This window comes from Brachyhypopomus gauderio, chromosome 4 (genome assembly GCF_052324685.1).
Source record: "Brachyhypopomus gauderio isolate BG-103 chromosome 4, BGAUD_0.2, whole genome shotgun sequence".
Taxonomy (NCBI): Eukaryota; Metazoa; Chordata; class Actinopteri; order Gymnotiformes; family Hypopomidae; genus Brachyhypopomus; species Brachyhypopomus gauderio.
The window spans coordinates 7,062,678-7,134,766 of record NC_135214.1 but is presented as its reverse complement, the minus strand read 5'-3'; the positions used below and the strand labels follow the sequence as shown (position 1 = coordinate 7,134,766).

At 44.1% G+C, this 72,089-nt stretch overlaps 2 protein-coding genes across 5 annotated transcripts; one reads left to right on the top strand and one right to left on the bottom strand.

The window, feature by feature from the left end:
• Window positions 1-12,949: 12,949 nt before the first annotated feature.
• Window positions 12,950-52,608, top strand: st6gal2a (ST6 beta-galactosamide alpha-2,6-sialyltranferase 2a). Of its 2 annotated transcripts, none has more exons than XM_077001895.1 (7): window positions 12,950-13,120; window positions 34,971-35,023; window positions 37,247-38,174; window positions 41,060-41,157; window positions 41,289-41,390; window positions 45,760-45,934; window positions 49,503-52,608. In XM_077001895.1, the coding sequence occupies exons 3-7, from the start codon at window positions 37,313-37,315 to the stop codon at window positions 49,748-49,750; spliced, it is 1,485 nt and encodes a 494-aa protein (XP_076858010.1). In that variant the 5' UTR covers window positions 12,950-13,120; window positions 34,971-35,023; window positions 37,247-37,312; the 3' UTR covers window positions 49,751-52,608. The 2 variants fall into 2 exon arrangements, with proteins under 2 accessions (XP_076858010.1, XP_076858011.1); XM_077001896.1 differs by lacking the exon at window positions 12,950-13,120 and adding an exon at window positions 13,224-13,649.
• On the bottom strand, window positions 42,944-70,457 carry tmtops2b (teleost multiple tissue opsin 2b). Of its 3 annotated transcripts, none has more exons than XR_013130341.1 (5): window positions 69,779-70,457; window positions 67,498-67,823; window positions 66,463-66,696; window positions 45,457-48,678; window positions 42,944-44,330 (listed from the first exon to the last, which is right to left on the bottom strand). XR_013130341.1 is itself a non-coding variant. In XM_077001897.1 (4 exons), exons 1-4 carry the CDS (start codon window positions 70,146-70,148, stop codon window positions 48,427-48,429), a joined length of 1,182 nt encoding a protein of 393 aa, XP_076858012.1. In that variant the 5' UTR covers window positions 70,149-70,457; the 3' UTR covers window positions 42,944-48,426. The 3 variants fall into 3 exon arrangements, 1 of the variants encoding a protein (XP_076858012.1); XR_013130342.1 differs by having other exon boundaries at window positions 42,944-45,559; window positions 46,384-48,678; XM_077001897.1 differs by having other exon boundaries at window positions 42,944-48,678.
• Between the last annotated feature and the right edge of the window lie 1,632 nt (window positions 70,458-72,089).

Below are 72,089 nucleotides of genomic sequence, written 5' to 3'. Positions count from 1 at the left end.
AACTGATGTGTCCCGACTCTGATGCCTTTGCTATTGGCAAGAAAATAACACAGGTTAGTATTTTACAGTGAACCTTTTTTTTTAAGTGAATTCTAAAAATCAACATTTTGAAGTGAATTATTATTAAAGTGAACATTTTTTATTGAATTCTTTTAAAGTGAACATTTTAAAGTGAATCCTTCTTAAAGCAAACATTTTAAAGGGATTTTTTTTGCAGTCTCAGATCAAGCTCGTTTTTCCCTTTCATAAGTGACCTCATTTAAAGACCACCTATTGAAAATGATAAATGATGTTTTATACACATCTAACCTGACTTGTTGAAATATGTGATAATCGACAGGAATTCTGTCCATTTATTCCACCTGGATTGACTGAAACCCACATCAATGAGGAAAATGCATCATTATATATATATATATATATATATATATATATATATATATATATATATATATATATATATATATATATATATATATATTCTTTATAATTTGTTGATTGAAATACACAAGGCATTTTAATTTCTTCATTCTTCATGAGCAGTGCTGTTAAGTCATGGGTATTATAAAGCCTAATGTTTACGTTTTTGTGCTTTAGTTATATTTCATTGCAAAACTGCTTTTCCTCCACTACATGTACTGCTCATAGAATTTCCTCTTTACTTTGCTAGGATTTCCAATAAGCTCTGTGTATGGTCACTTAATTTGTAAATGAATGAAAAAGGCCTTTCGATATTGTTACAGTTTACAGGGTTCTGCAAATCACCCCTTCATCCTGGTTTTGTTTTCCTAATCCATTGAAAGATTTTTTGTTAATGAAAATTTGTATGGCGTATTTCAGTTTTCACCATTGAAAAATTTCTGCATTCTCTATTTACTGATATATACTATACTAGTTTAGTGATGTGTATACCAGATGCGTTTACTGATTAAGCTAATTCCTGTAAAAATGTACTCAGATGATGCTATTTAAAGTGACGGAAAGTGTTCATTTCAGTCTGGAGTGAAGAGAACTGATAGTGCATATTCATCACCATTTCTGGTTGCATGATAGACAAACAGCATCGACTGACAGGCTGTACCCTGAAATTTGAGATGCACAGAGTCTGTACTTACTCAGTATGGGTTTTGATTTGTGCGTGTGTGTGGTTTCAGTGACATCCTTCCTGTTTGCATGCAATGTAGACCGAGGTAATTAAAACCGTTGCAAATGCATTGCCTTTATTGGTACTTTTCTCTCGTAACTCATGAAAAGGTGTAACTGTTGCCATGTGAAAATGAATCAACTGATTGGTTTTGGGGGTTTTTTGTGTGAGTTCCACACCTTTCCCATCCTTGACGTCTCCTCCCCGCTCCATCTTCTCACTGGACCCAGGGCACCAGTCCTGGGAAGTCTATCTGCTGTATGCTGCACAGTAAAGCCCTTAGACTTGGTTAAGTGTTGTGTCAAGGACCAGCGGTCCATTAGGACTCTGCAGCAGATGAGCACCTGGAAACAGTGACGGTGCAGGGCCTAAGCACTGCTCTCCTGACCAGCACATGTGGATGAGCAGCAAACCCCCTTCTGCAGTGATGTCCACAGGGAGATCAGTGGAGTCAGTGGAGTAGATGAAGGATGAGAATGAGTCAGTGTGCTGAGATCCGCCATGTTCATGCTCCCTAGATTATGACCATGTTCGCACTCCCAAGATTATTATGACCATGTTCACACTCCCTAGATTACAACCATGTTCACACTCCCTAGATTATGACCAATGTAGGTAGTGTGGATGAGTTGGAGCATCTCATTCCCTTGATTCTTACTGTCTGCTTAAACTGATTAATTTCCTTACAATACCCAATAGTATCCATATACATTTAGTACAACATTAGAATGGCGACATGTAGAGATGAAACATAAAACAGATTAACAAGAAAGAGTTATTGGCAGGCAAGCGCTACAATGAGATTAGCAGTATGTCATTAGGGCTGAGAACAGTTTGCACACTAATGAGACAGAGAGCACACAAGAGGTTTCTGTGTTTTCTTTATATAAGGTCTAATCTGATGCTAGTATTTAATTAAACCACAAATTAATAATTTTAGCAGTTAAAACTACCACCCATGGTACTTCATATCTTTTAAATAGTGAAAAAAATGGCTGACAGATATTTGCATTAAGTTGTAGTAGTAATAGTAGCAGTAGTAGTAATAGTAGCAGAAGGGGTAGTAATAATAATAGTAGTAGTAGTAATAGTAATAGTAGTAACTGTAGTAGTAGTAATAATAATATTAATAATAATAGTAATAATAATAATAATAATAATAATAATAATAATAATAATAATAATAATAATAATAATAGTGGTAGTAGTAGTAATAAAAAGTAATAAAAGTAGTAGTAGTAGTAGTAGTAATAATAATAATAATAATAATAATAATAATAATAATAATAGTAACTTTTACAGTAAGTCTTCATCACACAACAGTTTTTGTTCCCAAATTTATACTTGTGGGTGTCATGAGGGGCAAAAGTCCATGTTTGTTATATGAGATAATATGGCAAATAAAAATATGGTAAATATAAACTTTTAACCTTCAAATGATAATATTTTAAGATTAGACACACACTTGTGTGTGTGTGTGTGTGTGTGTGTGTGTGTGTGTGTGTGTGTGTGTGTGTGTGTGTGTGTGTTAAACACTGTCAGACAGACCATGATAGTATATCAGTCATGGGGCAGTCATGGTCCTGTGATAGGGAACTGGTCTTGTGACCAGAGGGTCGTGGGTTCGAGTCCCAGGCCTAAGGCCATGACTGAGGTGCCCTAACCCCAACTGCTCCCCAGGCGCCGGTCTGCCCACCACTCTGGGCACGCGTGATCCACAGCCCCCTAGTAATCACTAGACCAGAGGCAGCTGATTGGCTAGCTAAAACGAGGAGAACACAGCTAAAGGAGATAGGACTCGTGTATCAGGTCAGACTAACCTCTGATATGTCTCCATCTTCCTCTCTCATCAATACTAACAGATATGCACTGTGAGTGCAGCATGGCGCGATACTGTCTGTTTCTATTACTCAGCTGTGCTGGCCACTTCCTGTAATGTCTCTTCCAGCGACGGGTACAGTTTGGCGCACAGGTGGTGCCTAAGGCCACTTGCACTGAAACACAGCATAGCCCAATGCAACCTTCCCTCCCGAGTCACATCTTAACACATAGGAAAGATTTCATACAAGTATAGAATATAAAAGTAATATTACATATATACTTAATCGTTTATCTAAATATCTAAATTGTTTAAAGCAAATAGCAGAAATATTCACCCAAAAAGATCACAATGACACTTTTACATCAAAAGCATTAATATCAAAATGGTTAAGGTTAAGGTTATGGTTGGGGTTAGGGTTAGGGTTAGGTATCAAATCACACTTTTTTGCATTGGTTAAGCTTTTCTTCATGTAGTATTTGATTGGTTCCCAGGTTATGGTGATGTGTGTATTCGAACTGCTTCTAACAATTCTTCTTTCCTGCCACTTTTCAAAGACCTAATATCCTCACAGACTATGACCCTAGCTGTTTGGTGTCAAGTCTATTCATGAGTCTGTGTGTCTTTTAGTCTCTGTGTGAGATTTCGCACCATGTAGAGGGACTCATTAGTGGTCGGTGGAGGACATTCGACTGCTTCATGTCCCGCCCTGTCTCTCAGCTGCAACAACAGCTCAGTCAGCGAGGTCATTCGGCTGCTGTCCACTCCGAGGACAGTCCTCTAACCAATGTAGCTGTTGCTAGGATAGCTTGGTCCCTGGACCATGGTTTCAGTCCACATCCTTTTATGATCCGGTTGTCTGGTTTTGGCGAGGTGCCAGGCATCTCTTGTTCTTTGTCAGGTTAGCTGAATTCCTTCATTCAACCATATAAAGAATGATGTATTTGACTACTCAGTTTCAGCTGTGTGTTTCAACTCGTGTTTGTTCCATCTCCAGAGTTACATGCGCTGGTCATGTGATCTGGTCATGTGATTTGGTCATGTGCGCTGGGCATGTGATCTGGTTATGTGCTCTGGTCATGTGTTGCCAAGGAGGGTTCCATCAGGCTTCCAATGTGTGCTATGATTTCCTATGATTTTTCCAACTCATGCTCATTAGGAGAAGTGGTAATGTGATTATCCAATTCAGTCTACTGGGCACATTCTTTTGCCTGTGTGGATTTCGTTTCCTGACTTTCTATACCAGTTCCACAGTTCCATCGATTGTGAGTTGTATTAGCAGGAGAATGTGTGGTTGATGCGCTGGTATTTCATTAGACGGCTAATCATGCTGTTTAGAAAATGGCTCAATAACGCTGTCAAAATAGCTCATACTTGGTTAGCTAGCCCTGTTTACCTGGTTCCTGTTTCTCTAGGTTGTTGGGCATTCCTTTAATATCAGCAAAGGTCCATGGTACACATACAGTGCTTATCTTTGCATTCAATAGGTACAGCATATCAATATCACATCAGTATAGCCCTGAGGTGGGCATTCCAGGTTCAGAAAGTAAAAGTCCTTCATTTTATTCAAGCTTGCTGGATTTTCTAATTAGTGGCAGGTAGAATTAGTGGAATCAACACAATACAGGAAGCCTGAGCAAAATCCTGGTGAGGACTTTTACTTTCTGAACATGGAATGCCCACCTGTATATCAATAACTTATCAGTACATCAAGTCCATTACCCATCAGTGCTATTTCACATTCTTCACTATCAGTGTCTCCTGCCACTTTACTCTTTCGGACCACTGAATGTGTTCTGTTTGTCCTACACCGAATCTTCGGTATTTTGCAATAGCACACAACTTGTGTTCAACAGCAGTATAAGTGTTCTCCAGTATGTATTTTGTTAAGTCTGTGTCTGGGTTTCTCTGCCAGGACTTTGGCACTTTAAATCTTTCCTCTGGAATAAAATCTATAATGTTAATACAGATCCTCTCTCACCACAGAAACCCATGCATGCACAGAATATTTCCTCTTTTACATAGTATGGTAATTTTCCACTGCTGAGGTAACTATATTTATTGTAATTATGGTCTACTAACACCATCCAGGTTCTATGTTATTTTTGTTCTTGTTTAGCTGATAGGTAAACATTGTTTGGCTTATGTGGTTGCTAGAAAGAAGAAAACCGATATTGTCTAGATTCTGAGAATATGCAAATTGAGGAATTCACCGCTTTCATTTTCACTGTCTGCTCCTGAAACCTCCGTATTTTCCCTTTTTGTCACACACACACTACTAATGTCACTCCATACTAAACCGCCACCTCCCTTCTGTCCTCTATAGTTTTATTAGTTGTGTTGTCTGTTTCTCTCATCTTGAAACTTGTTATCAGCTGTTTTCTCTTCTACCACTGTGTCTCTTGTTCTATGGCAGAGTGCCTTCTTTCTCATAGACTTTCTATGACACAAGGATTTCCTGTTGGTTTTCTTGGCACCATAAAATAATGTAAAATAAAGGAACCCAAATATAAAACCTTTAGTGGAACAGAATCTATTGAACTGCTCACAGGTTCTATAACATTAGGGATTTTAACCACCTGTACCTTTTTAAGCAATTGGTCACTCCATTTCACGGTAGTAGTATCAACCACATTCTCAGGCAATGGAACTATTTGTCACACTGCTTTTCACCTCTGCCTACAGAGCCTACTGTACAATTCCAACTGCCCACGTTTGTCTCATAACAACATCAACTCCTCACGCTGGGGTTGTCTACACCGCCCCACTCCTCTGTATGTCACCCTGGCTGGCTCACCAAATCTTTTTTGTCTTTTCATGTAGATGGCCAGGTGGCCAGATAGTTAATGTGAACATATAGCTGTGACGCTGGGGTGCGGGATAAGGACGAGGCACGGAGTCCTATCTTTGTCACAAATGCCACTTTTAATTATACACAAATGAGCGCAGACAGCGCACACATAACACTTACACATTTAGTGTTTAACAGACTCAAACAAAGACGAGCACGGGACACTGCGCGAGCGCACATTAAATAGACAGACCACATAAACCCCGAGTGATGACGAGACGAGCCACAGGTGAGATTGACGAACACGCTCGGACACAACCACACCCACGAAGATACACAGACGCAGATGTCTATGTAGATGACATAAACACACGCCCAAAGGGGAGGAGTCTGGGGCTGTACCGTGACAATAGCAGATAACACTCACATATTGGGGCAGACTAACCTCAGACAGGTCTTCCCTTATCAGCATTAACATATAGAGATATATACTGTGAGTTCAGTACAACTTGAAATGGACTAAATCTATTACACACACACACACACACACACACACAGTATAAATATATATAATATAAAATTAAAAAATGTATCCTTATTATTATTCCTCAGTATACAGATTTGATATGACTAGTTGTCTGTGTGCTTATGCTGAGTTTATATTCAAGGTGTGAAGAGCCTTTAGTGCTTTGAGGTGAGCTGGATTACCCATCCTAGCTTTAGTTAGATGAGTGGCCTGGTTAACATGTGATCTGCCTAGTTCCACTGACCAATGGAGAGAGCACAGACATAGGAATCCTGGCCTAACTGTGGAAATCATTCAGGATGATGGATGATGAAGCAGCTTTTCATATCCATAGCCATAAGGTGACAGGTTCAGAACCTCAAAGAAATGTATTTAAACCTGCTGGTGATAATGCACAAGAGTTCATCTCAAAGTGAAACAACCTCAGGCTCTGCCTATTACAGACCCGCCAACTCTCTCTGCCTCTCTCTCTCTCTATCTATCTATCTCTATCTCTCTCTATATGTCTCTCTCTCACTCTCTCTCTCCTTTTCTCTATCCCTCTCAGCCTCCCCCCTTCCCCCATGTGTAGTATACAGTAATATTACTTTGTTGTTGTGGAGAAATTTATTGTGATTTATGGTTACATTAAATTGCAAATGATCTTTGTTTGTTACTGACTTCCAGTTGAGCTGTCTGAACAGTTGAGCTGTCTGAAAGGTTTAGCAGTGCAGAATGTGAATAACACAATTTCAAGCACACCTTTATAGTGCTTGTATTATATAAGCCATGCTTACCTGCTTCTTAAAAATCATATTTCAGAATTCAAAATCGACTACCTTGTTTGTTCTAAAAGGTACAGATTTTACCCTTTACTTCCTTTTTGCTTAATTATTCCTTTAATGGTTGAAATTTGAGACTAAGACCTTTCTCACTCCATTAGAAAGCCATATTATTTAGTATTATGACTCTATTAGAAAGTCATATTATTAATTTGTGTGCCTCTGCCACTGAACATGTAACAGACGCAATGCAATCTCCATCACAATGTCTGTGATTAGTGAACACAAACCTTCTCACCAGAGAATGGTGGATTTAATGGCTGCAGTATGTATGTCTCGTGCCCATAGAACCATCCCCACTATCTGTGTAATTACACTCCTGAGTGCTGCAGGAGAATGCTGGATACTTACAGAGATCTTTGGAATTGCTGTCCTACTTTGATTACTGTAAAACCCACTCCCCAGTCTCTTTAATCAAAGCCTTTCTTGGCAAGGAGAGTAGCGTCACATTATTTCCTTTAATGATGTTATCAGTCTGGTGAAGGAGCAAATAGTGGTTACAGAAAGATACAAAATAAGATCACAGGTTTTCAAGCAGCCTGGTAGATTGCTGTCTGAGACCCAGAAATCGCTACCAACTGCTCTTATAAAAATAAAAATGTATATTCAGCAATAATGTGCCAAAAGCCGAAGACCCAGAGGGTGTGTGGGTCAGGGCAGAGACACACACACCGTGTGTAGAAAGAAAGAAGGTGTGTAGACATATACCTGTAAGGACAACTCTAGTGCTGTTCACTGTACAGGCTCCTGTTCGTAGCTCGGTATCAAAAGATATACCCATAGCTTGGTGAGACACCATGATTTTTTTCCGAACAGGATAACATTTTTGAAACCTAGAAATATGTGCTGAAGATATTTTTCTATTCATACCAATTCATTTCACCGCAATTGTCACTGTGACGTATCAAACTCAACGTCCTGATGCACGGATCCAAAACAACAAGACCTTTTATGTCACGTCTTTGCGCCGTGGTCCTGTAACGCAAACAGGCGTACAGGGAGGAGCACAGGGGACCTGAGTGTTGCCGTACCACTCCAGCCACAACAAGTCCAACTCGGGAAGCTCTCTGCTCCTGTTCCGCACCACTGCTTGTGTCTCCACTGGGACTGCTCACTGGGAACGCTCACTGGGAACGCTCACCGAGTTTCCAGTCTGAGCATCTCTTATGTTGGACCAACACATTCACACACGCGCATACACACACACACACGTACACACACACAAACACACGAACACTGGTGTCCGTCACAGCCTCTGTCGCCATGGAAACAACCTAGTTCCTGCCGGTTAAGGGCTGCCTCTTCTATCAGCGGAGGACTGAACCAAGTCAATGCGCTCCGGAAAAGGAGGGGGGTGTATTTAAATGGTTCTCACCAGCTCCCCTGCTTAATTGTGTACAGTGAAGGCGTGGGCGCTGTGTAGCGCACAGGCCACAGCGCATGAATTAGTGATTTACTCCGATTAGATATTCCCATCTGCAACTGCTGCCATGCCTGGTGTAGACGTGCTGCTGGCCATCACCATCAGAGCTCACACACACAGCCTGGAGGACAGAAACCTAACGTATCTCACTGCCTTTCAGAGCTCAGAAGAAGCCTTGTTTTTGAACTGATGTTTAACATAAGAGTACCACACTTGTCGAATGATGCTGACAAATCCGTCCTCTCAAGGACGTTAACAGAGAATACTTGATTTGGCGGGGCTGATTTGGTAATGAACGCATTAACCTGAACTGTGCTGATAAGTAAATGAGGCAGGTCTGACCCACTGGGCATTAGAGAGTATTGTGCCATCATGGATTCGTTGTGTGTCACCGTGATTATGCTAATCTAATACGATGAGACATTTTGCCTCACACATTCAGATCTGAGCTGCACCATGCTGTATCTCTAATAACAATCCAAATTGTCTAGATGGCTTCAATTTCCTGCCATTTGTATGTGTGCATGTACAGTACGCTGGATTATGTGATCATTACAAATACCCTTAGGAATATTGCTTAATTTGAAATGTATCTGATCTTGCTGACTCTCTGCTTCTGCTTATGGCAGACTGTTATTGATATAATAGTAATTATTCATCCATGTCTTTTATTTGACTCTAGCTATTTCTTTAATATTTTTACTAGTAATGAACCTCACAAGCAAGTTCTCTATGGCATGGAGCTGGCTGTAAACAACTCCTAATAATAGAGACTGAAGCACCATACCATCTGATACTACTGGTACCAGTGGTCTCCAGTTTACCACTGGTGCAACCCAGCGATCATGCATGATTGTAAGCTTAAATTCCGAATCTTGCCATTGGTACAGTGTAATTACACAGCAAATATACATGCAAAGTCATGAAGCAACACCCGTGTTTATCCTATACAGTGCAGAGCAGTGTGTCTTTAGAGAGTGTTTTAAGAGTGAAATTTGAAACAAAGACATGGGGTGACTTCTAAAGCAGGCCATGTTGATGTGGAAACAGAAGAACACTGTTTGGGCCTGAATACACTAAACCAGTGGTTCTGGGATGCAACAGTTTGTCAATGGTCTTGAAAGAAGCAACTTAGCTATTACAAATGTTTGTCCTCTAACCCATTTAGTTTAGAAGCACACAATTCCTTCACACATAGGATAATGTGAGTTGTTTATTCAACACAACCCAATTAAAATTTCTGTGAAACTCTGCATTGTAAATCAAATAATTAATAAAACCATGACATTCATTGTGTATACAGAAGCAACAACAACGTATTTAAATGTCACAGATATAAAAATCATAATCTCCAAAAACAATAAATGATTATAAATGTGTTTTTTTTAATAAACTGAAATAGCCAGAGCAACCCTTTCTCCATGTTTTCCTGAGGATTATGTGAGCTCAGAACCTTTCCCTAAGCCTTTTGTGGTGTATGACAGCAGTCATATATTGCAGTCAAAGGTAAACACACATTTACAGGGAAGCTGAAGCTCGTCATATGTGCCATTTGTCCTCTAAAAGCCCCCGTGGCTGTCCGTGGGAGTGCGTCAGGGAGGGGCGGACACGTCTCCGGCTCAAACTGGCTCGCATCTCATCGCTCCTCCCCAGGTGCCAGGAGGAGACTGTCAGCAGCCCAGCAGGGGCCTGGGGATCCTGGGTAAGTCCAACTGGATCTCCCAGCACACACCAGAGTACTGGGGCGAGGCGGTACACACCACCCCCGACCAGATTTGGTTAATTTGCATGAGCTTCAGAGGCCGTAGTGTTGAGCACAGAGATATGTGAGGTGTCAAGTCCGACACCAAGTCACCATTATCACTTCCCGTAGCTGAAAATAAATAAATAACCCACATGTCCTTCCTGATGCAATTAAGCATGAGTGTGTGCTGATGACCATGCCTGGGGGGGTTAATAGGATGGCGGCTGGACATATGTGTTTGGGGTGAAAACACATTGGGGGTCATGGTGCTTCACATGGTAACAGAAACACATGGAGAATGTTTTGGGACTAACAAATCTAGATGATGGCGCTGGAAGTGGAATGATCTCTCTTCAGTGTGACTGTGAATGCCAGGCAAAATGCAACTAAAGGCTTAAAACAAGGTCGCAGTTTGGATGAAATGTGCTTTGAAACAGGCTGATGCATATAAGATTTAATCAGAGCACTCTAATCAGACAAACAGGTGGGTCCAAAAGACTGAGGCGTCTCTGGGTGGCAAGAGAGTCACGGAATCGCTCTGTCCCTATGGTTACTGTCACACTGACTTGGTTCTTTAAGTGTCCTAATTATCATACTTGAGCGATAACAAACACGGATAAATCAGAGCACTGGCCACATGTTGGAGGAATGTTTTGACTGAATTTCTCATTTGCCTTCTTTCTCTGTGCAAGACACATTGAAATAGCAGTGGAGGGCACCGGAGACTACACATCCATCCGAGAATGATGACAAGGACGGTGATGAGGGTAGTGGGGGGGGGGGGGGGGGGGTTTCTTCTTATTACGATCCGTTATATGTTCACTGAGGTTTGGTCTTCGTGGAGTGATGCACAGACAGGCGTGTGAAATGAAGCTTGGTTTGAAATGAGGTGATGAGGTCCTGTAATTTATCTTTCACTGACTCCTCACGTGGCAGGGGAGCACGATGACAGAGAGAGACAGAAGATGTAAGACAGAGAGGAAGAGGAAGAGGGGGTGTGGTTGCAGGCGGACAGGGGGCTCAGAGGAAGGAGATAATGAAAATATAATGATTTGGAACCAAGAGACTTCTGGAGAGGATGAGAGAGAGGGAGTAAGAGAGAGAGAGAAAGAAAGTGAGAGATAGAGAGAGAGAGAGAGCAAGAGAAAACACAGTCACTGTAACAAAACCCTGACAGTAAGTCAGACTGGGCAAATGACAGGCAAAATCGACAGGCCTCATAATTGGCGGTGTGCCTGCAGCAGTGAGTAACATAAGACATGGGAGCCTGATGTCTACTCTTTACGTACAGCTCCTCACACCACAGCAATACTGATGAGGACCAGGAGAGACTGTCAGCCCTGGGAATTAGAGTCCTGAGATACAGACAATCCGTAACTTCGCCTAAGAAAAGGAGGGCTGACAGAATGAAAACGAAAAAGACTAAAAAAGACACAGACTGGAAACTAAACAGGTTAATTAATAGTAGCAGTCTGGTCTGAAAGTGCCCACAGCTTTGATGTGAACAAGTTGGGGCAGTATAGCACCTCCAGGATATCAGCTGCAGCATATGCAGCAGGTTATGGGGAGGAACCCACTGGAGGATCTGCACTAACTTTGTTCTGCTGCTGAACTGAAATTCCATGCATGTGCTGTGAGTGCTGAGAGACTACTGATTACTGAAGGGCTTGTTATGGGCTGTGAGTGCTGAGAGACTACTGATTATTGAAGGGCTTGTTATGGGCTGGAGGAAGAATCGGTCCAAAGACATTTAACGTTCATTCTCCTCAAAGCTTGCAGGAGCAGAGAGATGAACACAGCACTCAGTGTAGTGCTAGATAAAGAGACAACAGCTTGACTAAATGGACATTTTTGAGGTGCACAGATGCTCACCCCCCCCCTCACACACACACACACATGCATGCATACAATATACCATGGTATACATGGAGATGGGTGTAAGCATCTGAGTCTTTGATCACCCGGTCTACATGTACAATTACACTCACCGTACTTTTGCTTTGAAGTAATCTTATTTAACCGGGTTGTGTACCCAGGGCCAGGTGATTGTTCAACTGTAAGCCAGAGACTTATTGTAGGAACACACAAAATTAAGTGTATAGAAACATTTCCTGTAATTTTATGAAAATGCTCCAGACTCATTTGACAGTGCTTAGTGGCACAATTTTAACTGTTCAACAGGCAAAAACTACATTATGCATTTCACATAGTTTAATCAAAGAAAGAACGGCACAGGTTCTGTAATAGGATACTGTTGATTTAAATATAAAGAAATATGTATAAAGAAATATAGTAACACAACAGAGACGTGGAAGAGGTCGCAGAAATCAGGTCTTGAATAAAGAAAACGAAGACAGAATAACCCTCTTCACTTTCATCTGGTGTCAGTGTGAAAATCAACAATTTAGACTTTACTGCCCACATACTTTTACCGCATACTAACATTTCCAACAGATAATGCAACCAGAATAAAAAAAAACGTTTAGAACGTTTAATTATTTTTCACATAGATCCCCAAAAGACACACAATGTTGGAAACTCAATGTCACAAGGTACATCTGGCTTTTCCAACGGGTTAGGTTTATTCTAGTTATTAATAGCCGACGACAGCGGCGCCCGAGTGCAAGTCCGAGTAGCACGAGCTACTCCCCCCCCCCCCCCCCCCCCCCCCCCAAGTCTATAGTAGCACCAGCGCCGTAACGCCAAGCGCGCGGTCCGCTACATTCGAAGCATCAGTCGTGCACGCAGCATGTCGTTGGCTCGCGCCGTCCAGACGACGAACAATAGACTGTGAGGAGAAGCGCGAGCGCTGCACGCCGCAGTGAAACGATGAACGCGGGCTGATTTCTCAGGTAAGGCACGCGCCCATGTCGTCGCCAAGCAGACATTTAGGGCTAGCGGACGACCGCTTTGCGACTGCAAACTGCAAACCTTCGAAAGAGCGAGCTATTCGCAGCGACTAAGAGTATCGTGTGTCCAGAGCGGCGAAATAGCGACTTAAACCTCCAATCTTGTTTTCATTGTTAGTCAGTAATTTCGTGATGATTAGACAACAGACGGTCATTTGTTCGATGGTCTTCCCCCCCGCGCACACATCCGTGGAATCAAGTTGAGATTGGCTATATATTACACCCGTTGTTTGTGTTAAAACAAGGTAGCGGAACACCTCCAGCACAAAGCGTGGCTTGATGGCTAGGTGGTGTTTCACTTGAAGAGCATCGTGGCTTTTGACTCGATCAACACTGCAGCGTACCCTTTGTGTTCTTGAAGTGGTCTGGGATCAAACATTCCTCCCCGCGTGCAGCGAGGCTCGCGCTTGATCCGTCCGCGAGCGCCGACTCTTCTGGAGTGAACTCATTCACAAACAATGAGGAATTTCACGTGCGTGCTACGTTTGTCTAACTACTTGTATATGGATTACCTGTGTTTAGTGCATTCGGCGCGCCTTTTAAAACCAGATTTTTGTCAGCCCACCCAATGGAGTGAACTGATTCATGCCTAGGACATACAAAAAATAAACACAGAATGTGCTGTGTGCGTGTGTATATATGTATACACATATATAATGTGTGTGGGTGTGTGTGTTTACGTATGTAATGCATGTACATATGTTTGTATACGTGCTGCATGTAGGCTCTGTTTGCTTGATGGTGGTTTCCTGGGACGGTGTTCAGCAGCTGAGGTTTAACACCGTTTGCTGATTATAATTTCTTGTTTTAATATTTGAGTTCTTACATCTTTTGTCTGGTGTGGCCTGTTGCTGACGGTCTTTTCTCCTGCATCCATTCAACTTGACCTGCTTTATCAGCCAGATGGAAGGTTTATCCAGTATAATTGTCTCTCTCTCTGGGGCTCCGTCTGTGTTATGGGGAGGGATACGTCCATAATCTTTTCAGTATCTACGAGACAGTACAGTCTCAGACAAGTTGCGTAGGCAAGTCTGGACAGGCTTGAAGTGAGCTGGAGGACACGTAGTCAGAGGAAAACCTTCCCCAGGTCTGCCTTTGATCTGATGGGCCGTTTGTCGACAGGAGAGGGAGGAGCAACCCAGCAGTGGGTTGGGACCAAACGCTGTATTATTTGTTCCTTTCTGCTGTTGTGTGCTCAGGTCTAATTGCAACCAGAAGTGAGTGTGTTGTGGGAGCCGAGGGGAACACAGTCATCTTGGAATCAGACTGGCTGAAGACGTCGGTGAAGACGGCGTCATGGCTTGAAATGCCTGTAGTTCATGCAGAAGTTGTTTGGTTGTTTCAAAGAACTTCAGCTCACTAATGACAAGACACGGAGAGCTCTTGGGTAGCAAGCAGCTGTTGAACCAAATGTCACATTGTGGTTTTTTTTAGGTGTTTTGGTAGAAACCGTGGTATCTGGTTCACATTCGTTGTTGATTCGATTTCTAGCTTAGACTCTGGGAGAAGATAATTTTTTTACAGCCTTTCTATCCTACACTGGCATTGCAGAGAATCACTGATAGGTACTGCTGTCTCTCCTATGATTATGCTGTTTCATTTTGTCTGTCACTTTTCATTGTGGACTGTGGCGAGTTGAAGTGGGAAGTATTGACAGAATGCTTAAGACTTGACATGCTATCAATATTCCTCACCTCAGCATTTCCTTTGTCATTAAAATAAACCAAAACAGCAAAAAACAAAACAAAACAAACCTGTTGGTTACAATTAGGCAGACCACATGGATCATCTAATAAATTTCCTCTAATACACTGATGAGTTAGGGAATGATTGATTAAGACTGGCTCATTTTAATGACAATATGATAAACCAGATGTTGCTACATACTGTGTTATTTGACTAAACGATTTATCAGTCCTATATAGGTTCCATGCAAAGTCAGCCCTATATCACGTTACTGGTTTGAGGAATGTTTCAGAGTAGCGTCCCAGTGCGGTGAGTCACTGGGATAAGTGGGGGGCTTATAAGTTGTGTGTATGGCACCTTTAATACATATAGGAGCCTAAGCTGAGGACGAGTGATTTCCAAGGTCTGTTCTAGCTGTGTTACCGGGTAGATTTGGCACACCCCCATACATCCCCACACACCCCCATACATCCCCACACTTCTCATAGCAGTTCAGTGTTCTCACGATTCAATCAACTGATGGACATTTCATTTGTTCTCTGAACAGATGCATCATTTTCACAGTAATCTTTCTTTTTTTATGAATGACCTGTTATGAATGACATGTTGCTGTGTCTAATACACACACACACACACACACACACACACACACACACACATACATACATATATAAAAGTGAGAGTGGAACTAGTGTGCTGTAGTAAAGATGTAGGTGTAGTCATAACTGCATGAGCTACACGTTTCACTTGTTTCACATTTACATCTTTTTGTATGGTTAAAGGTGTGTACACCAATAGACCTTTAAGCGTGTTCCAAAAACCATGGGAATTAATGTGGAGTCACTTCCCACCCAAGCCCCCACCCTAACCCCCTCCTTTTGGCTATAAAGGCCTTCATTTTCATACGATGTTGGAGAGTGTGTGTGGGAATGGGTTCACATTCACTCCGAAGAGATTTTATAAGGTCAGGCACTGAAGTTGGATGAGAGAGCCTGGCTCGCAAATGACGTTAGAGTTTCTCTTCAAGGTCTGCAGTGGGCTTGAGGTTAGTGCTGTTTGGTGTGGGGTTCCACAGCACCAGAAACATCAAATGCTGCATTTATTGACCTGGTTTTGGGCAGAGGGGCACAGTCAGGCTGACACAGGAAAGTGAACCAAACTGTTTCCACAAATTTCAAAGCATGTAGATCTCTAAACTATCCTTTTGTTCTGTAGCAATAACATTCCCTTCTCCAGAGGTAAGAGACCCCGCCCACACCCTAGAAACCAGGCCAGTGCCCAGTGCCGCCAACATGCACTCTTGGCTCTGTGCATTTCAGTAGGTTATGTTCTCTTGGCATTATCGGATTTGATGATCAGACCACCAGTTGCTGAAGTGTGATTCACCACTCTAGAGGACACGTTTCCACTGCTCCAGAGTCCAGTAGTTGTGTGCTATACACCAGTCAACACTTAGCATTGTACATTATCTTTGGCTTGTGTGCACACCCACCCCTTTCATAGATCTCCTGAATGAGTTAACGTGCTGACGTTGACGTGCACCACAGTCTTCAGTCTTCACATCCTTCTAGCCACCGTCCATCAATATTGCACAGTTGCATGTTTGCAGTGAGCATACCAGAAGCACATGAACAATAATAACGTCCACATACTTTTGATCATATATCGAATCAATAATGTTAAGCTGAATTCATAAGACGGTGCTTTAAGTGCATTGACATCCATCTGCAACGTGCTTCTGCATGCTTCAGGTCTGAGATCAGTTTCCAAAAGTGTTGTATGGAAAAGTATCATTCAGCACTCAATGACCAGATGACTGTAGTGCAGTGAAGAGTGAACAGGGCTGGCTGCAAAATTGTAATATAGACAGAAGCAGCTAGTGTGCTGGTGTGTTTTACAGCAATAGCAAAGTACACAACATGCATGCCATCACTGTCGGAGATTAGACAGACGAGTGAATCATGGCCTCTTTAAACGGAGCCATTCAGGGATAGAAAACTGCAGTGAATGTTTCCTTTATTCAGAATTTGACTTATCCGCTGTTTCCCGCTGGTCGTTTTGCGCTTTGTTTTGGGTTTTTTTTAGGCCTGTATAAGCACGTCAGCTCTTAGTCATGGTGCGGCTTACACGTGCATGTTCTCATAATTTCCTCGTCTGACAGCGTGCGCACATGCGCAACACTGAAAGCTGTAGATTTGACTTTGTGGTCATTTTGAAACTTTGACTGTTGGGTGTTCTCATTTTAATAGGAGAGGCCTTGCTGCTGTCTGATCCTGCAGTGGGAAGGTCTGATAAAGGTCATGTCTGATAAATGGTCGTTGGGTTTGGATCTCCAGCCGGACCAGCCTGGCTCTCTCTCTCTCCGGTTGGGGGGGGGGGGGGGGTGCGTAACGGATGATGACAACAGGGCACTGGGGCTGGAACCATGAGTCAGCAGCCACGGGGGGAAACGTATCCATGGCTGCTAAAAGCGGCGGGTTTCAGATCTCTCGGAGACTGAATGGACTTCAATTAGAGTCACACAATGGAAGGGTAATGGAGTCTAACTACTGGCTTGTAAACATTTGCTCTTGGTGTGCGAAGGTGAGGCTGCAATAATGCACTCCAGATAAATTCCACAGAAAACTCTTGTAGACCTTGTAGATCAGTCACTTTTTATGTGCTCTTGCATCAGCCAGATGGACATTTGTGGTCCCCCTTCGCTTTTTGACAGTCTCAACCTCGTGGGCTGAAACAGAATCCGCTACACATTACTCCATGAGCAACTACTAACTTGAAGTCATGGTTCCCAGAGCCAACACGCACGCATTTGAAGTTTGGGGAGGAGGAGGCGTGGTTATGGTAATGTTAATTTTATATAAGGCACCCAAAATCAGCCACTTTGCATTTTGAGGCATCTTCGTGACAGTAGCTGAAATGCTTATTTGTTTATTTTACTTTACGAAGTTTAGTGGCGACCCCTAAACGGGAATTGCCGAAAGGGGTCCTCATTTGTCCTCATCTTTCATTTTTAGGTGAACGTTAGTATGTAGGAGAAAGTAGATGAAAAGTTGTGCTAGTGTACGTTTGTATGACCTTGTCATTTTCATTTTAGACAACAGCTACCTCTACATAAACCAATTCTGAAATCCTCAGTTTAAGTGCTGTGGACTCTTCTGACCTTTAGTTACTAATAGAAAAAAGTCTATTAACAGAAATAAAGCCCAAAATAGAGGCACAGCTATGATATACATGTTAAAGGGCACCTTTGAACCTGCAGTAAATTGGCTGACATTGTACCAGTATCACCTTTTCTTTGTAGCCAATAAACATTTAACGGTTAGCATAATCTACAGCAGCTCCCAGGGACGTTACGGGGCTTGACGGTCTCTTCTTTCCCCCATGGAGGTTGGAATTCAACATGAGCAGGACTGTTAGGAAATTGCAGTAATTACTTAATATGTGATTTATATGAACTAATGAGGCCTTGTTCGAGATTTTCCTGCAAAATCGTTTGGATCAGTCTCTACACCAGTCTGCCACTTGGTTAAGGTTAAGGTTTCCTTGATTAGGTTGGTAGTGTTTGCGTCTGTCTTTAAACATTAACTATTTTGTAATGCGGATCCTTGTGATGCACAGTGATTTGTCTATTTTGTGCTTTGTTTTAAAGGAAGACAAATCATCTGACATCAGACACAACATTTGAGCCAAGTGTAGACTACCCACAAAAATGCCACACTTCCTGACACACACACACACACGCTCTTGCGCAATTGAAGAAGAGGTTCTGCTGTCTCTCGTTGGTCTCGAACCTGACTAACCCTCGTCACCGTGTTGTGTCCTTGGCATTGTCTGTTTCATTTCCACACCGAACGTGACACCAGATCAGGCGGCGCTGTGACGGCCCTGTGTAGACATGATCTTATCAGTGTGTCTTCTGATTCTGGCATGTCACTTTGCTTGTTGGTTTTCTGAAAACACGATCACTCAGCCACTAAGCACTTTTTCTTCATATTTTTGCAACTCACATTAATGTCGCTGATCTTGGGGAGTTGAAATGTGCTTGTTTATTTACCTATTTACAAACTCGCATGAAGTGAGGTGAGTTATAGAAATATAACCTGATGGGTTAACTGCTTGCAGGGGGCTTATGTGGCCATGAGGTATTGTTGAGTAATCACAACAGCTTCCAAGATTGCTAGCTGTAATATTTCTGCTCTCTGAGAGCTATAGAGATTATTAAAGCCTATATCATTTATTTTACATTTACGGCGTTTAGCAGACGCTCTTATCCAGAGCGACTTACAAAAGTGCTAAGTGTTTAGTCAGAATATGCATCTCTATCTAGTATAAACAGGTTTAAGTCCAAACTACTCGAGCTCAAGCACTGCCATAAACAGTTCCCAGAGATAAAGTGCAATTACAATCTATACCAATGCTTCAGTAGATTAGTGCTTATAAGTGCTTTACAAAGAGATGGGTCTTCAGTCTGTGTTTGAAAACCGCGAGAGAGTTCGCTGTTCGGATAGCCAGTGGAAGTTCGTTCCACCATCTGGGAGCCAGGACAGAGAAGCATCTTGTCGCGTGTCTTCCATGAATCTTGAGGGATGGCGGGTCAAGCCGAGCCATACTTGAAGCGCGAAGGGCTCGACCATTGCCATAAGGTCCTTCATACCATAGCTGGTTCATTTTTGGCTTTGTAGGCAAGCATCAGAATTTTAAAACTGTATGCGAGCAGCCACGGGAAGCCAGTGAAGGAAGCACAGCAGTGGAGTGACATGAGTGAACTTGGGTAGATTGAAGACAAGCCTTGCTGCTGCATTCCGGATCAGTTGCAAGGGCCTGATGGCCTGCAGAGGAAGACCAGCCAGGAGCGAGTTGCAGTAGTCGAGCCTTGAAATGACAAGAGACTGGACAAGCACCTGGGAGGCCTCCTGAGAGAGGAAGGGTCGGATACGTCGGATGTTGTAGAGAAAGTATCTGCATGACCGAGTCAGGTTTGTAATATGGGCAGAGAACGACAACTGGTCATCCAGAGTCACCCCAAGGTTTCTTGCATCTTTAGACGGAACAATCAAAGAGTTCTCGAATGAGATGGCAAGATCCTGCTGAGAACCTGTAGCTCCAGAGATGAACAGCAGCTCAGTCTTGCTGGGATTGAGCTTTAGATGATGAGCTGCCATATATGAAGAGATGTCAGTCAGACATGCAGAGATACGGCTGCAAACCTGAGTATCAGATGGTGGGAAGGAAAGCATTAGTTGAGTGTCATCAGCATAGCAGTGGTAGGAGAAACCATGAGAGGTAATTACATCACCAAGAGAACGGGTGTAGAGTGAAAAGAGGAGAGGACCTAGCACTGAGCCTTGAGGGACACCAGTAAGGAGGCTGCAAGGAGCAGATGTAGACCCTCTCCATGTTACTTGATAAGAACGCCTCTCTAGATAGGACTCAAACCACTTTCATGCATAGCCTGCGATTCCCAGGTCAGCGAGGACAGATAGAAGGATCTTGTGGTTCACCATGTCGAAAGCTGCAGAGAGGTCCAGAAGGATCAGAACCGATGACAGTTTGGATGTTCTTGTAGTCTGGAGCTTCTCAGTCACTGCTATGAGGGCCGTTTCTGTTGAGTGTGCTGGTTTGAAGCCTGACAAGTTGGGGTCCTGGAGCAGGTTCTGAGTGAGAAAGAGAGACAATTGGTTGTATACAGCACGCTCAAGAATTTTTGATAGGTAAGAAAGGAGTGATACCGTTCGGTAGTTGCAGACATCTGAGCTGTCCAGGGTGGGCTTCTTCAGAATTGGGACCACTCTGGCAGTCTTGAATGCAGCTGGGACCTGGCCTGATGACAAGGAGCTGTTCATGATGAACGTGATAAAGGGTAACAGATCCATGGAGACTGTCTGGAAGAGTGTGGATGGAATGGGGTCCAGTGGGCAGGTTGTTGGGTTGCTGGATTTAAGTAGCTGTAGGACCTCTGTGGAAAGAGGAGAAAAACATGTTAAGGAATTAATGGTAAGAGGATGAGTATTGGTGAAGGATGTAGAGAAAGAGGAAAATGACTGATGGATTTTGTTAACCTTCTCCTTAAAGAAGGTGACAAAATCCTCCGGGGTAAGTGAAGAGGGTGGTGGGGGAGAGGGGGGTTTGAGAAGAGAGGAAAAGATCCTAAAGAGCCTGTGTGGATCCGACGCTGATGCTTCCAGTTTCTCCTTGTAGAAGGATGACTTGGCAGCAGTAACCTCTGTTGAGAACTTGTAGAAGAGAGCTTGATAGGAGTGTAGGTCAAAGTCAAGCTGGGACTTCCTCTCTGCCTTTCTTAGCTCTCTCCGGTTTCTGCCTAGGACTTCAGTCAGCCACGGGGCAGGTGGGGAGGATCTGGCTGGCCTGGAGGAAAGAGGACACAAAAGGTTAACTGCAGACGAGAGAAAGCAATGTATCTGTGGCTGTATCCAAGAAAAGAGATAGAAAGGAATCGGGATGTGGAAGGGTAGTAAGGATAGTTGAAGCCAGAGATGAGTAAGAGATGGAGTGCAGGTTACGTCGAGAGAATGACGAGCCTGAAGGAGAAACATTGACAGGGAGAGCAGTAAGGGAGAATGTGAATTTTAAAACCATTCCATCTTAAGTGTTCAATAATTATATATAATAGGACTAAATAATACACCCATTGAATCAAAATCAAAAATATAATTATCAAATCAAGGTGCAATTATAATTGCCATTAAATGGGATTGTCAAGATTTCTAACTCCTTTTTTTTCAATTGGATTAAAACCCAATAAAATCCATAACGTATAATGATGGCCTAAATGAACTGGAGTAGCAACTGCACCATCTGGTCATATTATGTTTTGCTATAAAAACAGGGTAAAATGATACTGTATGGATCATTAAAAAACACCTGGAGATAATAAATTCTAAACAAAATTCAAATGCTCTATTCTGCTCTGATGGCATGTGTCACTCACTACTCAAATGAACGTGGGCAGGCACTGTCTAGGGTAGCTGGTCTAGGCTTCTACTAAACGGAGCACACGTGACTGTGGGGCTTACGCAACCGAAGCTTGTTGGAGCATCATCAGTGCATGTCAGAGTGGTTCTTCTCATCTGTGACTCATCAATACTCCACAGTTACTGTGCAAGTTCGGAGATGCATGGGGAACTGGGTGCGTGTGTGTGTGTGTGTGCACATTAAACAAGCTATCTGTTCCTTAGAGAATCACAGAGAACAACAACACAAAAGTCCTGTTTTCAGGACTCACAATAGTTGTTATTGTGTCATTTTTGGTTAGAATTCCTCCCAAATTTCACCTGACCTGTCTGGCAAGGCATGTGGCAATTCCCATGATGAAATATGCTTATTAGAGGTGTGCCAAAAAATCGATTCATATATCAAAAATCGATTCTCATTTACTACGATTCAGAATCGATTTTAAATGTCCCAAAATCGATTCTAAGTCGTGGTGAAGTCTCACGTTACGTAATTAAAAAATTACGCGAGACTTTACGCAGCAGATTCTGGGACACACTCGGAAAAGTTTCAAAACAAATGGAGGAAAGAGATATTCAACCTGTCCCGTCTTCATTTAAGGCAAAAATATGGGTTCATTTTGGTTTTTACCGAAATGCCAGGGAAGACCGAACTTGACACAATGTAGCTCGTGTGCAAAGCTTGTGTAACGCGGTGAGCACGGGAACGTACACACTGCGTGAAATAATATAAAGAAGAGTGGACCCAAGTGCCGGCTCGCAAGAGCAAGACATTTGATACTTGTCAAATGTATTAGCGAGAGGGAAACGCACACAGCGACCCAGAAGAACAAACAAAACAACGCGGAAGACTAAACGCGCAAAAGAATAGAAACAAAAACCGTGAGGGCACGGAGTAAATAGAAAATACAACGCATGGAAAATAACACTCAACCGCAGAGAGATGGGAGAAGGAAGCAAAATAACAACAGTAACTAAAAAACAACGCGGATAAATGCAACGCAAAAACGAAACCAAGGATGCCAGCAGAAGTAACTGGCAAAAAACGCAGCAGCAAAATAAAACCCTTCCCAAAAATAAAGGCAAAATGGATAGGAAGAAATACAGGATTGGGAAAACTTGAGATGAGTCAGGAAGCGACGCAGGAGATAGATACTCGAATAAGTGAAGAGAAAGCATAACAGAGAGAGGTGGCGAGACCATTAAACGATAAGCAACCACAGAGAAAACAGGGACCTGGCTGTGTACGGTTACGCATGTTTAGTCTGGGACTGACTCTGGTGCCCCTAGCAACGGCTGGGGAAACTGCATCCGAGCCAGCCCTGAGAGCTTGCAAAATTAAGCTAAAGAATTTTGGTAACACAACAAGAAGCATTTTATTTTACCAAAGCACATTATTTTTGTTAATTAAGTGAAAGACACTTTATTTTCTGTATTTGTCATTCTGTCTTGCAAAGCAGACTGTAGTAGATCATGCAGATTTTATAGACTGAAGCAGAAATTTTTATAAAACAAATCGTTTTTTAATCAAAAATCGTTTTGAATCGAAAATCGATTTTGAATCGAATCGTGGCCCCCAAAATCGAATCGAATCGTGAGATAGTAAACGATTCCCACCCCTAATGCTTATTATCTTAGAGCGTCTGGGCTTGTGCTCTTGAAGATCCAGCGCTGTGCATGCCAGCCGTCTGCTGCTCTGATGTTCATGCTACTGAAATGTGGAATGTTAAGGCGTACTCACACTAGGCTCTGCAATCCGGGGCCGGGCACGGTTGCCTGCCGAAGCACGGTTCGTTTGGCTAGTGTGAGCGCTCCAACCGTGCCCGGGCCCGGATCAGTTAACCGTGCTCGGGCCCGCTTTGAAGAGGTGGGCCAGGGCACGATTCATGTGGACTCGGGCACGGTTCGCTTCTAGTGTGAGCGCTATCCGTGCCCGGGCCCGCTTGGTGCCTCGTCTGATTGGTTCATTTCGCTGGAACTCAAACATGACATCAGTGATGCGACGCTCACGTTAAACAGTCATAGCGGCAAAGCGATTAGCAGACAATCGTTGTGTTAAATTATCGATAAATCTGTGCTTGCACCGTGTTTCTGCACTCCAAAAATACAATAAAAAGAGAATCGTGAACTCTATAGTGTTGTGCGAGCGCGCTTTTTTTCCAAATAAAGCGGCGTTGTGATGACGTAAGCGTGCTCGGGCCGGGTTGCTGAAGCGAGTGTGAGTGCAGGCCAGCGGGGGAGTGGGGAGGGGGGATAACCGGGCCCCAGCACGGAACGAGCAAACCGTGCCTAGTGTGAGTACGCCCTTAGTGGTGGGCAATTAAGTGGATGAGATGTTTCTACATTCTAGAGTTTTCAGGAGCCTCTCTTGGTCTCTCTCTGTAAGTATGACTCTGCTGCCTCTTTTGCTGACCTCGCCACAATGTCATATTCTTTTGTCTTCTTTATTTACTGGTTGATTTTAGACCTTATGTGTTGGGTTTGGTTTACACCAGTTGGCCTGAGACTGAGGTTTGAGAATGTCAAATATGAACATTGTATGTAATACAATAGTGCGCAACCAATATCAGTGTGTTTTGTTGTGTTTATAGAATCCATCAGTGTTAAGTCCCCAGAGAAGCTAAATCCATTTTTTGCTTTCTTCTTATATTCATGTTGGTTTTGTGGGCACAATATATAAGTGTACAAATTTTTTATAATTGGTGTCTTTCCCGTGTCTACAAGCAATCATGAAGATAATTTCATTTGACACTCCCACACGGCTTTTCTATCAGACCTGTGTTCACACCTCTCTGGTTCCCACTAGTGTGAGCAGTCATTTAAACAAAAGCTAACCTACCAAGCATAGCTTGTGTGATTCTTATAGAAAAAAACTCCATCTGTAGGTTCACGTGTGTGAATAATACACATTCTCCCCAGACCTTTTTAATATCATACGCTGTGTTGACTGCGCCTTTGAAAGCTCCACATGGAGCTTGTGAGGTGAACTGTTTGCTGTGGGGTGTTTGTGTGGGCGAGTTCCACACATGGCTGATTGGTTCAGAGCTGAGGAGTGAGATGGTATTAGTGGTTGGGTTAAGACGGCTCAGTCTGGGATGTGACTCTGCACTGGGTCCTGGCTTGACGGGATGTAAATGCACTGTGTGTGTGTGTGTGTGTGTGTGTGTGTGTGTGTGTGTGTGTGTGTGTGTGTGTGGTAATTATAGGCCTGGCTCTGTGAGCTGCAGTGCTGGGCAACAGAGCACTGCTCAGTGGAGTCTCCACCATGCAGGTGGCTATGATAATAATAAGGCCTCATTTCCACCCAGATAATGGGGGGTGTGAGTATGTGTGTGTGTGTTCGTGTGTGTGGAGGTGGGGGAGGGTGTAGGGGTGTGTGTGTAGAGTGTGTGTGTCTGTGGTCTGAGCAGGTGGGACTGTTTGAAGCTGCTTCTGTGTGAGGCTGGCGTCTGTTTATAGGAGCAGTTGGGACACAGTCTCTTCTCGCCTGGAGGCGAGACGTCATTCCGTGCCCAGGTACACGATGGAAATGCCAACAGCCAGTCTCTCGGGGTCAGGGTTCACGCGTGCTTCCCGGTGAACAGATGGAGGTTGACATGAGAGCAGGTGTGTGGGGGTGGCAGTAGGTGTTGGTCTCCAGGCTGAGCCCTTCCAACAGCGCAGCCAGGCCTGGAAGCTCCCAGTTTGCTGCTGGGGAGGCAACTGGCAGGGGGTATTAAAAAAGAGGATGGTGGAGGGGTAAAAACAGCACCAATATGCCCTCCTGGTCAAGGTGATTAGCGACGTCATGGTTGTGGGTTCCATTCCTGCTGGTTGCACACTGAGAGATTTCGAGGCCGTGTGTGCGTTAGCTGATGAATATATACATGTAAGTCACTCTCAATCAAAGTTCTTGCCAAGTACTGAAAATCAATTCAATTTGTCAATTCAACTTTGTCGTTATACCAGTGCAGGGCTGTGCAGTATAATCACACAATATGAATGTATATGTAATTATCTACTGTGTTTCAACTCTCCTCTAACTCTCTCTCCTGTTTAATTAAAGTGTTTTTAAATTAAATATTTTCTAAACTCCTGGGTCCTGGGTGGAGAAGATGCAGGGACAAATAAAGAAGCCGACCCAAATCTCCAAGCGAAAGAGTTTAACATCAACGAGAACACGACAATAGAACAAGACATTTAGCGACCGACGACAGTCATGAAAATCAAAAAAAGTTTTTTTCAGAGCAGAACAATCTGAGGATGATTAACGGCCAGGTGGTCTTGATGTGGATGCTTTATTTGATTGGTCAAATAAGAGAAATCTCTTATTTACATGGACCATACACCTGATTCCTCATTCATGACGTCTTCTGCAATGTGTTTATTGCACATGTTCTTATCACGATGATGATGAAAATGCAATTTATTGGTCAGGACTAATTCATAGTATTAAACATACACAATACATCAAAGTGACTCTCTTTTTGTTTGTTTGTTTGTTTAAAGTGTAAAAAAATCAAAATGGAAACCATATCCTCATGACCGCATAAATAGGTTACTGTGAGGATTATTATCAAAGCTTGAGACTTTTCACAGTACAGGGATGTGATTCAAAAGGTCATGGTAGGAGAAGTGGACAAGGTGTCTTCTGTAGACATTAGGGACAACCATACATAAAGGATGTAGAAGAGACTTATGGGTAGTGAATATTTGTGGTGCGAGGAGTTGATTGATTCCTCACGTCCTTCACGTCTGATGGAGGATGTTGGTGGGAGAGGGTTGAGAAGAGAGGAAGAGGAGGTCGGTGTGGATGTGATGGTCTCTGCTTACTTCCGGCTGTTACATTGATGTCTACGGCTGAGGGTCTGCTGAAGACCATTGATGCCTGTGAGACAGGGCAGAGGTTGAAGGTCAGGTCAAGTGAATGGAAGAGAGGAAGAATGCCAGAGAACTGTCACTTAGGGAATGTACAGGTAAAACTAGATGTAAGAGGAGCCATAGGTTGGTACTTGGCCAAGAAAAGGTAAGATACTTAGCTAGGTAGAAGATCGCTTGGCAAGAGTATCTTGAAATCAGTTTTTGGGATTACAGAATGGCAGTTCTATAGCCAACCGAATACTACTGTCTTGGATGATACAAATAATGAAACTAAAACTATTTACTGGTATTTCTATCTTTGTTACGGAGTGGACGTCTTTTGAGGTCTGCAAAAACTGCAAAATTGAATGTAACACTCTAATCGGTGTTAATCCTGCCCATGTAATCCAAATCTAAGTCTAATCCAAAACTACCCCAGACTGATTATCACCCTAGTATACTAACATGCTAGTATCCTTAAAATAAAACAGAGCCTGTCCTACCAAGGGATGAAGCACCCAGAAATGAAACACTCGAACACCAACTTCTTCTGATTATCATAGAATGATGTGTAAAAAGTCTTACTAAAGATATGTCTAATTTGGTGAAAAATACCAACAATGTTGCTTTCTTTAAACAAATAATGGACAATATGTGTTCTGTTCACATTACTGACTGGGGCAAAAATTTTTGGTACTATCCAAGAATTAAAGGTGGGCTTTCTTTGAAGCGTTGATGGGTGGTATCATGTTGGTTTAAGCCCGTTATCTTGGTGGACCTACTTAGCAACGGCTGGTTAAGCCTCGTCTCCTGCCTTATGACAGAAGGATTTTGACTCGAGCAGGGATTCGCCTTTGCGTTGATGGGCTGTAGTTTATGTGATGGGGAAGTAGTTGCTTTCTGAGGGATGTGTATGTGTGTGTGTTGGTGTTAACTGTGTGGTAACTGTTTTAAGATAAGATAAGATAAACCTTTATTAGTCCCGCAATGGGGAAATTCACAACATTTGTTGTTTGTACAGGAAAGGTTATATACAAGAATTGTAATGTACTGAAACTAGTGGTACAGTGCCTGCCAGTCCTGTGGAATTAAATATACTCCTTCGTAGTCAGGTTTCATTTTAAACAAAACGGGTAAAGAGGACTTGGAATCTCTGACATTTCTGCAGTCCACCGTCTATATAGAGTTTGAGAATTCAGTTACTAAATGCTAAGACATTATAACCCAAAACACAAAATCTATGGTTTATAATGTATTTGTTATAGTCTCTCTGTTCTTGTAGGAGTAATGTATTTTCTCATTACCTTGTAATTGCTCTATAAATATAAGTATCTCTTAATCTCATAAAAGAGATTGTAAAAAAAAAAAAAAAGAGAGCCTCCACAACTCGGAGCATATGTTGGGGGGGGGGGGGGGGGGGTTAAATCCTGAGATTTACAGTTAATTCTCTGACTCAGCACTGCTTCTTGAGCACACAGGCATTGTAAGGATCGTGGCCTGGGGCGTGTTAGTCAGAGCAGGGCTGTGTGTCCTGGTGTGCAGTCGTTGCACGGACAATGGGCTGGTGTGTGGAACTGCTGACAGGTGTGACTGCACTTCCTGCCATTCGCCATCAAAAAGCAGATCCATTTGCCCTGAACAGGCCAAGCGACAGTTCCTGTTATCTGTGTGTGCGGCCCTGTCTGGTACAGCAGGCAGGCAGGACTGGCACCGATCCCCACTCCAAATATACCCCAAATGGGCTGCGTGGAGCCGAAGGCGAGGACCATGGACGTGCCTTCTATCTCGGCCCGAGTAGGGATCCTGTCTGTGCACGCCAGGGTGCTGAGGCTCATTACAAACAATGGCATTCAGTAGATGTACTGAAATGGGAGATTTGACTAATCCCTTCCTCTGCGAGATTTAGTTCCCCAGTTCAAATCAGTAATAAACCCCCACCCCCCCCCCCCACCCCCCCAAACTGCCTCTGTTTCTCCAAGGCGGTTCCAGGCTGACTGATTACCACATGGATGGGATGAGATCAGTTTCCTGGTACCTGCAAGGTCAACACAATTGGATGCCTACAGTGATAAGAACACGGCATGCAAACCTTTCACTGAGCTCAGGGTGGGTTCTGATTTTTGGAAGCCAGTGGTGATTCACAGCAATGCCTCATTATATGAACAGGAGATTTCTTGGAAAAGGTAAATATTTAATAATGCGTAGATAACATGCTGGTTGAAAATAAAACCAGCACAGCATGTTGAGGAAAGCTGGAGGGACAAAACACACACACACACAGCCTCACCTTAGAATAACTCACAGCTGGGCATTTGTGCCAGTGCTGGCTTCCCTGTTGCTTGACCTCATAATGCTCACCTTGCCCTTTTCTGAGTCTGTGTAGTGCTTGCTGGAATGTACCATCGTAAGGGTGACGGACTGTACCATTGCCAAAAACCAAACCAGAGTGCCAAAACAATTTCCTTGATTTGTGGACACCAGCGAAAGTCCAGCACTGACCTTCAGAAATGAAAAACCAAGATGCTGCTTTAGAGTCTTGTCTCTTCAGTCGTCTTGTACGGTTAGTGTGCTTGAGCGTGCTTCATTCCGTTTGAGTGCACTTGAATGATGCTTTATGTAATTATGAGTGGGCTTTTGTGTGGTACTGTTTTGGGAAAGAGCGATATGACAAGAATTTAAATGCCGGTGTGATTATCTTTAGTGACTCATGTCCCTACACTGCAGTGTCCTGTCCTCTGTGTCCAGTACATGTGGCTCACTACTCAAATGAAGGGACACTGCGTGTCTGTAGCAGAGCTTCAGTGATTTTGCTGCATTTGTTTTCTTGTTTGCAACCATTTTTCTCATTTCATTTACTCTGTGTGCCTTTGTACTATCAGGTGGTTGGGTGCACAGAGCCACATTAAACCCGTTTGTAATTCCTAATTTTGAACAGCTCACATTGGTGCAGTCATAATGAATAGGAATAAATAAACCTCATGAATGATCAAACTAATAAGGCGTTACACATCAGAGTTCAGAAATGCATCGTGCTGACACACATTTAACAGTAGCCGGCTCAGCTCGCCTTCCTGAAGGCAGAGGAGAACCACTCTGGTCTCACTTCACCTCGCTGAATAAACACGTTCTTTTTTATAGTCTTTTTTTTTTTATTTCATGAATACGTTGAATGTCAGATTTTGCATCAAACTCCAAGACCACTATGTGTGTTCTCTCATGAACAGGCGCAACCTCTCCAGCGTTTTACATTTTCATAGTCGGCTCTGAAACGCTTCAGTTTAACAGTCAGCTCAGATGCATGTCCCATGTTGCTCTTTTGCGTTCTCGCTAGGATTCACGGTAAATTCATCTGTGCCCGAGTTCTCCCAGGACTAGTGGGCGATTCAGGGAGGTCACCATCAGCTTCTGTCACCAATGGTCTGGATGTCTGTGACAAGTGACGCTGCCGTGTGTGACGTCTCCAGTGGAGAGGCAGATGTTTAGTGTGGGAACACTTGGAGTCTTGTGTAGCTGCATATAATGATGTGATCTTTGTGTACGGTGTTGGACAATGGCTGGTTCATGGGGGGTTAGAAGAGCTTCTGAAAACCTCACACTATCTTCTGAAATCCTGTGTCGCACATTTTTGAAATGATTTTTTGATGATAGCCATCAAACGAGCATTTGGCAGGTTGGCCACCCAGAGGAGGAAGCTAATAACATTCATTGTCTGCTCGATCGAAACCTGTCCGTGCTTCAGATGACCACCTTATCCCAGCATCTCGCAGAACTGCATGAGTGCATAATGGCACACAGCCCCTCCACACTCAGCCCCCCCCCCCCCCCCCCCCCCCCCCCCCCCCCCCCGCCATCACGGTACAGTGAACGTGTCTGTCGGGAGCCCCACACTCCCGTGTACCTCACGTAATGTAGTTCCAATCAATGAATGACAACGGCTCACTGATGGTTTTGAAAGGACGATTATTGGCTGTTTGCTGAGCCAACCTTAACCAGCCAACGTGACGCTAGAGTGATATCGACTGTTTTATAATACTAGTTACTATCCATCAAACATGAACCATGTTACTGCTGCTTTCCACATTTGTTACCCAACGATCATCATCGACTCATTACCTTATGTTAGCATGCAGCTCAGATATAACTGATTATTTATTACTGCTTTTTAAAAGTGTTTTAGGTGTTATTTGGTATTTTAGAACTTCGCCCTCTTTGTGCTGAGATTACACATGCGGTGTAGCGTTCACTATTATGGTAGTGCTTTTGATGGCAGCCTGTGCTGGTTTGAAATCACTCCCAGATCAAGGCGTTCCACTGATCTGTCACACTTCTTCTTCTGTTTCCTTCATGCATGCACGGTGGCATTAGGGCAGCGTCCGTTCATTTGGGCGTGACACCAATCTTACTCCACTCAAACCTTGATCAGAAAACATAATAGAAATGTGCAACACTATCACAATCTCTCGGCAGATCAAGATGTAGATGCAAGATACAGCTGTGCAAGCCGTGGTTTTGAACTGAGAGGGCTCTGCATCCCCAACGCTCTGCCCACAGGAACCCGGTTCAGCGCAGGGCTTGCAGAGCGGCGTGCGTGTTCTGGCGTCCTGCGTCTTACTGGGACCCGTTACGTTCTGATGCCAAAGTTCTATTTCAAGCTCTTCATCCTTTTAAAAAGCCAAAGTGTCCGAGAGTAGCCGTCGGAGGACGTTGCACGCCGCCTCGTCCCCAGAGGGTCCTCCGTAATTACCCCGGATGAGCTTAATAGGTCGCCGTGGCCGCTCGCTGCCCCGCCTCTCTCGCCTGCCCGCTAAGCTACGAAGAGGCGAGCTTGCTGATTGGCTCCTCAGACGAATGCTTTACGCTCCCTTTCCTCCTGTGACAAAATGGATGAAAACTAATATCCGCTTACGTCCTCCAGTGCCCTGAGGCCTCTCGTGCTCGGGGGACTGGAAATCATTCCACCTCTCACTTAACCGCTTGACGAGACTTCAAGACACTTCGTGTACTGGAGAGCTCATCAGAAGAAGTGGGACCGGGGGACGGGGGGGGAATTTCCCCCCAAAAGGTCCTCGGGCGGCGGTTTCAGATTCGGCCTCTGTTTACCACATATTATTCCATTTACTGTGTGGAGCGAGATCTGACCAAAGGAGTGAGTAATGGATGTGATGAAATGGCGCTGGAGGGAGGGCGTGAATTCAGCCACAGAGCTGATATCTTTCACAAGGTGCTTCCGTCCCACCCGCCCCACAGCCGTGTTCACTCCACCCCACCTCCACCCTCTCCCCTACCTCCACCCTCTGACCCACCTCCTCCCTCTCCCCCACACCCCCTCCCTCTCCTGATTTCCAAAAGCACATTTATTCACCGGGCTACGTAAAGGAAGACCCCTGCGAGATGTCACCCCTTCCTCACTGCCTTTGGCATCCAGATGGTTGCTTTTATTTGTGTAAGCTACACAAACACGCTGGTTTATTTAAGGTACTACTCCAGCATAATGGATGCAGAGCTTGGTGTGCGTGTCTGCCGTGTCCTGAGCACGTCGACAGAGACGGTCACGTCCACTCCCAAGATCACGCTTGTCTATGGGACATTGGCGGAGGCCAGGGAGGGGCTGTGCTGTAAAGTAGAGGCCACAGACGGTCGTGTTTAATGGAACAGTATAAACGTGGAGCACAGCCAGTCGGTGCCTGGACGGACGCCAGTCTCGGGACTGTCAGATAAGAGAGCCTTTAATCTTTGAAGGGGCTTTGCTTTGCACTGAGCCAGTGCGGAGGGACTCAAAGGCAGTGGGTGCGTTCTGGCCAAACAGCTTTTGGTCCTACTGTGAGTGCAGCAAATATGAGGGAATGTTCTAGAACGGTCATGTGGGGGTAGTAGGAGACGTGACCCTCGTGTTCAGCCAGCAGCATTGGCTGGGCGAGTTCAAACTGGACATGGGATGGAGGTCAAGGGCGTGTCTCATGTCTGGGGGGGGGGACTGATCAGGGATTATGGGGTCAGGGGTGTGACTCGTGTCTGGGGAAGACAAGTCTGGGGAGACACACCAGCATCAAGTAACGCAAAGGCACTTGGGCACATGGGTAGATAGTTGCGAGACATGGCAGTTACCACATCCTTCCTTATGCTGCAACTGGTATAAAAACATGACCAAACCTCGACTTGAAGCATTCATCACAGCTCAAGTGTGGTATGACACTTCCATGTACAATGGAAAATTTCTTTAAAGTCCCCAAACTACGGTAAATTAAAAAAAATAAAAAAAGAACTACTGGTGTCGTAGCCCTAACACCTAACCCAAAATGATTTCAGAAAGCACATGAGCCATTGTGAAAAAAACATTTAAATAGTTAGAGCGAATAGGTTCATTTTGAGGTTTTGATATTTGGTTGTCTGTGAGTCTCAGAATGGAGGTGTTGTTGTGCTCCTCCCTCACTGACGGGCAGCGTTGGGGGTCCACACTCACGGCTGGGCGCTTGTGTGTTTTTCTTTGCATCCAGTCATCATTTTCTCTGAAAAGCTCTGAAAAAGCACTTTGCCTACCCGACTATCTGGGGCACTTCAGCGGTCACTGGAGTGGAAATCCTGTGCTATATGCACACGCCCACATGCAGATATCACCCAAACACATTTGTATGTATAGTTATACCACTGCACAGAAGTCCAAAAAATAGAAAGTTGTTTGTAGAAAAGTTGTTTGAAGTCAGTGAGCATTTGTTTACCAGAGACACAATGGGACATTTTGTCCAGGTCCAGATTTTAACTCTCCTCTCCTGTCCAAGTCCCACGCTGCCTCAGTTGAGTTAAGGGTGGGACTACTCCACCCACTCTGTAGGAAAGACATAGCCTACATCTTATTAGCGCTTTTGTGAATTTAAACCCGTAATCACTCTTAAAGATCTGATGGCCCAGACACTAATGCAGGTGGTGCTGGCTGCTTTGCCTGACGGGCCTCAATAATGAGCTGTGTGTGTCTTTATTGTTTAAGTGTTGTTGGCACAGATGTTTTATTATTTCTTGTTTGTGCTCTGCGGTGTTTTACTTGAAAAACACTAGATGTCTAGACAAATACATATTTGCATATATTACTTGCATATGTGCACAAAGATGTGTGCACAAAACTGTATATGGATATGAATAATTATTAAATGTAAAGACGACCACAGATGTACCATGACCAAAATAAACATCTGAATGGGACTATTAAAGGCCACTGAGTTCAAACAGCTGTCCTGCGTGTGTGTGCGCGCATGTGTGTGCGCATGTGTGTGCATGGCTGCCTGTGTGTGTGTGTGTGTGTGTGTGTGTGTGTGTGTGTGTGTGTGTGTGTGTGTGTGTGTGTGTGTGTGCAGGGTGCGTGCATGTGCAGGGTGCGTGCATGTGCAGTGTGCGTGCGTGCAGGGGGTGTGTGTGTGTGTGCGCGCGCGCATGTGTGCAGGGTGCGTGCGTGCTTGTTTTCCATGTGTGCACCCACATGTGACGTGTGTAAGCTGTAGTCTAAGCTTGGCGCAGGGTTTCGTCTAACCACGTTGTCCGTTTTAGAAACATCTTGCTGCTGCTGTTGTCTCTCTGTAGATCTGGGAGGGTCTGAGGTCCAGACGGGCTTGTTTGACATTGAGCCGTGCAGGATTAGAAATGGGGGGTGGGTGTGTGTGTTCCTCCCCCCACAGCACATGGCCCTCAGGGTTGTGGAGACAGAAGGGGCTGATGTCCAGCAATGATCATCACTCCTCCTGAACTGTGGTGAATTATTGGGGGATGTCACAAGCGCTCCTAAATATAATATTGGCTTCTCGGGCACACTGAGAGGATTAGGAAGTGTGTTCCACTTGGTTTTATTTTATGTAACCATGACACTACCAGGACACTACCATGACACTACCAGGACACTACCATGACACTACCAGGACACTACCAGGACACTACCATGACACTACCAGGACACTACCAGGACACTACCAGGACACTACCAGGACACTACCATGACACTACCATGACACTACCAGGACACTACCAGGACACTACCAGGACACTACCATGACACTACCATGACACTACCAGGACACTACCAGGACACTACCAGGACACTACCAGGACACTACCATGACACTACCATGACACTACCAGGACACTACCATGACACTACCAGGACACTACCATGACACTACCATGACACTACCATGACACTACCATGACACTACCATGACACTACCAGGACACTACCATGACACTACCATGACACTACAAAGCATTTCATTTGGTTTTGTTTTTTAACTTTTAACTGGTTCTGCTTTGATTTTCAGAGCCTGGCGCTGCTGTAGAAAAATGCCATCAAGCAAATAAGAAGTCAGCTAAGGTGAGATTAGTTTGTTCCTCCCTGTTCGTGTCACCTGCATTTATTTTTATTCCCGTGCTGACTATGCGAGCACACACACACACACACACACACACACACACACACACACACACACACACACAATCCTAACAGAAGGAGAATCATTTGAAGTCTCTCACCCCCTTCATATGGTCGCACACAAACAAACCCTCAAAGGGTGGAGAACAGGCCAGGTGGCGAGCAGGCCGGGTGGAGAGGGTGGGGAGCAGGCCGTGTGGAGAGGGTGGAGAGCAGGCCGTGTGGAGAGGGTGGGGAACAGGCCGTGTGGAGAGGGTGGGGAACAGGCCGTGTGGAGAGGGTGGGGAACAGGCCGTGTGGAGAGGGTGGAGAGCAGGCCGTGTGGAGAGGGTGGGGAACAGGCCGTGTGGAGAGGGTGGGGAACAGGCCGTGTGGAGAGGGTGGCGAGCAGGCCGTGTGGAGAGGGTGGAGAGCAGGCCGTGTGGAGAGGGTGGGGAACAGGCCGTGTGGAGAGGGTGGCGAGCAGGCCGTGTGGAGAGGGTGGCGAGCAGGCCGTGTGGAGAGGGTGGAGAGCAGGCCGTGTGGAGAGGGTGGGGAACAGGCCGTGTGGAGAGGGTGGAGAGCAGGCCGGGTGGAGAGGGTGGGGAGCAGGCCGGGTGGAGAGGGTGGGGAGCAGGCCGGGTGGAGAGGGTGGCGAGCAGGCCGTGTGGAGAGGGTGGAGAGCAGGCCGTGTGGAGAGGGTGGAGAGCAGGCCGTGTGGAGAGGGTGGAGAGCAGGCCGGGTGGAGAACAGGGGCCCCTGTGGAGCTCCTTCGGCTCACAGACTGTGTGGTTAGACAGAAGTGCTGCATGTCTGATGTTTTCCTTCTCCCATTTTAGCAGAATAAGACCCATCATGGGACAGCAGTGTGTGTTTAAAGGAGCGTGACCTGAGTATAATCAGGATTAATCAGTAACGTATCCTGAAATAGGGCACTACATCTTAAACCACTGGTTTACAGGAATCTCCATGGTATTTAGTATACATGTACAGTTCTCAGGTTTTTCATTGATATATTAAGTTCTAGCTCTCGATATAAATGATATTCCATGTTAATTTGATGATGTTTTCCAAAACCTGACATCCTGGAATACAATATGATCTTGCAGTATGTGGTCACAGATGAAAACGTATCAGTTTATTTTAACATTGGAGTCATAAACCTAAATGTGCAAGATCATAAAACGGTTCTAACGAACTTTGAATAGATAGATGACACTTTATGGCCTTTCTGAAGTGCACCAGGCACTTGTCTGACCTGTTTGTAAATACAGCAGAACCTCATGAATCATGTTATGGAGGGACTTTGAGGACCAGGGCCCGGTGTCTGGGGCAGCGGACCAGACCCAGCACTGACTCTGTAGCGGTGTGGTTCTGGTAGTTTACCCAGCGCTGCAGTGCATGCAGGGGTTGCACACCAGTGTCACCCACAACACTTGGGCAGGAGCGGTTCTGTCTGCCCAGAACTGGCAGTTATCTAAGGCCTGATGTGTGTGGCTCGGGTGCCTGGCTGCTCATTTGTCCCTGTAGATTTGAATTTAGGGTTTACTCGGACGGTAATGTGTTTGTGTTCGACATATTCCAAGACGGTTCATCGGTCTCACAGTTGCAATAAAACACTTGGCTTATTGTAAACTTAATGGATGCGTATGTGGAAGGAGGTTAGAAGGAAGAATGCCTGTTGTCTTTGGAGGGGCCAGAGTTGTTTTCATTCAAATGTGGATTTATGTGAGTAAAGTTAGGACCAGTCAACAAAGAGGTTCCTGTCTATCTGCAATACCCAACCTGGACTATTAAAGCTCTCTCTCACTCTCTCTCACACTTTCTCATTCTTTCTGTCTGTCTGTTTCTGTCTCTCGCTCTCTCTCTCTCTCTCTCTCTCTCTCTCTCTCTCACACTCTCTCTCTCTCTCTCTCTCTCTCTCTCTCTCTCACACTCTCACACTCATACCCCCCCCCACACACACATTCTGTTTGTTCTCTCTTCTATCAGCTATTTTCTCCAGCATTGTTATTGTGTTGGATGCTGCATTTTTGTTGCATTAATTCTTGACAAAGCGGTTTGTGTTCGTGCTGCCGCTCTAGCTGTGATGACACGGAGAGTGAACAATGCTTTCTAAGACGTACACCATGGTACATGCGACCTTTTACCTCCCGTGTGACCTCCCACCTCCTGCTTCTCCCACAGGCCCCGTGAGCACTCTCCCGTCGGCTGAGGAGTGGCGCGCGCCAGAGCCCAGGAGGCTGCTGGGAAATGTCCAGTCTGAAGAAATGGCGGCGACTTGCCCTGGGCCTCATGATCACCTGGGTGCTGCTCTTCCTCGCGGTCTTCTCCTACTTCATGGAGTCGCGCGTGGACGAACCGCACTCTGCCGCCGGGCTCTCGCACGCCGACACCCGCCGCCTGACCTCGGTGCAGGGCAACGCCCGCTCTCACCAGGACCGCCGTGGCGCCTCCGCTACAGTCTCGGGCCGGCGGGGACAGGGCCCAGAGCGGAGCCCCAGCGGAGAGCCCTTGGCGGCCCATCTGGGCCTGGAGGCCTACCCGTACGACCCCCAGAGCTTGGCTGCCTGGTCTGCCGTCGGCACCCACGATGTGGGTTCGCGCTCGGGTGTGGTGACCAACGAGCTGAGCAGACGAGGAGATTTCCAGGATGAAGAGGAAGAGGAAGTGGCGGGAGGGGAGGAGGAAGAGAGGAGCTTCACGCCCAGGCGGGCGGCGGCCGACGGATTGGACGACTCCGAACTGGACGAGTACTACTCCTCTAAATCCAAGTCGGTGGTGCATCGCCTGTGGAAGGGGAGCGTGTCATTGGGGATGCTCAGCCCGCGGCTGCAGAGGGCCATGAAGGACTACCTGAGCTCCAACAAGCACGGCGTGGCCTACAGGGGGCGCCGGAAGCCCAGGCAGAGTAGCAAGCAGGTGCTGTGCGAGCTGAAGAAGAGAGGCGGGGTCCGGACGCTGGACGGGTCCGAGCTGCCCTTCTCCACGCTGGGCTGGAGGGAGATCGTCCCTTCCTCCCCCCTGGAGGGTCTGTACGGGTCGGGCTTCCGCTCCTGTGCCGTAGTCACCTCGGCCGGTGCCATTCTCCACTCGGGCCTGGGCAGAGAGATCGGTGAGTATGGAGGGAGGTCCGTCCAGGTCGGGGAGGGTTGTGCGTTAATATAAACAGGTGTGGTAACAGCTGTCACAGCTCTGTGGAATTATGAGAAGCAGGAAATGTATCCTGCTGTATCCTCAATAAAGTTTATCCAAAGCCTTGTATTCATATGTTTGTGCAGGCAGAACACACACATTAATTTGTGCTATAGACAGGTAGTCTTTAGAAACGCAGAATGGGTTTTGATAAAATAGGTGGTAGAAAAAAATCTTTTTCCAAGGCCAACACCCTTGTGTTACACTATGTAGAGGACTAGTATAGAACTCAATGTAAAATTATTCATAACTCGTAATTGTTTCTGTAATGTTACAGGAATTAAATTTAAGGAATTCAACGAATAATTTTATACAAACAATATGAAAAGAGTTCATTGAAACTTACAATCATAGAGGTCTGTGAACATTCATCTACAGAGAGAGGCTCGTTTGACCACCCCCACCCCAGAGCACATGGAGGGGGTCTTGTGGGGGTCCTGGGGGGGTTCTGGGGGGCGTGAGATGAAAGGATGAGTGGTGGTCCTGCAGCTGTTGGAGTTCATGCATGCCTGCCCTCTGGCAAAGGATCTCCTGTGATTCTGCATGAAACGCAGCGCATGGGATTATTTCAGATTATCTGCCCGTGTGCGCAACTTTAGACTGCTAACTTGGAATTCATCCAGCTCACAGGATCTGAGGTCAGAAGGTCTGGTCCTCTCTGCCCCTCCGCTGGACTCCGTCCCTCTGGGCGTCTGCTCTCCCTTTTCTACTCGTCTTCTACTCTCTCTCTCCCCCCCTCTTTCTTTTTGCTCTTGATCCTCTATCTTCCCTTGGGGTTCTTTAGGGGTTTTCTGTTTCCATAGCAATGCCCGTTGCTCCGCCTCAGAATGTGGGATCCTCACACCCTTTCGCCATTATGTAATGGCCAGGGTCTGTGGGCCGAGCCCAGATCCGGACCGCTCCGGCATCCCTGCTGGCAGAGTATCGTTTCAGTGGGCAATGGAAGGGAAGGAGTTGCCATGGTGACAGCCCAGCTCCCATTGTTCCTGTGTACAATGGTGGGGGAGCAGTTTAAGGAAGCATCTTTTTTGCCTCCTTATATTAGTCCAGCAATTTGTTTAAAAAGAAAGAAAGAAAAATGGAGGGAGAAATTTGTCGAAGTTCGAAGTTTCGCTCTGTGTACGTTGTTGTGTACAAGCCGGTTACACGTAAAGATTCAGGTTGGGAGAGGGGCCGTCTTTGTATATCCATGTCTCTTTGTTAAAGGCCTAAATTGACAGGAAGGAGCCCCAGCTGATTGAGTTTTGGCCACACCCACTTCAGTGTCTGTAGTCACATTAGACTGCGATGCACACATGTATAAGGCCAGACTGAGCCGTCTGTGTCCTGTCGGGCCCTCTCCCAGGAACTGGACTGTGTGTCCAGACATTTCCCATCGCTGCAGCCAGCATACTGGCCCTCGTGAATGTAAAACCATTCAAGGACAGGACAGAAAGAGCCAGAGAAATCATGCCATAGCCAAGAGCAGACATGCCAATACTCCCAATGAGTGTACAGAGAGAGAGAGAGAGACTGGGTCTAACAAAGATGTGGTCCTCATGACGGTCTAGATCGCTGAACTGCGTGTACGCACTTGGCAACTACTGTAATCACTTTCAAACTTCATTGCCTCTAATATTGTAAACATTAGCATCACTCATTTCCATAGACAGTTGACGCTTTTCCAAGTTCATCCTCGGTCATCTTCTACCACCTAGTGGCCAAAGAAGAAATAATTAAAAATAATTTGACTCATTTGCATTCTGCCTCCATTCTTTTTTTTTTCTTTTATTGATATTTTCTTTTTGAAAACAAAGTCCGAGAGTGACATTTTCAGTGTTTATATAAGACTGCCAGCTGGCGAATGCCAGAGACCTGCGTGTGCACAGTTGATTGATGAGAGTCCAGCGCTGCCCATATGTGAGCGGTTATTCCCGCCACGTCGCAGGTCCGGCGGAGAACGAGCTCTTGAACTGTGGGGACTGAAGCTCTCTCCATCATGCAGGGTTTTCTTCCCCTGTGCTGTTTCAGCCTGTGCAGTTCAATCTTTAGTCATTTGAATTCACAATCGCATTTCAGACATTGGTCACTAGATGGCGCTGGTTTGAGGTTTGCTACACACGAAGGTTCAACAGTAAACCTTAATGTGCTGATATTAATATACAGGCAGGATTAGTTGGACTGTGCTTAAACACCGTGGGAATGTTGAATGCTCGTCCATTACTGTTGTGGACAGGCTGGGTTCATATTTTTGTATCTAGCTGAGAAAAAGGCCCGTGTATTTATCCAGCAAAACCCATGAAACGTGAAAGAAGGTCTTCTTTGACTAAGCTGTCTATCTGTCATCCATTCTTAACCATCCTCTCTTTTGGTTTTCGCCTGACAAAAAAAAATAGAGTTTGTGCAGCTTTTGGCATGTACATTTCGACAGGTTGAATTGGTCTTCTGACTAAACAGAATGTTCCAGTAAGCCTTGAATTTTTGCCTCATGTAATTCATTCAGTGCACATAACAAACAGCTTTTCCTGAGGGCTAAGAAAATATTAATGTGATCTACATCAACACGGTGACTAGGCGTTTGCCAATGACGCCCGTGAGCGCTGTAGGTTGAAGGCAGCTGTGGACTGATTAGGGGAGAATCTCTTTGGGACGCAGCTTTGCTCAAGTTTTCATTTGGAAATCACGACAGCCTAATTATTTGTGTTCTTTGGTGCTTTTTATGCAGCGTTATCGAAGCGTGGGGAACATGTCGATACAGCGATTCAAAATGAATTTGTGTGGACAAAACCAGAGGGTGACTGATCACTGTTGGCTTTGCCCTTCCAGATTCCCACGACGCCGTTCTGAGGTTCAACTCCGCCCCGACTGAGGGCTACGAAAGAGATGTGGGCAATAAGACTACCATACGCATTATAAACTCCCAGGTGAGGCCATGTTTGCCTGTTCTGTCAACATCTCTCTTTCTGCACATTTAAAGATCATCTTGCGCGAGTTGGGCGTCCTGCGTTTCCTGTGCTGACCCGCCTGCTGTCCTGTTGTCTCGACCCCTGTGTAGATCCTGGCTAACCCCAGCTACCACTTCAACACCAGTCTGCTGTATAAGAACGTCACACTGGTGGCGTGGGACCCCGCCCCTTACAAGGTCAACTTACACGAAGTGAGTACTCACAGCACTGCATGCAGACACCGCTGAACACTGTTCTCATCTTGTTATGCTGTTGTGTACTTAAGCCCAAGGCCAGGTGATGATATCTTACAGGCATGATGGCATGTGTAGAACCGTTGTTCAGAGAGGCAAGAGTGAAGCTAAACTACCAGAACTGGGTGAAAATCCTGTAGAATTATGAGGGTGGCGATTGTGTGCACACTGTAACAACAGCTTGGAGAATGGGTTGTTCATTCAGGATCTAAGAGGTGGTTGAGGAAACAGCAGGAAATGCAGAGCTGCGTTCACACAGAGTGGAAGTGTAAGTGAACATGTCCTCAGGAACAGTTCAGCTTCGTGGGATCAGCCCCCAAGCAAGCTTCTCTCTTCCTGCAGAGACTGAGGGTTTGGTTTACACATTATCCCCCCCCAGCATGAGGCACAAGTAGACACACGAATAACAGCAGAGTAATTCCTCCACACACCCCCCCCCCCTCCTCCACACACTCCCCCGTCTGCTCCATACACTCTCCTCTCCTCCACACACTCCCCCGTCTGCTCCATACACTCTCCTCTCCTCCACACACTCCCCCCTCTGCTCCATACACTCTCCTCTCCTCCACACACTCCCCCCTCTGCTCCATACACTCTCCTCTCCTCCACACACTCCCCCCTCTGCTCCATACACTCTCCTCTCCTCCACACACTCCCCCCTCTGCTCCATACACTCTCCTCTCCTCCACACACTCCCCCCTCTGCTCCATACACTCTCCTCTCCTCCACACACTCCCCCCTCTGCTCCATACACTCTCCTCTCCTCCACACACTCCCCCCTCTGCTCCATACACTCTCCTCTCCTCCACACACTCCCCCCTCTGCTCCATACTCTCTCCTCTCCTCCACACACTCCCCCCTCTGCTCCATACTCTCTCCTCTCCTCCACACACTCCCCCCTCTGCTCCATACTCTCTCCTCTCCTCCACACACTCCCCCCTCTGCTCCATACACTCTCCTCTCCTCCACACACTCCCCCCTCTGCTCCATACACTCTCCTCTCCTCCACACACTCCCCCCTCTGCTCCATACACTCTCCTCTCCTCCACACACTCCCCCCTCTGCTCCATACACTCTCCTCTCCTCCACACACACTCCCCCCCTCTCCTCTCCTCCACACCCCCTTCTCTTTGCCTGCGCTTCATTGGTTTTCAAGTTTAACAGCATGGCCTGCTCAGCTGGAATGTGTCTGGTTCATCTTTTAGCACTTGTGAACGGCGCTGGACACTAGAGACTATTGGTCCCCAGGTGTCATGGCAACTCATTTGAACAGAGCAGCTGCAGTCTTAATTGTGCAGTCCTCCCATGCACACGAGTGCTTCTGTCTCAGCTACGCTCATCACACTGAATTTGTGGTTTTTGTTTGTTAAAAATATATTTGATTATTAAGGTTATTTACATAGTAGCTGTTTCTGCCCTGCTTCTGTGAACACAATTGTCAATATTTGAAAATCTACGTTAATCTGTTCTGAAAAGGATTGTATACAAGTGTACATATTACAGGCAAAGCAATGCTCACAATTTTTATTAACATAAATGTACAAAACGACACCCAAAAGTAAATAGTGATTAAAGGAGGAACTAATACTGTTTAGAGATAGCTGTTCAGCTGCAGCTCCAGGTCCACTGAGTGCTTAATAGTTCATGCAGAACTGGTAATCTCTGTGCTGCAGGATGTTGACTGGGCCGTGGTAATATCTGTGCTGCAGGACTTTGTTTGGGTCCTGGTAATCTCTGCTGCAGGACGTTGACTAGGCCCTGGTAATATCTGTGCTGCAGGACATTGACTGGGCCCTGGTCATCCCTGTGCTTCAGGGCGTTGACTGGGCCCTGGTAATCTCTGTGCTGCAGGGTGTTGACTGGGCCCTGGTAATCTCTGTGCTGCAGGATGTTGTCTGGGCCCTGGTAATCTCTGTGCTGCAGGACGTTGTCTGGGCCCTGGTAATCTCTGTGCTGCAGGACGTTGTCTGGGCCCTGGTAATCTCTGTGCTGCAGGACGTTGTCTGGGCCCTGGTAATCTCTGTGCTGCAGGGTGTTGACTGGGCCCTGGTAATTTCTGTGCTGCAGAACGTTGACTAGGCCCTGGTCATCTCTGTGCTGCAGGACATTGTCTGCATTGGGCTAAGCATTTATCAATATATTATTACAAATATATATGCATTATTACAAGTTAATTGGGACCTGGTAATCTCTGTGCTGCAGGGTGTTGACTGGGCCCTGATAATCTCTGTGCTGCAGGGTGTTGACTGGGCCCTGGTAATATCTGCTGCAGGACGTTGACTAGGCCCTGGTAATCTCTGTGCTGCAGGATGTTGTCTGGGCCCTGGTAATCTCTGTGCTGCAGGATGTTGACTAGGCCCTGGTAATCTCTGTGCTGCAGGGTGTTGACTGGGCCCTGGTAATCTCTGTGCTGCAGGGTGTTGACTGGGCCCTGGTAATCTCTGTGCTGCAGAACGTTGACTAGGCCCTGGTCATCTCTGTGCTGCAGGACATTGTCTGCATTGGGCTAAGCATTTATCAATATATTATTACAAATATATATGCATTATTACAAGTTAATTGGGCCCTGGTAATCTCTGTGCTGCAGGGTGTTGACTGGGCCCTGATAATCTCTGTGCTGCAGGGTGTTGACTGGGCCCTGGTAATATCTGCTGCAGGATGTTGACTAGGCCCTGGTAATCTCTGTGCTGCAGGATGTTTACTAGGCCCTGGTAATCTCTGTGCTGCAGGACACTGTCTGGGCCCTGGTAATCTCTGTGCTGCAGGACGTTGACTAGGCCCTGGTAATCTCTGTGCTGCAGGACGTTGTCTGGGCTCTGGTCATCTCTGTGCTTCAGGATGTTGACTAGGCCCTGGTCATCTCTGTGCTTCAGGATGTTGACTAGGCCCTGGTCATCTCTGTCCAAAAACATGGAGGTTAGGTAAATTGGCAGTCAACAAAAAATTCTCCCTGAGTGTGTGTCTGTGTCTCTATGTTCAATAAAAAGTAGTGTCTGTGTCTGTGTGCGTGCGTGTGTGTGTGTGCTTGTATGCCCAGTGGTGGATGGTGCTTTGCCACTAGGGTCTGTCCTCTCTCCCCTTCCTGCACCCCATTCAGTCCCCCAGGGGGCTGTGGCTTCCGGTAGAGAGTACGCTGTGCGCAATTGGCTGCCGCTTCTCGCCGGTGTGTGTGTGATTGATTGTCTGTGACTTGTACCTGTGTTAAATTGTAAAGCGCCTTGGGAATCTGGAAAGGCACTATATAAATCGAACATTCATTCATTCATTCATTCTGTGCTGCAGGGTGTTGACTGGGCCCTGGTCATCTCTGTGCTGCAGGGTGTTGACTGGGCCCTGGTCATCTCTGTGCTGCAGGACGTTGACTAGGCCCTGGTCATCTCTGTGCTGCAGGACATTGTCTGCATTGGACTAAGCATTTATCAATATATTATTACAAATATATATGCATTATTACAAGTTAATTGGGCCCTGGTAATCTCTGTGCTGCAGGGTGTTGACTGGGCCCTGGTAATATCTGTGCTGCAGGTTGTTGTCTGTGGTATTCCAGCAGCCATTTCTCTGTGAGTGTCCGGTGATTGAGCATCTGATGGATATGGTGGTTGTGGAAAATTGAGCAGGTGTTTGATGGAATGCAGTGGTCCTTCTCTCCACAGGGATTAGCAGACGCTGCGTGTTGGAACAGTGTTTTGTCATATATTTATTATAGTGGGCACTTGTCATATGGAAGAGACTCGTGTGCAGACTCTCATGCTCAAACGCACAGCTAAGCCACACTGATCCGGCCTGCTGTCACACACCTGGTACTAACGTCAGATTCGTGGTCACTAGGTTTGCTTAAATTGCTGAATTGTTTAAGTTCTACAAAAGCAGCAACTGCATTTAGGTGCATTTAACTCCTATTAACTTGTAATAATGCATATATATTTGTAATATGTTGATAAATGCTTAGTCCAATGCATATCTTTACTATTAAAGTAATCTTGTAATTAGTGTGACACAAAGTTGAAAGGAGCTTTAAACTTGCCGATGGGCTCATCAGGGTGACCTCCTCCCAGGGACGGCGTGGCAGAGCAGTAATCTCTTAACGCTATATGACAAGGCAGCCATCGGCATGCCAACAGTCCGGTCTGCCGAAGAGAACCTTTGTTATTTTCAGTTCACGTGTTCATGTACATCATCATTAGAGAAGTGCGTAGACGCTCGGGGCTCGTGTCTGGCAGCGCACGTGCACTCGCACGTGAGGCTGTGTGTTCGTGCGCGTGTGCTGATCTGCGTTTGGAGAGATGGAGTTGCTAACCAGGCTGCTGACGTCCGTGTGTGTGCGCAGTGGTACAAGAGCCCCGACTACAACCTGTTCACACCCTACGTGGAGCACAGGAAACGGAATCCCAGGCAGCCATTCTACATCCTGCACCCCAAGTCCACCTGGCAACTGTGGGACGTCATCCAGGGCAACACCGCGGAGAACATCCAACCCAACCCTCCTTCTTCTGGGTTCATCGGTAAGATGGCCTCACGAGCATACGCACACACACATCCACACAGGTTACCGTGTGCTGCACATTCCCTGGTCTGGGTAGGCGGAATGTAAACTTGTGGGTGAGACATGGAGGCCAGACTGCAGAGTTTGGTCTAGTGCGGAGTTGGAGATGTCTTAAAGATGAGTCGGCTTGATCTTCAGAGTCTCTGCTCCACGGTATAGAGGCGGAACTAGGGTGGGAGGGGAGGGAGGAGAGAGATAACGGAGGATGAACCAGACCTTAAAGGCTCAGCCCAGATGCTTCAGGGTGTTCTTCTCTGACCTTGTCGCATTCTGCTACTGAAAAACATTGTACAACGGCCCTGGAGAGGGTACACATGGAGGAGCTTGAACGTAAAACCTGTAAGAAAGCGTGCATCACCCACAGATCACACTTCACATAAAGGCAGAGGACAAGGTAAATGTAATAACCTGGAGATCTTCATAGATGTGCAGGAGCCAATATGTCATCCGGACCTCTTCAAGAGCACATTCCTCCAACTCTCACTATCCAGGATTCAGTCAGTAGTGCAGTACTCACTCTTCAGTACTTATACATTCAACATAATGAATGATCCTCGCTGTTCAGTACCTATAAAGACATTATGTTCTTTATTCTAATTGTTTCTGTTCTGTTTCTTTAATTTCTGTTACCTCACATGCTCCTGCTTTAATAAGTGAATTTCCCTGCAGGGATAAATAAAGTTCAGCTTCTCTGAATGACTGTATGTAATATGGAACATGTGAGATCCTTCAGTGTGCTGTGATCTCTGTGGTAGCTCTGCCTGAAGCCAGACTCCACACTGCATCCCGATTAAAGCCAGAGTCACTGTGGCAAAATCCAGCCAGAATAAGTGTAATGTTATTGTGCCTGTGGCTGATTGCCTGTTGAATTGATTAAAAACTTTGAAGTAGGTGTGCGTGCGTGCGTTCCATTCCATTTTCATTCCAAATTCACAAATGGCCTTGAATGTGCTTTGGCACATGAACCCCATCCAGAGATGCTTAAGACATTCTAGAGCTCATGAGGAGAAGCAATTAAGCCTTGAGGCTCAACTGTGAGGCTCATTTAGTCTATTATACATCTGCTGTGAAGCTGAGATGCATATTTTTTATCTTCATGACTCACTGCGACATGCATTTTTATGTAATAACCTGGTATCATATTAATCAGCCCTTGGCAAGCTTTCATGACCAGAAAACCCCACTAAGTGCAACTTTACCATGAAAATGATTAATATATAATAATAGCATATCACATATGGAACTGGTACATGTCAGTAACAATAACAAAGACCATTGAGGTTTGGACTAGTCTTCAATGAAGAGGATGAATTGGGTTCTGCACTGATCTATACTGCTTTCTTGGTAGAACTGAGGCAAACAAGTGTGATTGGCTGTCCAGGCGTGATTGGCTGTTCAGGCGTGATTGGCTGTCCAGCCTCAGCACATGCAGGATCACTTCACTTCCTTCCCTCCTGTAGGACACGTAGTCTGGCTCCCTGTGGCTGAGGATTTGATTTCTCTACATGTCCATCCAGAGGGCTACAGGTCCTCTGAGATTGCAGCACCTGCTGGAATTTCTGTGTAGAATGCAGCTTCCCCAGTCCTGTAGTGTCTACGTTTCAACACTTGTAGCAGCTCCTAATGAGGTTAAATGCTGTAGTTAGCAGTGGATCCCCTTTCTAAGTTTTGTTTCACCAGATCCAGATTCTTTAGGATTGGGTCATAGAACTTTGTAGTTTCTAGGTATCATCTGCTACTGTTTAGAACCCCACAGCACAGTAATGACTACCACACTCTTAACAGCTTCAATGCCTGATCTACGCCACCTCACAATTATCTCACAACAAAGTTACAGCACACACGCACCAGAGAATGCTAATTAAGACCAGGCAAACAGTCACTTAGCATGAGCAGAATTAACTGAAAGCCGAACACCAGGCCTTTGCTTTACAAGCATGCTGTGCTAATTCTTAAAGAACAGCATTTCTCACAGATTTCAGCATATTTGGATCACTCCTAAATTACATCCACTTGACACAACCAAAGAACAATGTACAACACTTATTGACTTGATGACCCTAGATTTGAGTCATTTGCTGATTTAACGGGATGACCTCATGCATGTACACTCCTGCTCAGATGTACACACACAACTCCTTTAGAACAGGTGGCACTACAGGGTCGTATCACAAAGGCACTGTTAGACTACTACAACAGCAAGAGTTCGTGATGATCACAAGCAAGTCAAAATAGTAACGGCCCTAACCCACACCTCCCAATACACTAGACGACTCTACATTACACACGCATGTCTTTCAAAGACTGACAGTGGTCCTTTTCATTGGGTTCTGTAAAACCACAACTGCACTTTCACACACAAACCAAGAACTGGGAGACAAAAGAGGTGGAGTTGTGTTGGGGGGAGGGAGCAGTTGTGGGCGGAGCAGTCCCACCAGATGTAAGGTGAGTTTACACCTGAGCAGGTCGCTCCTGCCCAGGTCCCTGTAGGGACGGGTCATCCCGGGGGTCCACTCCCTCCCCGGGTGGTGTGCACTCTCCTGGTTCCTGCAGATGGGCACACGGGCTTGCCAGGCTGGTCACGGCACCGCCGGGCAGCTTGTGGTCGAGCTGGGTGAGGGCGATTTTGGAGTGTGCACAGGAGAGCTCGTTCTCCATGGACCTCGGCTCACAGCGGAACAGGATCAAGAAACATTTATAGAACTAGAGGAGAGAGAGAGAGAGAGAGAGAGATGTGGAAAAGAAAAGGCTGAAATGGGGTTTTTACTTTAATACTGCGTCTTCTATAAGAGCTTGAGATGAGATGTTCAGAGCTCCCTCAGGTTTAAGGGAGTGCAGATGTATACAGGGTTATGTAGAGAGAACCAAAATGCAACCACAGAAATGCAAAAGCGTAGTGCTTTGGTAGTTTGCATTCAGTTCAGATGCAAATTCAGCACTTCATTCATTAAATACAAATTCTCACACATCCTTTTTCTATTAAGAGAACAAGTGACTTTAAATCAGTTCAATGGTTCTTTGACTCTACATCTTCCACAAGTTACCGTTTAAATGCAGTTTCCCCATGTTCACTGTAATGAGTGCATTTCACTGAGGCATACATTTTTTTGAAGTGGCCTCAAGGTGGACTGCATTCACTTCTGATGCATTCAGCATTTCATTTTTTAATTTCAAAAATTTAAATTGTGGTGCTTTTCAGTAAAGATGTCAAACAACCTGAAAACAATGAAAAGCATAATGGTGATTTTTGCGTCCTGCATGTTGCTGTTAAAGTTATATTGTGATCGGCATTTGATGTTTTCTGGTGTCAGGACGAGATAAAAGCTGCCCTGGTCATCAACAAAGAACTAATAGCCTTGATTTACAGTTTTAGAGTCAGTTTCGTTTCTGTTACAGACAACACAATCTGTATTAAACATGTGCAGTGGGTCCCCTTCTTTTTAAGAATGTGGAGTTTATGAAGGAGGATTCACTGTTTGTAATTCTGCAGTACACTGGCTAGCTAAGACTTTGCACGTGTGTTCCAGGAATCGTGCTGATGATGTCATTATGCGAGGAGGTCCATGTGTACGAGTATATCCCGTCTCTGCGGCAGACGGACCTGTGCCACTACCACGAGCGCTACTACGACGCCGCCTGCACCCTGGGTGCCTACCACCCCCTGCTCTACGAGAAGATGCTCGTCCAGCGCGTCAACTCCGGCTCCGAGAGCGACCTGAAGCGCAAGGGAAAGGTCACGCTCCCTGGTTTTGGTGCCGTCCACTGTGAACACTGACCTCTGAACCCGACACCTCCACCCCCTGGAGAGGAGGGTGCAATAATCGTGACCCGTGGTGTCTTGGGGACAGCGTAGAGCCGAGTTCGTCCTCAACACTACAGAGCCGCCACTCTGAGGGGAGGAATGCGGATCAGACGAAACTCTGCTCTTAAGGACAGTCTCGAAAAGTTGCGTTTTCTGAGCCGTGTGTGATTAGACGTCATTAGGTAGCAATAGGGTTGTAGTGGGGAAGCTGCTGTTTTGTTTTTGTTTCGTACCCTGGTGATTTGGCTGTGGTTAGCCTTCATCTTACCACGCTGAGGATGTTCACGATGTTTGTGAAGGCCTAGCTAAAAAAAAGGCGTGGGATATGGGGCGCGACACGTAAGCTTCTGAAAAATCACATCTGTGTTGAAGATCACGTCTGCGGTGAAGCAGAGAAACTTTGGTTATGAATCGCGAAACAATTTAAAAGTTCATCTACACTGAATGTGACCAGACTGGATTACGCATCCAGTACGTAATGATTTAGACGATTTTTTAAACATCTCGTTTTATTACATTTCACATTTTTTAAATAGGTGTACATTTTACCAGTAATCATATTTGTCTTGAATAATTGATCAGGTCTCTTGATTGTATTGTGTGGGGACGTGGATTCTGTTGTCTGCTGTGGTGCAGTTTTCATAGCTGTGCACGAACACCGTGGTAATAGTGTTCTTCCTAGACTGCCGTCGGACCTGTGACACCTTTCTCAAAGTTGCACGATCAGTAAAATTTAAGTACCAGTTGCCATTTCAAAGTCCTGGCTGTTAAGCAGCAGGTAGTCGAGGGAACCCCCCCCCCCTCCCCCCATTTCATTCTGCACTTTAAGGGACCCTCACTTTAAGGGACCCTCACTTTAAGGGACCCTCACCTGCTCTGAGAGGTGAAGTTGATGGTTTGTTGGACATGGCCATGGGGGGCTGTCACACTGCAGTTCAAAATAATAACTTCTCAAACTGTATTACTTTTAAAAGGCAGCATAGCCAGTGTTGTGGTGGTTTTTCTTGTTTAATGTGTAAAGCACTGTGGCCTACTTGTCCTGTGCGGCCCTCACGCGCTCCACGTGCTGGCGTACTTAAAAGCGAATGATGACAACAGTGTTTCCTACGTTGGATTTGGAAACGTTTTATTTGAACTGACTTCTAGATTTTTGCATTTAACTTGTGTTTTATCTAACGTGTAAATGGCGGGGTTTTTTGTTACAACGTTTTTTTTTTTTTTTATTGATTGAAGTCTTTCAGTGTATGTACATTGTTTCAGTATTTGCCACTTATTTGTAAGTGAAAAGACTTGTATGCTAATATGAGTATGTACTGGAGGATGTGAATTACAATCGGAAAACATCTAATACCAGTTACTACAATTCCCAAGTTTTATTCTCAGGTGTACACTAGTCTCTGAAGCATGGCCTCTCTCTTCATTTAAACACTCACATCATCTTTCTCAAGGTCACCTCGTAGACTTGGATTTATAAACTTCTGTGTACATAGAGAAAGCTGCTCTGCTGAGTAACGTTTTGCAATGTTGGCAGTTGGGCAGATGAACGTTTATGGTGTTGCATGGAAGGGTGGTGTTCTCCATTATTATGGAGATGGGAGTGGAGCTGTAGCCTTTTGCTGTGCCACTGGGGTCAAATTACTGTTGGATGAATGTAGTGTAATGGCAGTTATGTCAGTTAGCAGGTCTTTAAAGGAGCAGAAAGCCCCCTGATTCAGTGTGCATCCAATTCATGGGCTTGGGAGTAATGACACAGCTGATGTGAACTCACATACATGCAAACCAGCTCTGGGTCTTAACACACACCTGTTCTCTGTCTCTTCCCCTTTCGTGCTGTGTGTATGTGAGCCTTCCTGCTGACCAGCGATTGATGGTCTTTTTCAGTGTTCAGAAGAGTGTGTGGGTGTCCACTTGGTGTGTTTTCTTTCTCTCTCTCTCTCTCTCTCTCTCTCTCTCTCTCTCTCTCTCTCTCTCTCTCTCTCTCTCTCTTTCTCTTTCTCTCACCCTCTCTAATGTATTTTTCCTGTAAGATGGAGATTGAGGTGCATTTTGCTGGGCTTCCCTGGAGGTCAGCTGGCTGTTTCTTTACTTCCTGTAAGCCACTGACTGATTTGCTGGTGTGATGATGCGACTACTTCAGTTTTTTACTTTTTTTAATCTACAGTCTACATAATTGTTAGAAACCAAAGTGGACATGGCATGCTAAGTATTGGGGCTTCTGAATTCTTTGTGGTTAACAAACTTCAGTCCATGATAATGACTAAGCTATGGAGAAGTGAACTTTCTTCTAAGTTTAACTTCCTTTGATGTAAAGCAGTAATTTTGGCAGGCAGTAAGGGCCAGTGTGTGTCTGATGCTGGATCTGTGGTGCTGTGCATCTCTACTAGGGTTCTCTTCTCTCCCCCCCCCCCCCCCCCCCCCCTCTCCCTCTCTCTCTCTCGGTATCTGTCTCTATTTACCTATCACCTATCCAGTTTATTACATACATGTGAAGTACATTTTTTGCTTTTGGTTCTGTATTCTAAACAAGAATGTCCTCTCTCTCTCACACACTCACACACACACACACCACAAACACTACCACAGAGCATTTTTTTTTACATTTGATCTGGTAAATGTCGTGTATATTTGGAGCCTGATCTGAAGACTGTAGATATCTGCAATTTTACACCAGTTCACTTTCAAGAGCCATTGGATGCTATTATTAGCACTTCTTTCTTCATTGGTAATGCAGACTTCATGGAAAGACTTGAATCTGGTTTTAAATTACCTTGTGTATTATTTGTTAATCATTTTCTTACATGTAAATAAAAAATATTAAAGTTGTGCTTTTACTGGGACTCAAATAAAATGTCATTGAAGCCATGGAAACCACTGAAGCTATATTTGATGTCCATAGGGGCACATTCTAGGTATTTGGGATAGTGGTGGACGAAGTACACAAACCACATACTTGAGTAAAAGTATACCCAATGTAAAACATTACTCCAGTGCAAGTAGAAGTCCTCCCTTTAGAGTTCTACTTGAGTTAAGTACATTTGAAGGCCAATACTTTTGTACTTTAAGTAATGAAAGTAACGGTCCATCAGTTAGGCTCCATCAATAAAGCTTTAAGATTCTGTTATACCATGACTCTTGCATAATCAACTAATTTATGTGGACAGGCTCAACACTTTGTACACAAATATTTTAATATTATTAATTCTATGTTTATAGTGTTAGGGAGTTTTTGTTTGTTTATTAAAATTATCATAAGCCGACAACACAGAAGGCATGTAGATTCTATTTGGTAGCACCAAATGGCTATGAAGTAACTTCTTGTGAACAAGGAATATTTTAGTTAAAGATATATTTGCAATTGCACATCCAGATATCAATCTCCTTCTATTTGATTAATAAAATAAACAATTTCCTGTATTTTACTACATCATAATAAAGAGGATACAGAATAATTTAGTTATTGCAGAATACTATAGCATATACAAAAGCACAAACTTTAAGACAAAATATCAACTAGCAGCTACCTGCTAACTGTTTTAGCACCATGCTAAATAGAATTTGTTTTCTAACAAAGTGTTATGTTCAAATATTTATTATTTTACAATATCAATGCTTTTAGCTGCCTGGAAGCTCCAAATGCTATGAACTATGGTAAAGCAAATAACTATCTAGCTAGTTAGCTATATGCCGAGTGCGTTGCTAAGGCAGTTTTCAGTTGAGTAATAGCAATAGCATACTTAGCTAGCTAGCTAACTAACCATGTATTCAATGATAATTTTGACGTTACTTTGTTGAACACAAGAAGCCTGAAGTAACAACAGCTTTCACATAATGTAGTGAAGTAAAAAGTAAGATATTTTACTTTCAAATGTAGTGGAGTAAAAGTTACAAAAAAGGAAAATACTTGAGTAAATAAAAAAAAAATAAAACAATTTAATTAAGTACAGTAGCGAATTACATTTACTTTGTTACTGTACACCACTGGACATTTAGTATTTGTCTTTATTGGGGAGGGGGAGGTTCTGTCATTGTTTTAGGTAGTATTTGTCTTGATTTGGGGGATGTTTTGTCGTTGCTTTAAGTAGTATTTGTCTTTTTTTGTGGTGGGTTTTGTCATTGTTTTAGGTAGTATTTGTCTTTATTTGGGGGGAGGTTCTGTCGTTGTTTTAGGTAGTATTTGTATTTATTTGGGGGGAGGTTCTGTCATTGTTTTAGGTAGTATTTGTCTTGATTTGGAGGGGAGGTTCTGTCATTGTTTTAGGTAGTATTTGTCTTGATTTGGGGGGGAGGTTGTCACAGATCCAGGTTCCTCGGGAGCGGAATATGTAAACAACGCGCACGAGGGCCTCAAAGGAATGAATTGAAACTAGCTAGCGGTGGTATGCTAACGCTAGCTAGCGTCGCCACAGCGGGTGGAAATCATCATACATTTAAGCCCGCCCACTAAGACGGCAGATATGATTGGTCAATTTTACTGTCAATTGAAACTGGTATTGCGCTGAATTATAACCAGTGTTGGGAACGTTACTTTAAAAAAGTAATTAGTTATAGTTACTCACTACTTGTTGTAATTATAGAATTACTCTATAATAAAAGTAACTCGTTACCAGGGAAAGTAACTATTTGCATTACAGTAAAAAAAAAGTTATATGCCAATGAATAAGAATTTTTTTAAAAAAGCAGTTTTTACAGTCAGTTGAAATGAGTAGCTCAGAAAGGTGTTTAACCTTTGATATTTATTGCACATCCACAGACGAGTGCAGGATAAAATCCTTTAAAATCCCAAATCTTTGTAAAAAATAAAAGCAAAAGTAAACAGTTACACTATATAAAGTGCATTTACATCTATCAAATTAAATTAAATTCTCTCAACCTGAGAACTGGTTTGTTCACAACAGAAGTAAACTTAACAATAAAACCTCTATTCTTAATTAAATAAATCAAATACCCAGTCTGGTAGACATTCGGGATCTTCAAGTATTTTCTTAAATAATGTTTATATCGCCACCTTGAAAATGCTAATTTTTCTTCTGCTTACTCCTGACTCGCCATTTCTGCCTCTTCTCCGATTCTGTCGTGTCACTGGCATGCTTCGGCCCACATGTAAAAACACTGGCTCTGATGGGCTACCATAATGCTGCCTTAGCCAATCGCTTACTGGCTTGTTAAGTTAAATAAGTGTTACACCAAGAACTGTGACCTATCGAGATCTGTTACTCCTCAGTAGCGTGGGCAGCGGTCCGCTGGCATTACTGTTAGTATATCAGTATATAGTAACGCACCGCTTTTAATGACCAGTAACGTTAACGGCGTTGTAACGACAGGAAAAGTAATTATATTATCCCGTTACTGACAAAATGATGCCGTTACCGTTATTCGCAACACTGATTATAACTGCTTGTTTCGATTCATTCCTTTGATGCCCTTGTGCGCGTTGTTTACATATTCCTCTAGGGTTGCCACCTATCCCGATTTTACCGGGACTGTCCTGGTTTTCACGTCGCTGTCCCGGTTTTCCTTCTTTTTAATATTCGGTCCCGGCAAAAAAATAATAAAATTCATTTAATGTCCCAGTTTTCACTAAGTTAGTTAAAAAGACTATTTAGACTGTTTCTGCACACTTAAAATCCATCTTTTTTCTCGTTGTGTCCATTTTACACCCGCCCCGGTAACATTTTACATTCGCCCCCCCCCCCCCCCCCCCCCCCCCCCCCCCCGTCAACATTTACGTTCGCGTATGACAGTGTGTCCTTGTTTTTTGTCAGACCTAGGTGGCAACCCTATATTCCGCTCCCGAGGAACATGGATCTGTGGAACCTTATTTTGCTTAAGAAGTTATCTAGTACAGATGTTATTGTTTATTACGTGTCTAAAGCTGTACTGTCATCTCAATTTTTTTTCTTTATTGCAGTTAATTACGTGGTGGTAATTAGGTGGTACGCTAACGCTAGCTAGTGGTGGTATGCTAACGCTAGCTAGCGTCACCACAGCGGGCGGAAATCATCATACAGTTAAAAGCGGAGGACAAATTTCGATTGCGGTGTAAAAATCACAATTGACAAAATATGGCACATTTACATTTACCTCAATATAAGCTGCACCTACAATGTTTTTAAAAAAATGTTAAATATTGTATAAGCCGCACTGGGCTAAAAGTCGTGTATATCTACTAAACTGAATACATTTAACTGAACATAACTGAACAGGGGTGGGTTTCCCGATAACGAACAATCTTAGAAAGTTACGAACAACTTTAAGAACGACGTAACTTTAAGAATGCCAAATTTACGAGTGTTTCCCAAAAGCCTTCGTAGTCTCCAAATTTATGAACAAGTTCTAAGTAGTTCTTAGTATACTCCGCCTCTGCAGCTGCACTGGAAATGCTCCGCTAGTCGAAAACCGAACCACCGATTTGCATAGTTTTTCATTATTATGCTGCAAAGGTATCGTTGGCAAAATGACAATCATAAAAACTAACAACTAATAAGTGTTGAAATTTCAAGTATGAGAAAAAAATGAGTAGAACATAAATTATTACCTTTGCAATTCTGACCGATCGTAGGCTTTTATCAAGGCTATAAATAGGGCACACAATTAACCTTTCACACGTTATTTAAAACGTGTTTTATTTATTTAAAATGGTAAACAATCAGAGAAAATGAAACTTTCTGTCGAGTGAACTCAGCCAAAAACAAAAGTATAGCCTGCTGTTTTCAATAGCTCGAGGAAGTGCCTCAAATTCAGAAAAAAAAACAAAACAAAAAACTGTAGTCAAGTCAAAAATAAGGGGAGAGAACTAAGAAAGGAAAAGGGTTAAGACTGGTGGAGGTCAAATGTCCACAAGTTCCCTTACTGTTGAGGAGGAGAAGGCACTGGGGATACTGGGCCCCACAGCTACTGAAGGGATACCAGGGGATTTGATACAGGTGTATATAGCTTCAGAGTGGATACCCACTGTCAGCTTGTGCATGTCCACCATCAAATGCACCGTCCCTAGCCATCTGACACACTCCAGAATTGGCCCAGATGAAGGAGTCTTGAGTACTCCCAGGCCACTTGGCCACAATGTCCGTAAAGAGGCCTAGGTGGTTGTATATTACTTGTATATTCAAAGCAGAGAAGCCTTTACAGCAGATGTAGCTGTAGGCTGGGAGTGTGTATGGGGATCAGAGTGATGTCCACTGCACCAACAACTCCACACGGATGTTTACAATTGCATGAAAACCAATTTTAGTTTCATGTAATGCATCCCTAGTCCTAGGAAATGTATAGCAAAGTCCTAGGAAATGCAGCAATATATATATATATATATATATATATATATATATATATATATATATATATATATATATATATATATATATAAGGAGAAGCGATGCTTTAGTAACAACATGCATACATTTAGATACGTCAGCTTTGCTTAATCTGTGGGCATCATGAACAGTCTGCAGAAACCCACCTGTGGCATAAAATCGGAGGGCTGTCAGTAACTGCATCGTGGGGCTAAGGGCAAAATTCTGCATTCAGGCGAACTACATGGCTTTGTGGATTACGTCGTCTTCTTAAATTATATCTTCTATTCAAAGTGTAACCGGTGTGCATCTATACTTTACGGTGGTCAGGACTGTCCATCCGCACTCCCGTTAACCCATAAATACTCTGTGTTGTGTTCTGGGGGACTCGTCTTCCAGCACTCGTAACAGCGCAGCATGCGGTTCAGTAGCACTAAAGTAGTGAATGAATCATATAGCATTCTATGACCATTTTAGAAACAAACTTTCGGACCGTGTTATCAGAGTTTAAAGAATGGCATCTCAGTGCTGTTCGAGGACGATCTGTGTGTGGGAATGATGCTGGCGGACAGTGGGCAGAGAGTTTGGCGGAGCAGCGAGCGGTGGAGCTGGACTGGCTGGACATGTGGACAGAGTCCAAAACGTGAGTACAGCTGAAAGATATGGGCAAAACCAGCAATGGGTTCGGGTTGGAACTAAACCCAAACGACATGCTCCGGCTAACATAGTACATCCAGCAAATGCTAATGCTAAAGTTGTTGCTGAGAGATCACAGCATAGACACAGAGGAAATCAGTTCCAGTCACTGCATTTGCAAAACAGATTTGAGCCACTGCAAGACCTCAATGACTTTCCCAATAACAGTCAACATAACCCAGAAGATTCAACCATTCAGAACATCCTAGAAGAGCCACCAGGCTCCAGGCCGTAGCCACAGCAGACACCATTGTTTTGGGGGATGACTCTATTCACAGCATGAAAAACAATCAGAAACTATTAGCTCGGTGTGAGCCAAACCTCACAGTTTCTGAACTGAATGGGAAGCTTCCAACATTATTGGCTGAATACAGAACAATGAAACGGATCATTATTCATGTTGGAAAGAACGACATAAGAAAAGAGGAGTCTGAGGTGTTGAAAGGGGACTTTATTGATCTTTTTTCCACACTGCTGAAATTCAACATCCAGGTATTCATCAGTGGCCCTGTGCCTACAGGGGGCTGCAATATGTTCTCAAGGCTACTGGCATTAAATGTTTGGCTGCAGAAAACCTGCAGGTCTAATGGACTGAACTTCATTGACAACATCTGTTTTTTGGGAAGAGAGAATTCTTCAATCGAGATGGACTACAGACTAACAAGAGGGGTGTCCATCTCCTGTCAGAAAACTTTATTTTCTCTCTGTGTAAATTCTCTGTTTCAACTGGTGAAGAAACGTCAGCATTAACACCCAAGGACACTGTCGCCACTACAGAGACACAACATCCTCCCCCCGCAGAGGATGCGGAGTTATCAGATGGGAGTCATGTGCTGTATCAGCTGCCAGAAACACCACAACCGAATAGACAATCCACACCATCCTCCATCCCCACCCCATCCTCCACCTCATCATCACCTCACTTGAACTTCCCAGAAACCATGGAGAAGCTTGTATCTGTAGGGACAAGACTGACGCTTTCACTGTCAGCGAGTCCTCAGGTACAGCGGAAAATCACCTCAACTTCTCCTCCACAGTCATCTACTGCCTTAATGACCCAGCAACCCCTCTCTTCACCACAACCACTTTCCCCAATCAAGGAGTTAGTGAAAGGGGCCAAAAGCTAACTCAGCCAAAAGCTAAGCTCAGCCAAATTGATGAACTATTAAACAAATCTCCCCCACAACCTCAAAGCAAAAAACAAGCTCATAATCCACCAAATAGACAGCTCCGCTCGTGAGCTCATCACCAGCAGGAGCTCCACCCACCCTCCACCACCATAAAGGAAAATTGACATCTTTTGGGTCTGTGCTGCTACAGTGTTGATATCAGCGGTACATATTTTCAAAACAAGCATGGACCCTGTGTCCCAATTAGCTCTCCCATTCCAGTTCTTATCAGAAGCAGAAAGAACAAGGAGTTTAGGTCAGATACTGTGAATACATCCAACCTACAGTATGTTAGAAGTATTTCACAGTCTTTGAAACAAAATGCACAGGTTATAAAGTTAGCTCTACTAAATATCAGATCTATTACAAGTCTTATCTAATTAATGATTTAACTACATTTCATGGGCTTGATTTCATGCTGTAGGTGCTGGCCAAATTTATTTAGTAATCAGTCTCATAAAATTACCCACGAAATGGTGGGAGTTCAGACCGTGTTAAATTTACCCAAATTTTATATAAACTCATTTAACTAAGGTCGCCACTAATTGTGGTCAACTCCCGTAGCCCAAATTGTTTGATTAACAAACTATAAATCTGAAGGTTACAGTTCAAATAATAGTTCTGGCTTCAGGTTGTAACAGAGAAGCAACGACTCAAACGACAGTATTTAAACATAAAAACATTTATTGATGACAAAGCATAGTAATAAAAGCATAGCAAACAAAGGGGACAGGAGGGTAGGCTAGTGTGTGTGTGTGTGTGTGTGTAGGTATGCGGGTGTGTGTGTGTGGATGTGTATTCGAGTGCGCGCGGATGCGCGTGCGTGTATTCGAGTGCGCGCGGATGCGCGTGCGTGTCTTCGAGTGCGCGCGGATGCGCGTGTGTGTGTACGTGCGTATGGGGGAGGAGATCTTTGAGACAAAGGGAAACTCGATGGCGCGAAACTTAAACCGAGTTCTCACTACAGCCACAAACAACGCAAATTTCCTCCAACTAAGACACGGTATCGTCGGTCACTATACAGCCCCAACGAGCGTATAGTGGGACACACGTTTAACAGTTATACGAAATAAAAGAATCAGTGTGAATAATCGAACAAGTTTAAACAGAATACCTATTTAAGCTTTGAACAGAATATCTCTTTAAGCCTTAAACAGAGTACGGTTTAACATGAACGTGATTATAAACACCACTGCAAACAAGCGTTCACAAAGCATCGATCTAAGCACACAGAAAACAGTAAAACAAGATATTGTTCTAAGTCTGCCCAGATGCACAGTCTTACTTTGAGTTGTTCAGTCCGCGGCCCGCGCAGTAGGCCAGGTAGCCTCTTGAGGAGGACTCCTTCGTGCGCTTTCGTGAAGAAGGTTCCGCTGGATCGCGTTGCTCCGTCCAGGGGAAGCTGTGGTGGCCGTTCAATCGGCGGTCCCTCGATGGTCCGTTGCGTGGTGTCCCGGGGAAGTGGTCGCTGTCGACGTTAAGATGAACTCGCGGAGGTCCGGCCGTCGCGCGAATGTTCAAACAGTTCTTAATCGTCGGCTAGCTGAAGCGATTGGTTTTAGCGAACTCCGCAAAAGAAATAAAAGTAGCGAACTAGTTACTTCTTGCGTCGCGTGCTGCACAGGGTTCGAGTGCAGAACCAATACCGCTTTGTTCCCGAAGGTGTGCGCGCTCTTCGTCTCTAGGTAGCTACTTTGATGCAGCCAGGTAGAGAGAACGAACAAAGGGGGATCCCCCCTTTTAAAGGGGATTCGTCTGATGACGTAGTTCCACATCCGTCCTGATGTGGGCCATGCACCTAGGGGGAGCACCCCCCTTCCTTTGTCTGTGGAGGCATGGTACCTACAATGCTTTTAACAGAGACACGGTTAAATTCATATAGTGCTGATATTGTGCTAACTGAGTCGGCTCCACCAAACTTTAACTTTTTTAATGTTTCTCGCGCTGGCAAGAAAGGTGGAGGTGTAGCAATGCTGTTTAATGATACTTTCCAATGCAAGCAGTTACCACTTGGTGATTTCACATCTTTTGAATATTTGGGTGCAATTTTAAAAGGGGTACAAAGAATATTACTATCTACAGGCCTCCTAGGTACAATGCTAATTTTATTGATGGTTTCACAGATATATTATATTTTATTTCTACTGAATTTGATCATTTTGTTATTGCTGGTGATGTTAACATTCATATTGATAATCCCAATGATAGTTATGCCAAAGAACTCTATGATGTACTTGAATCTTTTGAACTTTCTCAGCATATGACTGGAAGCACGCACTGCCATGGTCACACTTTGGATGTGGTTATCTCAAAGGATCTTAACATTTCAGCCTGTTGTAACGATCTGCGCGATGCAGAACACGGAGGCAGACACAAACGCTGAGAAGAGCGAGATTTATTACAGGGCATTCCATAATCGAGGTCGTAGTCACAGGCAGGGGTCACAACAGGAGGGCAGTCAGAGTATGACAGGTAGATGGGCATGATTAAACAAGAACAAAACAAGGCAGGGAAACAGAACGAGCAGGAACAAACCGAGCAGACTCACCAAACGACAGATAACGAAAATACAAGGGCACGAATGAACAAAACACTAAGAGCACCAGATAGCACACAGACTTGGGACACAAAACCGAACCAACCACAATAACCGACAACGGGCTAGGGCAGGGATGGGCAACTTCCATGATAAAGAGGGCCAACATTTTTTCAGCACTATTATTGGAGGGCCACATGACCACGCACTTCAAATAATTGGATATGAAAGACACTACAAATTATTCTCAATAAGAACACATTTTAAATGAATTCAGATCTGTTTGTTTATTGCACCAACATAAATCTATTTTCTGCATATAAATGCATTAACATGTCCTTAATAAGCAACAAAGACAAAACATTTGCTTAATAAAAAAGTGCAAAAAGGAATTTGAACTCCTTCATATCAAAGTACTGTAACGCGTAGCGCGTCAGCCTGTGTTAAGGATGTTGCATTGTCTAATCACTTTGTATTTTTTAAATCTGGACTTCAATCCATAGCAATGCTAGGCAGGTTAGGTTTAAGAAGAGACAGATAAAGGACAGGACAGCTGCACTTTTTGTTACCAAAGTGTGCTCTGCACCTTGCCAACCATCAGGCTCTGCGGATACTCTGCTGGATAGTTTCAACTCCTAACCTGCCAGTATTTTGGATCAGATTGCACCAGTTAGAGTTAAAACCATGCAATGTAAGCAGAAAGCTCCATGGAGAAATGATCCTGCAGTTCAGCACCAAAAAAGAGAATGCAGAAAGGATGAGCGCAGATGGCGTAAAACCAACCTTCACATACATAAAGAGATTTTCAAAGATAGGCTGCGTGATTACAATATAATAATGTGCAAAGCTAGACAATCCTTCTTCTCTAGCATTATTAACAATAATGTTAACAATAGCAAAGTGCTTTTCACTATGGTTGACAGACTAATAAACCCACCTACATATCTGGCCCCTGAGCTAGTATCAATTGAGAGATGTAATGAGTTTGCAAAATGTTTTAATACTAAAATCCACAATATCAGACAAGCCATCTGTACGCCTACATCCACCAACGAGCCGATTTTCTCTCCAAAACCACGCAAAATGTTCAACATGTCCCAGTTTAGTACTATTAATGAAGAAGGTTTAATTGATACAGTGAGTCAACCAAGAAAACTATGGATACAAGCTTATTAAATAATTATAGACCAATTTCTAATCTACCATTTATTGGAAAAATAATAGAAAAAATTGTTTTCAAGCTAATTATGCACTTTCTGTCCACAAATAGCTGTCTAGACCAATTTCAGTCTGGCTTCCGACCTAATCATAGTACTGAGACTGCACTAATTAAGGTTATCAATGACATTCGCCTAAATACAGACTCAGGAAACACATCTGTTCTACTACTCCTCGATCTCAGCGCTGCCTTTGACACCATAGACCACAAAATTCTCATAGATAGACTTGAGAACTGGGTTGGACTCTCAGGAACTGTCCTAAAATGGTTCAGTTCATACCTTCAAGGAAGGAACTTCTTTGTGGAAATGGAGGGTAATATTTCTGAGACTGTGCCAGTGACCTGTGGTGTACCCCAGGGTTCAATTCTTAGGCCACTCTTATTTAATTTATATATGATTCCTCTGGATGAAATCATGCATACTTATGGGATATCTTACCACAGCTATGCAGATGACACTCAGATCTATATGGCTCTCTGCCCAAATGACTACGGTCCCCTAGACTCACTGTGTAAATGCCTTGAGCACATAAACAAATGAATGTTTCAATTTATATAGCGCCTTATCTAGATACCCAAGGCGCTTTACAATTGTTAACACAGCTATGTTACAGACAACCAATCACACACCGGCAAGAAGTGGCAGCCAATTGCGCACAGCGTACTCTCTACCGGGATCCACAGCCACCTGGGGGACTGAATGGGGTGCAGGAAGGGGAGAGAGGACAGACCCTAGTGGCAGAGCACCATCCACCACTGGCCACACAAATTCATGCACACACACTCAGACAACAACTTGTTTTTATTGAACAGAGACACACACACACTCAGGGAGAATTTTTGTCTGGGACTGCCAATTTACCTAACCTCCATGTTTTTGGACTGTGGGAGGAAACCGGAGATCCTGGAGGAAACCCACGCAAACGCGGGGAGAACATGGAAACTCCACTCAGATAGGGACTTGAAAACAAGACCCCAGTGCTGAGAGGCAAACGTGCTAACCACCAAGCCACCATGCTGCCCATGGATGAAACACAACTTTCTGCAGTTAAATAAAGATAAAACTGAGATTATTTTATTTGGGAACAGCAATGAAAGACACAGACTAGCTGCCTATCTAGATTCGAGAGCCCTAAAATCTAAAGAACTAGTACGTAACCTTGGTGTACTAATGGACTCTGACCAAATCAGAGATTTTCTGGCTAAAGCAGAACTGGAGAAACTCATCCACGCCTTCATTTCTAGTAGGATTGATTACTATAATGGGCTCCCAACTGGACTCCCAAAAAAGACAATCAAACAACTTCAACTGATTCAAAACGCAGCTGCCAGAGTTCTCACTAGGAGTAAAAGAAGGGAGCATATCACTCACATCCTTAAATCCTTACACTGGATACCAGTATGTTACAGGATAGACTTTAAGGTACTATAAATGTCTTAATGGTGCAGGACCAGTATATTTATTGGATGTGCTCCAACCAGAGGCGGTCTTTGCATAGAGGCGTTGCTAGGCAATTGCCTTGGGCCCCTCCCACTGTAGGGCCCCCTTGTCTAGCTAAAGCCAGGTTCACACTACACGACTTTTCAGTCATCAGGTTTTTGTGCCGTTCGCACTACACGACTGGTTGTGCTGTAATCGCGAGTCTCTCAGTTGTTGTGGCTTTCACACTACATGACTGATCGGCAACGCGGGCTCACGAATTAAACGACTGGGGAATCGCCGACTCATCTGGCTGCCGTCCAAAAACACGAAAACGAAACACTCGCGAGAACCAGCAACACCACGAAGATGATAAAAACAATGTACATGTACTCCACATTTTCGTTATTATTATTATTTTTTTACCGTTTAACCACTCCATAGTCCCAAATTGCCAGAATTATTTCATCTCTCCGTTGCAGTGAACATAGATATAGTCAATCGCACTATTTCTCCAGTGCTGTCACAATAACTTAAACACAGTGTTGTAGTAAAGTTGTATGAAGCTAGACGCTGCTGTTGACTCACAGTCGCCGACTGGGCTAGATATGAAACATGCTAGATATTAAACATGCTAGATATCTGCCGGTCGTCTGCGATGAGTTGGCGACCACTCGGCGACGGCTCGGCGAGCGTCTTTCAGCAGTTCACACTACACTGAGCGAGCGCCGAATGATCCCCGATTTGCCTCCGACCACAAGTTTCTGTCGGCGATCTACAAAAACAGTCGGCGACTGAAAAACCAGCCTAAAATCGTGTAGTGTGAACCTGAACTTATTTCTCGCATATTAATGTTGATGGGCCCCCTAGCTAAATTCGCCTTGAGCCCCCAAATTGCTAAGTCCGCCACTGGCTCCAACAATATGAGCCGAGCAGAACTCTCAGATCATTAGGAACTGGTCAGTTAGTGCAGCCTAAGGTAAAAACTAAACACGGAGAGGCGGCGTTTAGCTACTACGCTGCTCAGAAATGGAACCAGTTGACAGAGAGCATTAGAAGAGCCCCAACACTAGATACTTTTAAATCCAGACTGAAAACCTTCATGTTTGAGCAGGCCTTCAGCTCAGTTTAATTACCTTTACTCTGTAAATGCACTTTTATCTTCATTAATTAAATTTCCTTTAAATCTATTGTTTTAATCATGCTTCCTATTTTAGCATATTTTTATCCAAATTTTCTTTTTTTTCCATCTCTTAAATGTGATTAATTTCTTTTAAATCTATTGTTTTAATCAAGTCTTTTATTTACATTTATCTGTGTATTCTTTTCATTTGTAAAGCACTTTGAATTACCGTTGTGTATGAAAGGTGCTATATAAATAAACATGCCTTGCCTTACCATTTGAAAACTGATCATGTGAGGCCATGCAAATCTATATTACATGTAATACTTAGGAGGAGACATTTTTCTAACAGTGGAATAGGGTACTCTTAACCACTCTACTGCAGTAATTCTTTTCGTAATCAATGCAGTTAACACATCACGCAAATACTGTGAAACCGATATAATTTTGAAAAATACCGTGATATAGAATTTTGGTCATACCACCCAGCACTAGTATTTGTCTATTTGGGGGGAATATTCTGTCATTTTAGGTAGTATTTGTGTTTTTTGAAAGGGATGGTTCTGTTGTTTTAGGTAGTATTTGTCTTGATTGGAGGGGGAGTTTCTGTCGTCGTTTTAGGTAGTATTTGTCTTGATTGGAGGGGGAGGTTCTGTCATTGTTTTAGGTAATATTTGTCTATTTTTGGGAGGGAAGGTTCTGTCGTTGTTTTAAGCCTTGCAACTGATCGTACTAGTTTAGATCATAATAAAAATTACACAAATTGGACAATTAGCAATCAATTTAGACGAAGACACATTCCAGAAAAATATGTCCAGAGGTGTGTTGTGCTGACCTTAGCACCGGTCTACAGATTCAAACTGTGGCAACACTCTTAATCATTGCATTTCTCCAAAGTCTTCCAAGTTTGTTTGGTCAATTATAATTTGTCATTGTTTTGTGGGAGTGCTTTGGGATACACTTGCAAATGTGTACATCCCTTCCAAAAAGTTCTAATGAGTTTCTAGTGTATTGCATTTCCAAATGGACCAAAGGCACACACAAGTCCTTAATCTTTCCAAGGTAACACTGGAACTTTGGAAAGTCAATTTGGAATGCACAAACATCATAGTCTAACTGAATTTTCTTATATAACATGTACTGAAACTAGGTTGTGTGGGAACTAGAAGCATTCTAAGTGGGATTATAAGCAGGCTTTAATGTGCAGTATGTTTTATTAGCAGATGCTCATACCTGTTTGTTCATAAGGATGTATATAACCGGGTTGATGACAGTGCTGCTCTTGGCAAGGAGGGAAGGTACCACGCTGGCCAGGGGGGAGATGAGTCCATGCTGGCCGAATGTGGCCATGATGGCCACGATGCTGTATGGCATCCAGCACAGCAGGTAACACACCACCGAGGTGATCACCATGAACAACAGGCGGATCTCCCTCCTCCGAGCTGCTGACCTCCGAATCTTCCCGACCTGGATGTGGAACAGCAAGAAGAGAGGAAAGAAGATCGAATGGGGTGCAGTGGAGGAACCGAGGATTAAGAGGTAATTCCTTTGACCCAAGAATTATAATTTCAAAGGGGGCTGTGTTTCCATCTGTGACGAAACTGAGGCGTCACACTGATACAGATGAAAGAGTTGTTTAAGATTTTGACACTGTCCCCTTCTAAGTTTCTTCATTAAAATGTCCCAGACTTTGTGTGCTGAGGATCTGAGACTTGGTTGGATTAACTCGTTAATGTTTTATGTGGAATTAGTTCAGTCATATTGAGTCTTTCATTTCTAAAGACAGGATACATTTCAGTAGTAGCTAAATGAAATTGTAGCTCCCTGAAAAGACTGACCATTACCAATTGTAGCACTGAAGTCAAATCAAATCAAAGTTTATTTGTATAGCGCTTTTCACAACACATGTTGTCACAAAGCGCTTTACAGGATTTAAAAGGTTAACAATACTATGGGTCCAGAACCCTAAGTCCCTCATTGATTCACAAGTCTAAGTCACATAGTAATCCTGTATTCATATGAATTAATGAGGTGTAATTAATGATGAGGGATAAATACATAGATATTCACCTGATGCCATCAAAACAGTTTCACCTATGTTTCACACATAGGTGCTTCATCAGCTTTTTTAAAACTAAAAAACTATCTAATTCTATAATTCTACGTAATACTGTAACTTCAAGTGAGATATTGAAATCTTTATAAAATTAGTATTTGGGGAAAACTCTTGTGTTAGCAAAAACAAATGGTGTGCATCCTGGGCCTGACCTGTCTGACAGCGTAGAACAGCCTCCCATAACTGTAGACCATGACCGTCACTGGGAGTCCCAGACAGAAGACAAACAGGCAGATAACGTAGGCGTGAGACTCAAGGGAGCGCGCAGTCCAGGACACAGAGCAGCTGGTGCCAGCCCCTTCGAGTCCATAGCTGCTCCAGCCCAGCAGCGGGGGCACTGTCCAGATCACAGAGTACAACCACGAGCCACCTATTGCAAGCAAAGGCTTGCGGTAGCCCAGACCCTTCTGGTTGTACACTGTCAAGGTGCTGTATCGCTCATATGACAGTATTACCAGGGATATTAGAGATACGATACCTGGGGAGAGGAGAGATGGGGAGAAAGCACAAAAGATGGTTTAATAAACTCTAGACAACCAGCTGTAAGAAGATGTGTTTTGTCAGAAAAATTTATTTGATGATGGCCTTAATTTGGGCCAGAAAGTTCATGCACGGATAGACGTATCCACTGAAAAAACTGAAGAGAAATAGTGACAATCAGTTTGTCTGTAAGGAGGAAAACAAATGATCAAATCAGTCCAGGGTTTAGACATTGCCTCTTGGCATGTGTCCTCACTGCATCAAGACCGTGGACTGTCACTGCCATCCTCGGGCATGTGCAGAAATAAAAGGAGCGCGCGCACACACACACACACACACACAATGGCCCTCGGAAACCGACCTCACCAGACCTCCTATGTCCTCTCCAAGTGCGTTTCTTACTCGTCCCGTCCATTTCATGGACGGCATCCTTAAAAGGTGTCTCAAAGGTCTACTGCACTGGGTTCATTATGCCAAGGCTGAACATATACACAGCACTGCCCTTAAATAGACTTTAATTTCCTGAAACATATTATTTATATATCCTATTTTCATATTAACTAAAGACATATTAGTAAAAAACACACTCCATATATTACGTTTTTGATGTTTTTTGTTGAATGATGTTTAAGTGAAGACCTCTAAAGGACCTGAAGTGCTTCTGAGTGACAGCAAGAAAAACAATGTTGTGCATTCTCTGGTTCAGAGAGCTCGATCTTCCTCTTTTGGTGGGAAGGATGGTATTACTCTGGCCCCTGTCAGTCACTGCAACACTAGCCAATCGTAGACATGTGACTGCTCATACTTGCTGGTGAGTGGTTAGTGCTGTGTCCAGCAGCTTGAAAAGATGGTGAGTTTGGCTGCATGTGTTGAGGTAGCAAGGTTGGTTTTGCCCCCCATGTCTCATAGCTGCCCCAAACAAAGGCAGAGATAGCTGCCTTGTCAGTGGGAGGTACATTTGTTCAAAATTGGATTAAAAAACGACTTAAACTGAGTTCCATGATCGTTTTACAGTGAAAAACTAGCTGCAACTGTTGCAGCCATGATGATGGCATTATTTTAGTATATGACATTAGTTTGCGTATAATCAATCACAAATCTACTGGAAAAAGAACAGAACAAACCCATGTAGACAATTTGAGTTTTTAAAGATCAATCGTGGATTTCGAAATCACTTGATTAATTCTTTCCATCGATAATATGTATTAAAATAACAACCTTGAGGTTCCCATTACTGCATTTACAGCAGCAACTTTGTAAAAAAAAAACTTGTCTAAGTTTAATTTATGTCTAAGTCTTTGAAACATTTATTTTAAAAAGTTATCCCTTTTCATCTTCTCATGTATCATGTATCACCAAAGCGAAACTCTTGTCTTCGAAGGGGTTAGGATAAAAAAAAAAACAGTGTGTTGAATAAACAACATAGAACTCGGGTTGTTAATTAACTTAAAGTGTCTTAATGATGCCACCTGTCCATGATTCACACGATAGAAACCATTTCCAACAATATATGAATAGCAAAATAAATTAATTTGTGCTTGAGATTTTTATGCTGGACTCCCTGGCGCGTAAATGCCTACCCTACCTGTTCGCAAGCTTGTCTGAGTCATACAACGCATTCTACCCCGTGTGCTTTTAAAAATGAAATGTTAGTAGTAATTAGAGGGCACATGCCCATGACGTTATATTTTCAAGAGAGCTACCTATTTGAAAGTGCAATCATTTTTCATTCTAATCTTTGCTGGTGTAATAATTATTCGTTCATATTCTTTGCTCTTTTCTAAATATTTATTCCAGTCTATATATTTGTAACTTTTTACTTTACTCTTTTGTCTTGTTTAACTTCCTTGTGAATTGCACGCTACTTTGGTGGAGGAATTGAGATTAATAAAGTTAATATTATTATATGCAAATATGCTGGAGGAATGAGACGCGTCGATCTAGATTACTCACCGAAGCAGGAATTGATGAAGCCGTACCACATGCACCCTTCCTTTCCCAACAGCCACCGTCCACGGACGCTGGACGCCAAACTCAGGGTGGTCCCGCACGCGCACACCAGCATGTCACTGATGCTGATGTTCAGCAGGATCATGTTGACCGGTGTCCGAAGTGTCTTGAATTTACAGAAAAGGACTAGGACGATGAAATTATTCAAAAATCCTGAAGTCATGATCAAACCCAAAAACACGGACAGGGCAATGAAGCCCGCTCGGGAGAGCGTCTTGGTTGGTTTCTCGTTCCATTCTTCGTGCAGAAAAGTGAAAGGGTCCTCTTCGCTAACGTTGAATGTGTAATTTAAATTATTCATTTGAAAGAACATAATTTATTTGTATTTAACTCATTCGTCGACTATCCAATATTTACTTATCCGGTATCCCAATAAGCCGTATAAAGCGCTCCAACATTGGACTTCTGGAGAGCGCATACAAGTGAATATATTTAACTTTTTTACGCTCTGTCAGATCGTCTGTGATTGCCTGTTCATACATAATTTGCGTCTCTGACTGATTGGCGATACAAACGGACTTTTTTCTAAACCTGTAACGACGTGCGCGTTCACCTCTGGTGTTCCAGGCGCGTGAACTGCGCACACATAGCTGCGCAATCTTTCTGAAAGAATTAAAAAGTCATTGATGACGTCTGCGAGAAAGCATGGAAGAACAATACGTTTAGTTCTGTAAAAGAACTACTCCTCCTTATCTTTTCACACACACACACACACAACACACATTTTTCTGTAAATGTGTGTGTGTGTGTGTGTGTGTGTGTGTGTGTGTGTGTGTGTGTGTGTGTGTGTGTGTGTGTGTGATAGAGAAAGAGTTGGACGTTGGACAGACAAAACAGAACAAAATCTTTGCCAATAAGGATTAAGGTAGTTCTGAAGGTGGTACTTTGGTGTGTGTGTGTGTGTGTGTGTGTGTGTGTGTGTGTGTGTGTGTGTGTGTGTGTGTGTGTGTGTGTGTGCAGTATATACAATTATACAATATATAGTATATACTATGTGTGTGTATACCACCTAACACCTTTTCACCAGTATGTGTTGTTTGTATGTAAAACCATTCTTGGATATATTTGGTTGCTTCCATTTCTTTGAATGTGAGTCATTCTTGGGTTTGAGGAAGAAACACTAACAAACGTCTCCTGCTCGAATATTAAACACCTCTTTACAAATTTATCTCCACTCTCCCCTCCACCCATCCTGCCTAGTCTGCCCCATGCTAGTATCTCCACCCAAGACTACATCTTTACACTTATTTGCTCCCCCCTGTTCAGCATCACCTGTCTTAGCTGTTCCCTATTGTATTCCCAATTATCCCCGTGGGGATATAAACCCCACGGTTTTGCATCAAGGATATTTGTCATTTTGTTTGTGCTGTGTATGATTCCACTGCTATGCATTGGTGTTTGTGGGCATGGACGTAATTTTGATTTCAAAAGTGGGGGGGGCATGGATTTGTCGCTGTTTAAATATTTGGTTTTAACCGTAAAAACTGGGGGGGACCAAAGCCGGCTTTTGAAAAAGTGGGGGGGACATGTCCCCCCCCCCGTCCCCCCCCAAAATTACGTCCGTGTTTGTGTGTTTCTGTTTGTGTATGTGTTTCTGTGCTGGTGTATTTGTGTGTGTTTCTGTATTTGTGTGTTTGAGTGTTTCTGTGCTGGTGTATTTGTGTGTGTTTCTGTATTTGTGTGTTTGAGTGTTTCTGTGCTGGTGTATTTGCATGTTTGTGTTTTTGTGTGGTTGCGTATGTGTTTGCGTGTGTGTTTATATGTATCCTGTTTGACTTTACCTTTTGTCTCACCATGATTGTTGAGGACACTGAGTTGGAGAGTATGGTCTACCAGTCAGAACCTGAGCCATAACAGCCGTTGCTGGCACACATATTTAATATAGTGTCTTTGCCTTTGACTCTATCTCCAGTTTTTACATCCAGCTGGTGGAGTCAGACGTCACAAAGTGCACCATTACAAATGCAACATTACATATGTGTATATGTAACTATAAAAGGTGTTTCAGAAATATGTGCACACGCAGGTATGTTTGTGTGTGCATGAACTAGTGTTTGTGTATGTGTTTGCATGCATTTGCAGGTTCTTGAATAGGTCACTCTTGAATTGGCCTTGCTTGACTGATTTGCTTGTTATGCCACTAGAATGCATAATGGTATATCTTTTTATTTTTGTTATTGTAGTGTTTTCGGAGCAGGTCCCCATGGAAACCACTTTTTTTTCCCTCTGTCCAGGCTCCCAGTACATCTGAATG

Bases quoted from the DNA above. Each gene is read 5' to 3' on its own strand.
- st6gal2a (XM_077001895.1), top strand. From the start codon at position 37,313: ATGTCCAGTCTGAAGAAATGGCGGCGACTTGCCCTGGGCCTCATGATC. The intron at 41,391-45,759 runs GTGAGTACTCAC...GTGTGTGCGCAG, and splicing joins ACAAGGTCAACTTACACGAA to TGGTACAAGAGCCCCGACTA. The intron at 45,935-49,502 runs GTAAGATGGCCT...CGTGTGTTCCAG, and splicing joins TCCTTCTTCTGGGTTCATCG to GAATCGTGCTGATGATGTCA.
- tmtops2b (XM_077001897.1), bottom strand. From the start codon at position 70,148: ATGTTCTTTCAAATGAATAATTTAAATTACACATTCAACGTTAGCGAA. The intron at 67,824-69,778 runs GTGAGTAATCTA...TCCTCTCCCCAG, and splicing joins CTTCATCAATTCCTGCTTCG to GTATCGTATCTCTAATATCC. The intron at 66,697-67,497 runs GTCAGGCCCAGG...TTCCACATCCAG, and splicing joins TGTTCTACGCTGTCAGACAG to GTCGGGAAGATTCGGAGGTC.